This window comes from Nylanderia fulva, unplaced genomic scaffold (assembly GCF_048542155.1).
Source record: "Nylanderia fulva isolate GAGA-0341 unplaced genomic scaffold, ASM4854215v1 Scaffold352, whole genome shotgun sequence".
Classification (NCBI taxonomy): Eukaryota; Metazoa; Arthropoda; class Insecta; order Hymenoptera; family Formicidae; genus Nylanderia; species Nylanderia fulva.
Genome location: NW_028190425.1, coordinates 1 through 70,410, shown reverse-complemented (window position 1 = coordinate 70,410; position 70,410 = coordinate 1). Strand labels below are relative to the sequence as shown.

Here is a 70,410-nt window from a genome sequence, read left to right as displayed (position 1 = left end):
ATGCTATCATAAACTATCATTGGAGGAAGTATGTAGGAGAATTAACATAGCACTTCAGAATAGTCATCATAGGGGAATCAATTTAAGTCCTTATGAATTAGTTCATCAAAAAAGTTTGCTAGACCCTCTAGGTAGAAAACTAAGAAACCATATTAGTGAAGCTTTGGAAACGTCAAGAAAATTAGGTGAACTCAATAACAGAATCAAGAATAAGGGAAGGAAGCTAACATTTAAATATCAAAAAGGAGATATAGTTTGGAAAAGAAATTTTATAAGAAAGAAACTTGAGCCTTATTGGATTGGACCCTTCAAAGTAATACAAATATCCGCTAATGGAAATAGTTTGATAATAACTGATAACATTAAGTCTTACAAGGTAAACATTAAACATGTTTTCCTTGATACAAGGAGGGGAAGAGATGTGGTGGTTATAAACACACCACATACAAAGAATATGAGGATGAAAGAAATAAAGCTCCCTGCTAAGTTAAAGATTTGTCCCTGTGCTAACTGATCTGATAATCAGTAAAAAATTTGCATCATGATCTTAACAGTGATAAGATCAGTGTTTGTCTATTTATGGAAGTGATCTTCCATATTGGGATGATGCAAAACTATATAAGAAGAGCTGGAGAAGAAAAGGGAATGAAGGAGATGATGAGAAGAAATCAAGATATGGTTTCACCCAGGAGAAACATGAGCCAGTCAAGACTCCATGGGGATTCCAAGAACATAAATAAAGACATTATTTATCAGTATAAACCAACATCAGTGTATAATCACTATGTGAAAACCGCGGAGGTACCCAAAGGGTACCACAGTGTACGTTACAAGAACATCTACAAGTGTTAAATATATCGAGATTTTATTGTAACAATGCTGAGAGTATAGAGATATTAAAAGAACACTATTCCTTGACAAGTCTTGTCTTGGAATGTGACTCTTCACTTATTTTGAATAAATCACCAAATACCAATAAATTTCTTGGAGATCTTAAAGAGTTGGGGATAAAATTCAAGAACTCAGATCTTGATATGATCAAATCTCAACTAAACATATTATTATCCAGTTGTATAAACAATCTGAGAAAATTATGCATTTTTTCAAGGAAAATAAATCCCACTACTGAAGAGAAATCATCCTTCTTACCAGTATTCTCAAATTTTTCAAATCTTGAGCTAAATGAATTTGTTTTTGGAATGCAAGATAGCGATTTTACTGTTATGGATAGGATCTTTGTTAAAAATAGTAAACTTGCCAAATCTCTCGAATCTCTTACTTTAATGTTTGCTTGTGATTCTTCCCTTACTTTGGATGATCTAAATACTATTACTAACAATGAAAAACTTAAAAATCTATCTATAATTTATGGTAGAGTGGTGGATATTACCTTAAATAGAACGAGTGAATTGTTTAAATACTTGTTAAAGTTATCTAAGTTTCATTTTGACTATTCTCATTATAAGGATGATGAGGATGATGATGATGAGGATTTAGAAATTGTGCTTGCTAATTTTCGACAGCTGAGAAGATTTCCATTGACTTCTTTACGTATTAGTATTAACTTTGGCTTAAAACATTATCAAGGAGATATTTTAGTTTATCTCTTAAGGTATTTGGGTGACCAAACAGAACTATCAAAGCGTTTGACCTGTTTGGATATTGGTAATCTTATATTAACAGAAAATGATATTAAAGCGCTATCAGAGTGTAGAAATTTGAAAGAAATATATCTAAGAGATTGTATGGTGACCCAAGTGAATTGTGGACTAAATCTTAGCATTAACTTGGATTTAGATTTCTTATTTTTTACGAGTCCTATGTCTTACAGTGTTCATAATCCCGTTGGAATATTTAAAGGAAAAGTTAAAAAAGTTGTTATGTATCTTCCAAATTTGCCTTCTGGAGATTTTGAAATAATTATTTCATCTCTAAAACATGTGAGGTATTGTTTTGAATTAACAATGGAATCTGGTACTAATTCTAACGGAAAATCGATTGACAATGGGGGGCAAGTAGCCGAGTGGGCTGGCCTCAAGATCACAGATCCGAGGTCCCGGGTTCGAGCCCGGGCGAGGTGGTAGATCCCCCAAAACCCGGCGGTGGTGAGTAAGCTGGGTGCTCCTGGGGAGGGGGCGGCAAGCTGCTGCCGCAGCATGAGTTGGTGTGTTCTGTCTCTGACGGAGCCACGACGGTAATGAGGTGCAGTACCACCTCCTCACCACCCTCCACCAAAAATTCTCCCTAGAACCAAAGGGCACAGCCCATGGTCAGCGCTAGTTGCGCAGTGGATCAATAAGTAAAGTTGATTTCATTTAAAAAAAAGAAAATGCTAAATCATTCCCAGAATTGATTAAAAAAGCAAGAGAAGTGGAAGAAAAGCACCAAAAATCCCTTAAAAGTAAAAGATTACCAGGCACTAGTGAAAAGGTGAAAGTGTCTGGAGGTAATTAAACAGAAGACAGGATATGACAAAATGGTAGTATGTCATCAATGTCAAGGGAATCATTATAGATATGAATGTCCAGAAAGGAAAGAAAGGTTTAACAAAAGACACCAGAGAAGAAAACAAGAAACCAATAAAGCGGATAGGAGAAATAGCGTTAAAGAGCTAAATAATCTGGAAGTTGAATCTGAACCATCAGGTGAGACATTATTAATTAAAGACCATCTGAATTATTTTTGTAAAAAAGAAAAACTCTATCTTAAAGCCATAACTAACAATGAAAAGATATATGCATTGATAGATACAGGTGCAGATGGAGGCTTCATTAGTGAAAAACTCGCGGTTAGAAATAAATTTCCAATAACCCATACGGGAGAAAGTATTTTTTACAGCTAGCTACAGGAAGAATCACTATTCCAAAAAAATTACAGTAAACATGAAGTATGGAGATAATAATCATAAACGAGAATTTCTGGTAGTACGAGGGTTACACGAAGATATCGTTTTAGGGAACTCCATACTGGAATCGTTAAAAGTTGATTTATCATACCAAAGAAAAGTAATAATAACATAGAAACACCTTTTATCGAATGTAGAAAAGAAAGAATGGAAGTAAAGGAAGAAACAACAAAAATAATGGAGACACAATGTTTACGAGAAGTAAAGGATATTGAAGAATGGTATGTTAAGGAAATACAAAAGAAAAGAGGTGCACCAGCGAAAGAGGTAACACACACAATCATTCTTAATGAAGAAGTTAATCTATTCCCACAAGAAACTACCCAATAAATCCAAAAAAGAAAGAGTTTGTCTTAAGGGAAATAGAAAGGCTGTTAAACGAAGATAAAATTCAAAAAAGTAAGAGTCTTTGGAATTCCCCTTAGTAATGGTAAAGAAAGGCGAATAGCTATCGGATGTGTGTAGGTTTCAGAAAATTGAACAAGATTACTGTGAAAGAGATAACACCACCTCCATTATTAGAAGAATGTCTAGATTGCCTATCAAAAGCAAAGATATTTAGTAAAATTGATTTGAAGGATGGATATTGCCAGACACCCCTAAATAAAGAATCGAGAAAATACACTGCATTCACAACGATTTTGGGAAAATTCGAATACAAAGGAATGCCCTTTGGCCTTACAAACGCACCATCTACGTTTCAAGAATACATAAACACAATACTCTGCAAGAATATATTGAAGAATTGTCTTTCTTACATGGATGATGTGATAATTTCCTCTGAATCAGAAGAAAGGCATAAAGAGGATCTAAAAACGTATTAGAGATATTTTTAGACCACAATCTTACAACAAATTGGGAAAAGTCAAAGTTATGCGTAGAAGAAATCGATTATCTGGGATTTAGAATCAGATCAGGAGAAGTAACATTTGATCCAAAGCGATTGGAGAAGATAAAGGGTAAGTTGAGTCCTATAAATGTCAAAGAACTACATACAATGGTGAGTTTTTAGGATATTACAGAAGATTTATACCGAACTTTGCAAGAAAGACTAAGATATTGTATGATATGATTAATAAAAGGCTCAATTTCGAAAAACCAAGCAGAAAAGGATATAAACACACTAACCAAAGAACTGGTGGAATCTTCAGCCTTTTCATTACCACAGATGGACCAACCATTTATTATAGAATCTGATGCCTCGGACAAAGCAATAGGCTGTGTCTTGATACAGAATATAGACGGGAAAGAGAACTATAAACTATGGGAGTAGAGTGTTGGTAGGAGCAGAACTAAAGTATTCTACCACGGATAAGGAATTTTTACCCCTGGTTTTTGCCATAAAATACTTTAAGATGTATTTGTATAATAAATTCACAATCCGAACAGATCACAAACCACCAACTTTTTTGCACAATATTAGGAGCCCAACAGGAAGAACTGCAAGATGGATAATGTACCTAACAGGATTTGATTTTGAAGTTATATATAAACCAGGAAATACAAATAATGTAGCTGACATTTTATCAAGGAATTGTCTTGCCATAACGAGGAAGAAAGAAGATCCATTGGAAACAGAAAGAATCAAAGAATATCATCGTCTTATTTGACACGGAGGAGTAGAAGCTACATATATGTGTTGTCAGAGACATTTGCAAGAAAAAGGATTACTTAAGAGGTTGAAGAGACAATAAAGAATTGTATGATATGCAAACAATTCGAAAAGGGAGAAAAATTCAAGTTCTATCCTTCCGATCCAGTAAAAGCACTCGAGGTCTTGGGGATTGATATAATTGGTCCCTTCGTGAAGACAGAAAGAGGAAATCGGTATATTGTCATTGCCACGGATCATACTACTAAGTGGACAGAAACTAAGGCAGTAAGAAGGAAATCTGCAAAAGTAATCGCAAAATTCGTGTTTGAAAAGATAATCCTAAGTTTTGGTCCTCCTAGAGTCATAAAATCCGATCAAGGTACAGAATTTGTTAATAATACTGTCAACTGTCTCACCACTACCACTGGTGGACAGGCCTTTTCTCTTAAACTCTCCTTTCATCAAATATTTCTTTTATTTAAAATAATTGTAAGGGTGATTATATTTAACTATTAAATATAATCGCCCTTAATCCTACCTTAGGAATGGGGGTTGAGGATAATATGTGGTTTCGATACCACTTTATCCGGCAACAAATACTTAAAATATATCTTTGGCCATCCTCTCCAAATTCCCGTCCATTAAAGGGACCAAATATGTCACTACATATTCTTTCATTATATAGTACTTTCTTTAATCTATGTTTCTGGATTATTTCTTCTTTGGGTTCCACTTCTGCCCTTTTCAAAATTAATGTCCTAATATCACGGTCTTCTTCCTTCATTAAGAAGAGTCTACTCAAACTGTCTGCTATACCATTCTTGTTTCCTTCGATATATGATAAAGTCAGATCATATTCTCCCAAGAGTAGCTTCCAACGCTGTATTCTTCCGCTTTCTAATTCTCTGTCAAAAGTAATGTTTTTATTGTCAGTCCATACAGTTGTTTCATTTCCTAAAATCAACGATCTGAACTTCTTACATGAAAGTAGTATGGCATAGAGCTCCTTTTCGACCGTGTTGTAATTCTTCTCACTTCCAGAACTTTTCTTACTAAAAATTCCTACAACCTTTTCCTTTTGTTTTAATATGCTCCCGAATCCTTCCTCACTCGCGTCTGTACAAAGGTCAAAGGGTAAACTAAAATCTGGATGGCTTAACTGCACATGGTTTTCGATCTCATCCAGCAATGTTTGTTTTAACCTTTCATCCTCTCTTGTCCATACAAATTTACGCTCCTTTCTTAACTTATCTGTCAATGTTTTGATCTTCGTACTTAAGTTAGGTATAAATTTTCTGAACCAGTTTATGAACCCTAATAACCTTTGTAGCTGCTTTCTATTCTTTAACAGTTCTTCTGACCTATATGATGTTGCTTTTTCAGTATCAGCTCTTATTCCATCCTTGTTTATCACAAATCCAAGATAGTTTACTTCCTCCTTACCAAAATTACTCCTTTCAAAGTTTATTACTAATCCATTCTCTGTTAATGCCTCAAGCACAATTTTTAGGTTTAAATAATGCTGTTCCCATGTTTCACTACACACTAAAATGTCGTCTAAAAAGACTTTCACACAGGTAATATGTCCTAGGATACTAATCATCATTTTTTGGAAACTTTTCGGTGCGTTTTTCAATCCAAAAGGTACTCTAATATATTCAAATATCCAGAAAGGGGATGTGAATGCAGTTTTGCACCGATCTTCTGGTAAACTTTCCAATTGATGATAACCTCGATCCAAATCAATTTGAGAAAATACGTTCATATTATTCAAGCTTAAAAGTTGATCATGGATGTTTGGAAAGTGAAAATCTTCTGTCTTTGTGACCTTATTTAACTCCCTATAGTCTACAACTAGTCTTAGATCTCCATTTTTCTTTAGAATACCAAAACTTGGTGATGCCCAAGGTTAGTACTGGGTACTATTATGCCCTCTTTCTTTAATCTCTCAATTTCTAGTTTAAATGGCTCTTTTATCGCTTCTGGAACAGTATAGTACTTCCTGCTTACCTTAGGTTCTTGTAAAAGTGTTATCCTATGGTATACGTTCTTAACTCTTCCTAAACTTGGTTTACTTCTCCTTTCTTCTCTAACTAATTCATCTACCTTGTCCTTTTCACTAGTTGTCAATCGTAATTGGTCAATCAATATTGTTCCAAACGCTGTCACCTTCAAACTCAATTTCTCTACCATCAATATTCACATAACCTTCCTTTAGGTTTATTATTGTTCTTTGCTTGTTCAAAAAGCTCGTTCCTAGAATAAGGCTACAACCAAGATTCTTCATCACTAGCGCTTGAGATTTGAATATCTGATCTTTCATTGGTACAAACTGAAGATCGAACTTAACTTCTTCTGCGATACTAACCTCATGTTTATTTGCCAACATTGTTTTCCTGGGTTCCGCTAACTGTATCTTCTTTAACCCGCATCTGTTTGAAACTTCTTCAGATATGTAGTTCTGCGTTGATCCTGTATCCACCACTATTCTCACTTCATTATTCTGAGTCATTCCTTTAATCTCTAGTGTTTTTGGTGCTGTATCCTTTTCAATTAATACTCTAATCTCTTCCTTTTTCTTACCAACATTATTCTTTTTCACATACTTATCCTTCTTTCCACCGCCTATGTTCTCTGTAACTCCTTTATATACCCCTTTGTCTTTCCTCAATGAACTCCTACTTTTTTAGCTTGCTTTAGCACTACCACATTATCTTGCTTCATTTCCCGTTCTAATCCTTCCAATATTGTGATTATATCCTCTTTTCCTTTACCTGGATGCCTCTTAATTTCCATTCGCATCCACTTGGGTAAACCTTTATTAAAATAATCTTCCTTTTGTAGATCTGTTAATTGATTCTTCTTGGACACACATGCATTGAACCTCTCAAATGCTTCAATTAGACTTTCATCATACTCTCTTATCGTTATATTCCTTCTGAATTTCATATTCTCCAGTTCATATTTGACTTGGATAAACTTGTTGTCATCGTATGCCACATTAATTAACCCTTCAAGAGCTGTAGAGAGGGATTGCCGTCTCTCTATCTTCTTTCCTAACTCCGGGTCTATTACAGAATGTAGAATTATCAATGCCTTCTCTTCCTCATATGAACATCTCTCTATAATCGTCTTAAAATCCTTAGTCCATTTCAAAACATTTTGTTTCTTAGGATCTTCTAACCTTTCTAGGGACATCTCCAGGCCCTTCGCTCCTGTGATCGGAATCTCAAATCTTACTACCGGTCTTTTTCTAGCTTCTACTCCTAATGCTTCTCTAAGCTCGGCTAAATCCCAGACATTATGTCCTCGACCTCTTAGATACATGTCTCGTTCTGGGGATCTTGTGGTTTGATCTTTGTTTGCAGCTGAATTCAGCATGCTATGCTCCCTAACGGAAGCTGGGCCCTCAAACCTTCTTTTATAAAACTCATTTTATTTATTCCGATAGGGGTTACAAATTTTTATTGTTTTAATGTAGTGCCTATGTTGGGGCACTACAGTTTCCCCTGAATAACTCTTTCTAACAAGGAGTTCATCCAAATAACTCTGGAGATGTTTAATTTTGCTATAACATTTTCGTCTTTTAAACTTTTTAAACTGACTCCAAAGGTTTTCAATATTTTGCGTGTGCGTTCCAGTTTCAGGATTCACAAAATTAGATTTGTGATTAACATTATCATATACTGATTATTCTCACAGAAATATTTAATATAGGATGCAAATTGATCGGTATGCACAGTTGTTCCCGCTAATATATGAGCCTCTATCAAACTTCCAAGTGTGCTTGCAGTCTTGCTTGGTATCACGTTTACGAAAAATTGCTTTGTTTGTGTGTCAATCCACCAAACACCCAGATTTGATTTCCATTTCTTCCAACATTATATTTTCTCTTCCCAAAACAACATTTATCAAGCTGTACAACATGACCCGGGCCTCCAAGCTTAACTGGAAATTTCTTAAGTTTCTCACTCAATTTATTTTGAATTTCTAACACCAGGTTATTTATTGTTTTCTGATTCAATTGCAAGATTTCAGAAATTATCCCATTTTCAATATTTGAAGAAAAATAAAAAATCAATCGTATAAGCTTGACTAGATCAATATTTGTCTTTAAATTTGACTTGAATAAATGGATTCTCTTTGTTTTATTACAGTAATTACATCTTAAATCGATGTATTTAACCACCTGCCTTCTCTTTTTCACCATTCTCCCACAAATACAACGAACAAGGACAAGATACATCTTATTAGCACCAAAGAAACACAAATCTTCTATTGATTTAATTTCATTTCTTTTGAGCATTTTGAAGAGTTTCTCAACGTTTATCCACATTTTTTTATTTTCCCTCCAGTACAAACTTACCCTCTTACCAAAACTTCCCCCTCCTTATAAAAAAAAATTTAACCCCTCCCCAGGAGCACCCAGCTTACTCACCACTGCTGAGGAACTGGGATCCTTGGACCCATGGTCTCAAGGCTAGCCCACTCGACACTTGACCCCTTGATAATTTTTGAGGCTTAATTTTCATATCTAATTTATTTGTTCTCTCCTCTCAAAGTTAAAAAATGCAAGGACTTGTGGGAATATCCAGTGGAGTGTCTCCTTGGAAGAAGAGGTATTCCATCAACAACTATTTTTATGTTGTTTACTCGGAATAAAGTTATTAATCTCCTCTTAACACTAGGCGTACAATTGTCAATATAGATTATCTTTGAAGATAAGGAATCTAGATCGCTTATGTCGCTCTCTAGTAGTTCTCTTGATAGATAACATGCTGTTATTTTCAATATGTCAGTCTCACTATCGTTTAAAGCCTCAAGGATTTTTTCCTTGTCTAAAAACTCTATCTAACCTCCACACTCTTATACGTACCATTACTTCTTCAGAAATCCATTTTAAATACTTTGCATTAATCCCTCTGTGGTCAGGTAAAGTATTTAAGAGACCAGTTATTAGACTGTCTCAAAAATACTAATTGTCACTTGAGAGAATCTCTAGGTTCTCGGGGATCAAGATAACTCCTAGATTAAGAGATTCTATATAATCTGTAAAGTATTTATTTAATAGGGGTGTCTTCCCCAACATCCCCCTCCCGAGACGGTTAGTCTCATTAACCAATCCATAAGGGGGCAAGTAGCCGAGTGGGCTGGCCTCAAGATCACAGGTCCGAGGTCCCGGGTTCGAGCCCGGGCGAGGTGGTAGATCCCTCAAAACCCGACCCGGCGGTGGTGTGTAAGCTGGGTGCTCCTGGGGAGGGGGCGGCAAGCTGCTGCCGCAGCACGAGTTGGTGTATTCTGTCTCTGACGGAGCCACGACGGTAATGAGGTACAGTACCACCTCCTCACCACCCTCCACCAAAAATTCTCCCTAGAACCAAAGGGCACAGCCCATGGTCAGCGCTAGTTGCGCAGTGGATCAATAAATAAAGTTGATTTCATTTAAAAAAAACCTTAAAGCAAAGACTAGAGAGTATCTCACCAGCTTGGAAAAGAGAGGAATAATTAGGAGATCAAATTCCGAATGGAGGAACCCAATAAGGGCAATAGAGAAACCAGATGGTGGTGTAAGGCTTGTAAGTAATCTAATAGCTTTGAATGATTTAGTGGAGAAAGATCCCTATGAAATTCCTAATACAAGGGATATAGTGAGAGCAACACAGGGATCTAATTGGTTTAGTGTGATAGATTTGAAGGAAGGATTTTATCATGTTGAGATAGCAGGATAAGCATAAAACTGCTTTTGAATTTGATGGGAGAATTTATGAGTGGTGTTCCATGGTAATGGGTTTTAAAAATGCTCCGCAAATATTACAAAGGATTATGAACAGAATCTTAGACGAGTTCAGGGGAAAGGAGTGGGGGGCAAGTAGCCGAGTGGGCTGGCCTCAAGATCACAGGTCCGAGGTCCCGGGTTCGAGCCCGGGCGAGGTGGTAGATCCCTCAAAACCCGGCGGTGGTGAGTAAGCTGGGTGCTCCTGGGGAGGGGGCGGCAAGCTGCTGCCGCAGCATGAGTTGGTGTGTTCTGTCTCTGACGGAGCCACGACGGTAATGAGGTGCAGTACCACCTCCTCACCACCCTCCACCAAAAATTCTCCCTAGAACCAAAGGGCACAGCCCATGGTCAGCGCTAGTTGCGCAGTGGATCAATAAATAAAGTTGATTTCATTAAAAAAAAAAAAAAGGGGAAAGGAGTGGAAGTAGAAGTATATCTTGATGATATAATAATACATACCAAAAATTACAAGGAGCATGATTTATTACTGGAAGAGGTTCTAAAGAAATTTAAGGCGAATAGAATGAAAATTAATCCAAGAAGATCCAAAATAAGCAGAGAGAAGTAAAATTATTGGGTGTGGTTATTGACGGGAAGGTGCAGAAACCTTTGGAAATAAAGAAAAACGAGGCCCTAGAGTTTAAAAGGCCTGAAAATATAAAAGAAATGAGGAGATTCCTAGGATTGATGGGGTGGTTCAGAGATTTCATAAAAGGATATGCAGACCTAACCATGGCTCTAAGTGATAGCCTTAGAAAAGAAAAAAAATGGAAATGGAATGAAGATATGGAGAGAGTGTTTGAAGGAGTTAAAGAGGCATTAAGAAAGGCGAGGGACTTGATCTTACCAGATTATAAAAAGGAGTTTTTATTAAAGACAGATGCTTCCAACACAGGAGTTTCGGCGGTTCTACTACAGAGAGATAAGGGCCCCAATACAGTGGTCGTCCAAGAAACTAACCCCCACTGAAAAGAGACACTCTATATCAGAAAAAGAAATGTTAGCTGTTTTTCTGGGGATAAAGAAATTTGAATATGAATTAAGAGGAAGAAGGTTCCACCTTATGACAGACCATAAGGCCTTGGAGGAGATAAAAAAAGCCATTTTTCAATAACAATAGGATTAATAGGTGGATTGAGAAAATACAGGAATTTGACTTCTCAATCGAGTATGTTAAAGGCGAACTGATGGGCGATGCAGATGCTTTAAGCAGACAATTTGAGAACGAGGAAGAAAGCAAACAAAGGAGCGTTAAAGGGAGTGAAATCGTTGACAGAAGGTGGAAGAAACATTGTATTGAGAAAGGAGGTGAAACGTTTTGGAGATTTGACTCTGGCAAAGAACTAAAGATCCCAGAGATAGAGAAAAGGAAGGAGATAATTGTTAGTACTCATCAAGAATTGGAACATCGAGGTGTAGAAGCCATCACTATAGACTGAAAGACAAGGTTTATTGGCCAGGAATAAAAGAAACAATTAAAAATGTTGTTAAGAAGTGTCAGATCTGCAAAATAAATAACAGAAAGAAATTAGGAGGTAATGAGTTTGTTAGTACAAGCAGAAAGCTAGAGAAAGTTGCACTAGACATGATCGATATGAGGTGTGAAGGAAAATATGTTCTGGTGGCAGTAGATTACTTTTCTAGAATGGCAGATGCAGGTGTTCTGATGAATAAAGAATCAAACACCGTTTTATCATATCTAAGGAATTGTATAAAAAAGGGATTCAAGCCTGAAGAGCTTATAACAGATAACGGGAAAGAATTTTGCAGCGAAGAATTTGAAAATGGTGTTCTGAGAATGAGATAAAACATGTTAAAGTAGGAGTAGAATCCCATAAAAGTAATGGCAGAGTGGAAAGGTTGATTGGCACAATTAGAGAAGGATTGGCCAAAAGAAAGGATGGGTCCTTAGAAGAGAGGATAGATGTAAATACAATGATACTTATCATTCAGCGATAAATTGCACTCCATTGGAGGCATGGAATGAAGTTAAAGACGAAGGGGGCAAGTAGCCGAGTGGGCTGGCCTCAAGATCGCAGGTCCGAGGACCCGGGTTCGAGCCCGGGCGGGGTGGTAGATCCCCCAAAACCCGGCGGTGGTGTGTAAGCTGGGTGCTCCTGGGGAGGGGGCGGCAAGCTGCTGCCGCAGCACTGAGTTGGTGTGTTCTGTCTCTGACGGAGCCACGACGGTAATGAGGTGCAGTACCACCTCCTCACCACCCTCCACTAAAAATTCTCCCTAGAACCAAAGGGCACAGCCCATGGTCAGCGCTAGTTGCGCAGTGGATCAATAAATAAAGTTGATTTCATTAAAAAAAAAAAAAAAAATAAAATGGTATAGATTGGCACACTTTAACCCCATATATTTAGGAATAATCGTTATATAAAAGAGGGTGTTAACAACTAATGAAAGATCAAGTAATATATCAAGAGTGACATCGATTTTTAGTCAAATTAAATCTATTTTCAACCTCGAGTAAGATCTGTTCAATCTTCCAGGTATATCTTAAAATGGTTCTGTTATAAAAGATATCTTCAAAGACAAGAAGTTTGTTACACAGTGATAGATATGCCTTAAATATCTTCTTAATTATCGATTGTATTTCCAGTTCATTTATTCCATAAGCTTGTCCAAATTTTTCCGAAGTAAAAGACCATAAAAATCCACGCGAGTTCATAAGAATATACCTGAGAATGTCTGCATCAAGATCAAACATAATCAGAGAAATAAATTTATTTGTGATCCCTTGTCCATTGCGCAATCTTGAATCATGGTCTATATAAGTATCACCCCACAGTTTATATCCTTTTTTAAGTTTGCACCTTCTCTCGTAGCAATAGACAAAAGTATCATAGAAAATCTTATCGTTAAAGGATCTAAGAAACTCTTTAATGCACAAATAAAAGACGGGGAAATCCTCCCTAAATAAATGTGGTTGTATTCTTAGAGTTGTACTTAGACTCTATTACTCCCCTGGTTTTTTTATCTTTATATCTTAATTCACTCTCATGCACATTTATTCTGTGAAGTAGATAATGAAAAATAAAAACATTTGTAAAGTGATGGCTTACCGATCCAAACGTGTAGTTCTTTGCCAAAAAGACTGTAAAATTCATCATTTCCCTGAAATACACCAACATTGAATTTTTCAATATCTCTTCAGTTATTAAGATTAGTGAATTCTGGATACCACTAACCATCTCCTCTGTAACAAAAATCTTTATACGTCTCTCTTCTTCACTTCTCACAAAGTCAAGCACTCCTAACATTTGTTCATATTTTAACTCGTAGAACCTCTCATCTTTCTCGTTAATAGAATCCATCAGCGTTTTTGGGTTGGATATTGTCCCATTAAGAGAGAGCCATAGACTTATCCTGCTGTTGATTATTTCCAACTCATCCTTCCCTAGTGTTTTGTATTGTATATTTATACTATCACATCTCCTACCCTCCCTTTCTAAGTCATGAGTAACACATTGTAGATCTTCTACTTCCATATTTTCACAAGAACTTTCCAAAAGCACACCTTGGTTAAAGGATGAGGTAAGCTTTTGACTTTTAAAATGATTAAAGGAACAATCCATCCCTTCACTTGATATCGTTTTCCTTTTTCTACCATTCTTATCTCTTTTTGATATACTCTCTGGGGATTGATTAACTTCGTTAAGTAGCTTATATACATCATCCATGTTTATATCAGACAAATCATGAGGCGACATTGACTCCACGTTTATATCAAATTCTGATCTATAAATTTGTGAATTCTTACCTACCACACCACATTCCTCCATATTGGTTGAGGTATTCATGTAATCATCCTCTTTTTTTCTAATTTCTGCTTGTATATCCTCCCTTTCGATACATCTTACTTTTACCTTCAACATCATTCCAAAATACAATAAAGTTAAATTTTTTATCACAAACACTTACTTCATTGTGTAATCAAAATCTTTCTTTTTTATAGTATCAAATTAATTATTACGGGTAAATAACCCACATTATGCTTTTTTGTGGATGACATCTATCTTTCACCAATTGAAATTATTCCTTAAACAATAAATTATCATTTTTAACATTTTGATTATGGTCTTTATATTCATAACAGCTATTTTTTGAAAAGCCCGTGAAACTTCTCGTTGAGAATGAATTCCATCACAATCTTATTTGTTTGATCCCAGGTTTATCCTAGCCATAGTTGTTCACATGTGGTTAGACACTAGTGTTAATGTTATCTCGCAAGTAAGTGAAGTCACACCAACCTAGTTTCTAGCAAATCTTCAACTAATGGTGCTTACTCCAATTGTATCCAGCAGGATTCAATTCCAGGATTTGTGAGTTCTGGGATGGTTAATGGATATTGCATAATTAGGCTTATCTGAACGGTGTTGTGGAATTCACCAAAAAGTATTATATCATGATCATGATGGGACTCGAACTTGCGATCCTCTTTGCTGTGAGAACAATTAAACACTGGGTTATTGTAAAAGGTGGGATCACAACTACATGTGTGATATCTACACACCCCAGCTATTAAAAATCCTACTCCTAAGCACTGTAAAAGATAATGCATTAACGAATCATTGAGAACTTGCTAAAATTAATGCAAGATGCGAACTCTTGTTTATTTAATCATAGAGATGGCCTTTTCAACTTTCATCCTCCATTGAGTGAACCTATCCTTCATCTCACAAAGTTCATCTCTAGATAGCATTCTTGGTAAGACATGTGAGAAGTAGAAGATATTCCTCTCTCCATCTATATATCCCTTAACCAAGTTCAACCCCAACACCTTAAGAAGTACGTCTATAGCTACCTCCCTAGACAAACCCAAAGCCTTTTCAATTTCACTTAGATAAAACATCTTCTCACTCTTATAAAAGCATAATTTTATAAAACTCACCAAATAAATCTTTTCTTTTTCTTTTAGGAATTCTCCCCATCTTGGAAACTCTTCCTCAATGATTCTCATACTTTCTTCAATAAACTTTATGTTCCCATCCTTAAACCCTTGGAGTATTTTCCTTAGCTTTTCGCTCTCTAAGTATCTCATCTCAATATCACCAAAATTATAAACCTCCCTAGACAGCAAAGAATGTCTAACTAGAAGTTCATTTAATACCCCTCTGTTCCACTCCCTGTTCTTTACCTTTAACTCTAAGTTTACCAGATCTACATACCTCCTCAAATAGTTAAAACATTCCTCGTTGTTTTTCAACAAGCTGTAGAATTTATAACCCATCTTGAAATACAACCTTTGTACAGTTTTATCCTTTTTCCTACATTTCCATTCATAAATACTTCTTTCAACCTCTTCCAAATACACTGATACACCATTACCATCCCTCACTTCATTGGCCATTCCTCTAGACTCTATCTCCTCTAAGCTATAAACATTCTTAAGGACGTCTAGGAAAAATAAAAATTGAGAGTATTCATTGTCTTCTAAAAAGATGTTACTCTTTCTCAGCTCCATTTTTGATATAGAGATCAATTCTATTGCTTCTCCACGGGATATAACTTTACAAACCTTTCTTATAATCTTGACAAATGATTTTGGATGTATCTTATTACAGTTGGGTACTACACTCTCACTCATCAATCTCTTCATCTGTTCAATCTCATCCCTATCTTTCATTTTCTTTACCTTTTCTACTATCTCTCTAGATAGGTTATACCACTTCCTTTCTCTCACCAAGCCTTTTATTTCCTCCATTCTTTGTTTAGAAAGGGCAGACCTTCACCCCTAGAGTAGAGTGGGAGTAAAGAAATGGTGAAGGTGATACAGTCTTAAATCCCTTCATTAAGGCTGTCTTTGAATTAAGTGACAATCCTTTCTATAATTTGCAATGTCTCAGTACACAAGAACAGAAAATAGCAAATTTACATTTTTATCCACCGAATAACTCTCTAAGACTCTCTAAAAAAGATCTTCTCAAGCTCTGAAGAGCCACTTAGCAAATTCACGAATTTGAAGATCTCATTAGCACCAAGAATGGCATCACTTGGTGTATCTCTAATATCAAAGTTGACCAGATACACCGTTCTACCAGATATTTCTTTACTCCTGCTATAATACTCGAAGATGGATTTAAAACATCTCTCATCGCAGGTCACTACTAAATCAAAGTGTTCTTCACTCTCAAAAAAATTCTCGGGTCTCTCTTTTATTTTCATATTCCTTTCCATGATGTACAGTAACCCGTTATCTCTATAAAACACCTCATTTTTTGACTTTAGATCCTCATAGATGTGTTGGTAACTCACAGTGAACGGATAAATATTTGGTTCTGAGGTGGATAGACCAGGTAGTTTTATTACCTTGCTTGTCCCAAATGATTTTACATCCATTCCATTTTTAATAAATAAGCGGTGCACCTCCATACTTCTGTTCTGATTCATTGCACAACAAACTGCAATGTTCATCCCCTCATGAAATATCTCCTCTCCACTAAAAAACTTCTGTAATTTTTATCTAAGCTTACACATCCTCCGAGACACTTTAAATCAGCCATCCCCAAAACAAACAATGAACAACGATTATCTGACCACACTAAAGTACGGTCATATCATAGCTAAGATCCACGGTAAATCGCAAGTTTTACTTAAAGAATCGGATTATCTTGCACTGCAACAATGTGATGCATTGGATGAAGTGATACTAAAATTACAATCCTTTCCATATTCAAAGTATCTCTCAGAGGATATGAAGTTCACCAAAAAAGAATTTACCAAAAGACTCACCAAGTCTATGATAGATGAGTTTACCCAACTCTATCTCCAAAACAGCAAAGAGGATGAGGAATTGTGTGATCTTTTAGGGTACTTCATCAACCACTACAAAATACAGAACTTCATATATCTCCTAGCATCTAAACAAGAAGACCCAGATCTTGGTAGATCGTTTGAGAACATTGAAGTAGGCAGATTCAATGAATTGAATACCTTAAAATTTGCTAATGATATGGTGGATGTCTACAAGTTTTGTGTAGAAAGTACCTTTCTAAAGGACTATTACCATAAAATACACATAGAGAGAGATATCCACAAGAATGACTTCCAAATTTTACATTCGTACCTCCTAAAGCACCACATCGATACTTTCTATGAGAAGTGCAAGAGGAGTAGCACCTTGGGGTACATGAAGACCATTTTAGAGTTTGAGGGGGATAGAAGAATCATTGAAATTGTCCTAAACACTCTAAATAACTCAGAGATAGTCAACAAGAAAAGAGCCGAGATGTTCCCCAACACATCCTCCATGGATCTTGGAATTAGAAAGAAACTTTCCTCTTGTACCTCTGTAGACGAGCTGAGGGGGGTTTTGAGCACTCATCCCTTCTACAGGAAGATGGTAACGGTAGAGGATGAGGAGATTCTAAATGCCCTGGTAGAGTTGGAAATGAGAATTTATGTCTATGTCACATCGTTTACTGTTTACAATGATCTATCTTGTATCTATTCATACTTTAAAATGAAGGAACAAGAAGTCAAGAACATTCTTTGGATCATAGAATGCATCCTACAGGAGAGAAAGGAGGCTATGAGGAGTATAATCATACCAGAGAAGGTATCAATAACAAACTAGGGATACGACATAATAAATAATTTTATTCAACTATTAGAACCCTTCTATAGAGAAATGGTAGGAACACCTCAGTGATATTCTCCACGTCATTGTCAAACAGTGCTGTATTGACCCGATCCAAATATTTTCTACAGGTAACGTTCCCCCAGAGGGATTTGTATTTAATGTGGGAGTATCCCCTAGAATTAGAGTGATACTCTATGGATGTCTTATCAATACAAAGTAAAAAGTTAGTCCATCCAAAGAAGAGTGTAAGAATTAGTAAGAGGTAGTTATTTAGAAAGGATGTCTCCCTTATCACTGAATTTCTAAGAAACACGGAGAGGATGACCCACCAAAAGAATATAAAAAAATAAAATTGCTTGAAGTTGTCACTAGCTATACATTTACCGATCCAAGGACAGTGGTGATCTCTCTTATAATAACACGTGTTGCACAACTCACAGTGAAATGTTCTTCTACTCTTAAATCTGTTACACTCCCTGCAGATCCCTCTAATTTCAATTCCATCGTAACTTTTTAGGGATCCTGGAGATCTAACCAACAGCAAGAGGTAATTGTAGAAAGAGAGAGATAAGAAGTATAAGAAGAGGGGTTTAGAGTAGAAAGAAGTGGTATATACCACATCCAGGTATGAGAATACGAAGTACGACAATAAAGTTAATGTTAAGATCCATTCCATTACTTTTATGATTTTTTTGGTTATTTTCAGTATCATTTCTTAGTTGGTGTGCTAATATCTCCTTTCTTTCCTTTCTATCACTCCTTTTTATTCTCTTTAGAGATTTGACCAATTAAAGAATGTCCAGAGTTCACTCTTCACCATGGGGAGGGGATATGTACCAGCAAGTTTTTGAAAAAACCCCCTTTAAAAAAAAAATTTTTAAAAGTATTCCCCAAATAAAGGTCTGGGTGGTTAATAATAAAATTTTTTTACAGGTTTGTAGAGGAGGTAATGAAACTCCATCCTTTTTTTTTTAAAGGGAGGAATTTTTATTAAGGCCAAAAAGGGGTCTCAGTTTTTTCCGAGAATTGAACTCGGGAAAAGGAACCTAGTGGAGAAAGGGTTTTTGAAATTTTGTGACAAGGGGTGGGGAACGTTATTTTTGGAAAAAATAAATTATGGGTTGAATTAAAGGATATAAAAGAAAATTTGGAAGGGGAACAGGTTTGGAGATTTTGATGAGGATATTTTTTTGGAGTAAAGGAGGAGGGGAAATATTAAAATTTTAATATGAGAACTTTAAAGGAAAAGGGGGGGAAAGGGTTATTTTAATAGAATGAAAAAAAGAAGGAGATTAGGGTAAATGTATTTAGGTGAAAGGTTTAAGGTATCACCGGATTTCATTTTTTTGGGAAGGATAATGGGATTGGATTTATGGGTTTTTAATTTGGGGGAAATTTAATTTTTTTAGGTTTAAAAAGGTAGAAGTTTAAAAACTAAAATTCTATTGTCTTAAAAAGATTTTTGGGGATTGGTTTCAAAGGAAAGGAATTTTTGTTTAAAAAGGATAGTTTACTGGGTTTTACCGAATTTGGGGTTTAGAGAGAAATAAATTTTTATTAAGGGGGACGGGTTTTTTTAAATTACCCAAATTTTAGAATTTTAATTTAGGAATGTTGAAGCTTGCTTTTGGGCCTTAGAAATCTAGAGAACAAACCCTTTTAAAATACTATAGGTAGTTCCGTGACAATTAAAATTTTTAATATTTCCCAATTTAAAAAATACCTTCCTAGCTTGTTAACAACCAAAAAATTATAAAAACCTAGATTAACATTAAGTTTAGTTTTCCTTAAATTGATAAAGTTTTTTTTACCTTTTAAGGGGGGATTTTAAAAATAATTTTCCTTTGGCATAGAGGGAATAAAACCCTCTTTAGTCCTTTCTGAACTTCCTTTTAATTTAAATTCTTCTCAAATTTTTTTTTTTTGGTCCCGAAAAATCCCTTAAAAAATTAAATTTTTATTAAGTTCCCTTTCCTAATTTCCCTTATTGTATTTATACTAAAATTCCCTCCTTAACAAGGACTCAATATATCTTTTGGAAAATCTTTGGCTCTTCTTAATAAACCTGTTAATTTTTAAATTTCTATAATCCCCCCCTTTTATTGCATTTTCCCCTTCTTTTTTTAGTAAGGGTTTGAATACCCTTTTTTTTTTTTTTTTTTTTTAAAGAAATCTAAATTTACCTTGTAATTTCTCAATTACACAGCACCCTTAATTATATTTTCCCATTCCCCCTTTGTAACCATAATGACCCTTAACTTCCCCTTTTCTTTTCAAAGAGACTATATTTTAAATCACCCTTAGTTTTTTCCCTGGTTTTTAAATTTTTAAAATTCTTATTTTGTTTTAAAAACTTTTCCAAAAATTAAAACAAACCAAAAGGAAAAATCAAAATAAAAAAAACCCCAAAAATTTACCAAAAAAACAAAAAAAAAATTTTCCCCCACTCCCCCTTCTTCTTTTTAAATAAAACCAAAGAAGGAATGCAAAAGGTTTCTGATTTAAAATATAGAATATCCCACCCCTTTTTTATAAATTTGGTTTACCTAAAAACCATGTTACTCCTTTCCTACCTTTTTTTTCCCTAAAAACCCAACTTTAAAGACCCTTTTATTTCCTGAAATTCTTCTAATTCCGGGAAAAATTCCTCAAAACTTTTCTAAAAAATTTTGAAATTCCCCTACGGGGGTGAAAGGTGGGTTTCATCTCTAACCCTCAATGGTTTGGGAGGGGTTTAACCCCAAAAAAATTGTTACCCATTAAGGCCTGAAAGAATTGGGAAATTTATCCAATCTCTACGAAAAACTTTTAAAATTTAATATTTTTTGTTGAAAAAGAAGAATAAACTTTATTTTAAAAATCCTTTTCCCCAGTACTTCCCTGGGTATAAATAAACATCGGGTTTCCCATCTTAATAAAAAAAAGCCTTGACTTGGAACCAAAAAAATTTTATTCCACAAAAAAACCCCTAAGTCATCCTTTTATAAAAACAAAAGGGCTACCTTGTTAAATAAAACCCGGGGGTCTCCCCAAAGGAAATTCTAATGGAAACCTTTTTTTTTGTCAAAAATTTCCCAATTTAATTTTCATCCAACTCCTTTTTAAAAAATTCCATACTAAACCCCCTAAACTGGTTTTGGTTGTTTGTTAATTAACTCCATCCACAATTCCCAAAAAACCCCCAAACACAATTAATTATCCAACCCTCCACAGTAACCTAAAAACAGCAAAGGAAAATTGAATTTAATTGACAAAATCCCCTTTATCTAAAAAAATTTTTACCCCCTGTTTTTAAAAATGTAATTTAAATCACGTATTCCATATAAATAAATTGCTTTAAAACCCCGGTCATTTAATTTCTAAACATTTGAGGTTTTAAATATCCTAAACCATTTAAATTTTTTCCCCTTAAACCTTTTTTAATTGAAACCATTAAATTCTCCTCCCTTAAAAAATTTTTAAATTTTAATTCTTTTTTAGGAAAATTCTTAATTCTTTTTTCCCCTTGCTTTTTTTTTTTAAAATTTTCCTTTAAATTTTTTTTTATATAAAATGAATTAAAATTTTTAAAAAATTATTCCCAATAAAATTCATTTTAAAACTTTTTAGAATGAATTTTTTTCTTTTTTGGATAATTCATTTATTATTAAAGTTGATAAAACCAATTAAAAATTTTGGGGGAATGTAGTAGGGGAAAAAAATTAAAAAATTTTTAGCATTTCAATCACTTTCCATCCCATAAAAAGGGGGGAAGTTTAACCCAAAAATTTAAATTAAGGCCCTTTAAAAGTTTGGAATAAAAAAATTTAAAAAGGGAATTGAAGAATGGGAAATTAACTAAACATAAAGATTCGGGAAACCAAAACATTAAAAAAGAAAACCCTTTATAAAGTTACCCCAAATGACCCTTAAAATTTTTTTCAAATTTTTAAAAAAATTAAAGAAAAGAAAAAATTTTCCCCTTTCCGGGTTTTTTTAATTTTTCAAATTTTTAAAAAAGGGGGTGTTTTTCCCCAAAAAAAAAGGCCCGGGGGCCAAATTTTTTTTATTTTAAAAAAAAATTTTTTGGGTTTTTGGGGATAAAAATAAAAGTAAAAAACCCCTTAAAATTTTAATTTTGAAAAAAAAAGGGGTTTTTAAAGGGTTATTCCAAATGGGAAAATTTTTTTAAATCCCCCCCCAAAAAAAATTTTTAAAAAAATTTTCCCTTAATTTTTCCCCCTTTTTAAGAAAAATTTTAAAACCCCTTTTCTTTAAAAAAATTTTTTTCCCCCTTAAAAACTTTTTCCACCTAAAAAAAAAATTTTTTTTCCTTTTTTGGGAAAAAGTTTCCCAAAAATTTTTTTTTTACCCCTTTCAAATTTTTAAATTAAAATTTTTTTTTTTTTTTTCCCCAAAAAACCCTCTAAAAAAATTTTTTCCCCCATTTTTCCCTATTGGGTTTTTTTTTTTTTTTTTTTTTTTAATTTTTTTTTTTTTTTTTTTTTTTTTTTTTTTTTTTTTTTTTTTTTTTTTTTTTTTTTTTCCCCTACCCCTTTTGGTTTTTCAAAAAAAAAAAATTTTTCCCCCCCTTAATTCCCTTTAAATTTCCCATTTAAAAAAATTTTGGGAACAAAACCCAATTCCATTTAAAAAACTAAACAATTCCTTTTTAAAACCCTTTAAATCCCACATTTCCCTTTTTTAAACCCAATTATTTTAAACCTTTCCCCTCTTTCTACTTTTAAAAAAACCTTTTTTCCCACAAAATTTTTTTTTTAAAAAATTCCCCAAACTTTAAAACCCTTTTTTTTTTTGGGGGTTTTTCCCCTTTTCCCTTTTTTAAAAACCCCCCAAAAATTTTTTTAAACCCCCAAAAAGTCCAACTCAAAAAAAAACCAAAAACCCAAAAAATTTTTTTCCCTTCTTTTTTTTTATGATCCCCCCCTTTTAAAACCCTTTTTCAAAAACCCCTTCTTTGGGGAAATTTTTTAAACAAAACCCCCCAAAAAAAAAATTTTTTTTTTTAAAAAAAAATTTTTTTTTTTAAAATAAAACAAATTTAAAAAGTAAAAAAAAGGGGGGAATTTAAATTTTTTGTTAAAAAAAACCCCTTAACCCCCCTTTTCCAACAAAAAAATTTTTGAAAAAAACCAAAAAAAGATTTTTAAAAATTTTTTTAAAAATTTTGTTTTAAACCTTATTCACCTCCTTACCCCGAAAAAACCCTTAAAATAAAAAAAAATTTTAAAATCCCCCAATTTTTTTGGGTTAAAAAATCCCAATTCCCAAAAATCTAAAAAAAAACCCTTTTTTAAAAAAATACCAAAAAAAAAAAAAAAAAAAAATTTTTTAATTTTTTTTTTTTTAAAAAAAAATTCCCCTTTAAAAAATTTTTTGGGAAATTTCATATAAATTTTTTTTGTAAAACAAAATCCTTTATAAAAAGATTTTCCCCTTTCTTTTTGGGAAATTATTTTTTAATTTAAACCCCCTTATTTTTCATATTTAAAAGGACATTTTTAAATCCCACCCTATTGTCCAATTTTTTAAATTGGGGAAAAAAAAGGGGAAAAAATTTTTTTTTTAAAAAAGGTTAAAAGGGAATTTTTTTTTTTTCCCTTTTATTTTTTAAAAAAAAATTTTTTAAAATTAATTTGGTTTCCAAAGGGAACCCCAAAAAACTTAAAAAAATTTTAAAACAATTTTTTAAAACCCCTTTTTTAAAAAAAATTTTAAATTTTAAAAATTTAAAAAAAAAAAATTATTACCTCATTTCTACATCTTAGAGCTTATTCCAACTATCTCCTTAACTCTTCAAATAGGAGTAAATATTTCTCAGAAGTAGGGATTTCCTTATCTTGTGGACCACCCGAATATTCTCAATACATTTGTTAGAATGATTACTTAATGACTTTGGGTGGTTGATACAATACATACTTGATCATACATCACTGCCATTACCCTCTTTAGCTAGATAGCATCTTAAAGTTATGAGATAGTAGAATCTGATAATCAAAGGACGTTAACCATTTTACCTGTGGTAATAAACAACATATCCCTTATTAGTTTCGCTCATAAACATTCTTTAAAAGATTATTAATCATCCATTGAGCTCCTTTAACAATATGCTTATTTGACCGATTGGGGAAAAAAGGAACAATTTTGAAGGTCCTTTTTTGATATCCCCAGAAGGCATCACAAGGTAAAAAAATTACCACTATAGTACGATATGCCCCGTCTTTTTTTAGAAATGTCATACTCATAAATATTCTTTTGTATGCACTTTAAAATCCTTTGTGATTCAAATAGAGTCATATGAGAATATCCTTACTGTATTCGAGGCTCACACCAATTATCCCTCATCAACTGAAACATACTACCATCACTAGATGTAACTATGATCTTTTGATGAGGACAAGAGCATATCAAGAAGATATCACCACTCCTAATTTCGCTCTTCCTAAAACTTTTTTAATTAATGCCTTAATTTCTGAATGAAGGGTAAAAATTTTTATTTATAGGAAAAAAGAGGATTAATGAAGGGAAGCTAAGTTGTTAATGGACTTTATTGTATCTTAGTTCATATTACTTTAATTTTATATCATGTGATTAACACATTCCGGAATGTGTTAATCACATAGATAGTAAAATTAAAGGAGTATGACTAATATACAATAAAGTCCATTAACAACTTACTTCCCTTCATTAATGCTCTTTTCCCTATAAATAAATAAAATTTTTATCCCTTCATTAAGAAATGAAGGAATTAATTAAAAAGGTTGTAGGAAGAGCTGAAGTTAGGAGTGGTGATATTCTTCTTGATATGCTGTATTTCCTCATCAAAAGATCATAGTTTTATATCTAGTGATGGTAGTATGTTTAAGTTGAGAGGGATAATTGGTGTGAGCCTCGAAGACAGTGAAGGATATTCTAATATGACTCTATTTGAATCGACAAAGGAGTTTAAAGAGGAAGACTAAAAGAATATTTATGGAGTATGACAATTCTATAAAAGAAGGGGAAATATCGTATAGTAGCTGGTAATTTTTACATTGTGAGTGATATGGGGGATATCAAAAAAGGACCTTCTAAAATTGTTTCCTTATTATTCCCCAATCGTAAGAATAAGCATATTGTAAAGGAGCTCAATGGGATGATTAATAATCTTTTTAAAGAATGGTTTGATGAGCTAGAACTAATAAGGGATATGTTATTTATATACCACAGGGTAGAAATGGTTAAGTCTTTGGATTACTTGAGATTCTACTATCTTCATAAATTTAAGATGCTATCTACTAAAGAGGGTAAGGTAAGTGATGTTGAATCAAAGTATGTTATTTTATCAACCACCCAAAGGTCATTAAGTAATATTCTAAAGAGTGTCATTGAGAATATTTCGGGTGGTCCACGAGATAAGGAAATCCCCGCTTCTGAGAAATATTTATCCATATTTGAAGAGGTTAAGGAGATAGTTGGGAATAAGCTTCTAAAGGATACAAATGATATAATAACTTCATCTAAGAAGTATTGCGGGTATGGTTCATCTAACCATCAACTCAAACTAAGATTTAAAGTTAATTGTAAAAATGGAGATTCTATGAATCTAAGTCTTCTTTTTCTATCTCCCAATGGTAACGATTTCAAGTTAAGCGAGGTGGTCTTACTATTACCAGTAGTGAATTACCAAGCTAGAATTGATATTCTAATGAGTATTTTAAGTGATGTAAATGGGGTTGAGGGAGTAGCTAACAATCTCAGATTGAATGATGAGGTAGGTTAAAATAAAAATTTACTCTATTTGTTATTCTTTATGGCTCCTTAGTGTCTTTGTAGGAGGGATGTAAGGTATCACATTCCCTCTTCTGTTTAAAAATAATTTGGAGAGGATGCATAAATAAAAGAAGGGAAGGTTCTGGAGGATCTAACCCTAAAAATGAAACACAAAGTATCTATCATTGGGAGTGGAAATTGGGGAACAGCCATAGCAAAGGTAGTAGCTGGTAATGTGGAAAAAAGAGCAGATTTTGATCCAGAAGTGATGATGTGGACATTAGAAGAAGAGATAGACTCAAAACCCTTAACTGAGATAATCAACAGAGAACATGTCAATGTGAAGTATCTTCCAAATGTAATATTACCTAAAAATTTGATATCTACCCCAGATTTAGGTTTGTGTTGTAAAAATGCGGACATTCTGGTCTTTGTTGTTCCACACCAATTTATTAAAAATGTTATAGGAAATGTTAGGAGGTACATTACTGGGGAAAGGGTAATTGGGATCTCTCTAATTAAAGGATTTATCTATGAAGATAACAAATTAATGCTAATCAGTGAATACATCTCTAGGGAATTGGAGATTGATGTGAGTGTTTTAATGGGTGCTAATATAGCAAATGAAATAGGGATGGGATGTGTTAGTGAGGGAACCTTGGGATATGTAAAGGAAAGAAATGGTAAGGTTCTCAGAGAGGTATTTAATTGTTATCAGTATAGAGTTACGATAGTCCAGGACATTCCAGGAGTAGAATTATGTGGTACACTAAAAAATATTGTTGCTATAGCATATGGAATTGGATGTGGGTTAGACTATCCCAATAATACTACGATAGCACTTCTAAGAAATGGATTTAAAGAAATGATGAGATTTATTAAAGAATTTTACGGAGATGTCTGTTCTCCGAACAGTGAGGTATTTTTTGAATCTTCAGGGATTGCAGATCTGGTAGTCAGTTGTTTAGCAGGGAGGAACTACAGATGTGGGTTTAAAATGGCTAGAGAGAGGAAGAGTATTAAAGAGATAGAAGATGAGATGAATGGACAGAAAATTCAAGGGACACTCACAGCTAAGGAAATTTATCAATTTTTAAATTGTAGAGAAAGACTGGAAGACTTTCCCCTCTTCACTACGATTTACGAGATATGCTATGAGGAAGAGCCCTATGACTCAATCCTCGAGTGTATCCCCTATGAAGAGTATTAATAAATCGGGAATGGTCATTTAATCCTTTTATTTACAATCATTTCATCCAAAATACCAAAAAAGAGAATGACTCTTTTCCTCTTCTTGTTATAAAACAAAAAGCAGAAGAATCTGGCACATCCCTCAAACGGACCTGATCTACACTCTAGGGAGTATATAACACTATTACTCGTATCAATGCATTCATCGATAATAGAAAATATAAAATTGGCCACCTCCTGGTTATTAATAGTAAAGGGAACCAAAAAGTTTAGAATTTCATTTCTCGTCTCTAGGAGTGTTTTAACCTTAAAATCCTCACACTCTTGAAAGCTATAATCTGGGAATGACAGTTCCAAGGTGCTATTTAGGTAAGATATCACAGATTTACAGTTTGTGGTCTTTCTTTGTTTACGTGTGTGTTTACACGAATATCCTTCTATTTGAATGTGTAGATTTGAGTTATTCTCCTCTATTTGCTTCAATATTTCACCTATTTTTAATATTTGTGGTATCTCCAAATATTTCATTTTAAAGGGCAATTTAATTTTAATTTCCTTGGTGGCTACTAGCCCTCTCTTTCATAACTGAGAATTGGAAAGTGTGATTAGAAGAATGTAAAAATTTTAGTACTTTTTTTGACTTGCTAACACCCCTTCTCTCTTTCTATTTGCATTAATTTAAGTTCTTTGTTTATGCAAAAAGTTTAACCTTAAAATGAATTATGCCAAATAGAAAGAAGGAAATTATTTTCTGAAGAATTCTAAAATAAAAATGGAAAATTTTTAAAAGGTATGAATTTCTACAGCTTGGTGTAAATAAGCTATTTTTATTTATTCTAAATTTAGCATTTTTACATAATGGAAACTTAAAAGGGTTAAAGAGAGAATTTTCAATTTAAAAACAAGCAAGGGGAAGGAAAGAAGAATGAAAGAGAATTTTCTAGAATTGTACAAGGAGAGTATAGAAAGTAAAGAAAGCTTTTTTGATAGGAAGGGTAGGGAGATATTGGAATGGTCTAAACCTTACACCAGGGTTTTTAACGGTGAGATGAGTAACTCTAAATGGTTCGAGGATGGTTATTTAAATACCTGCTATAATGTTGTGGATAGACACGTTAAGACTGACCCAGAGGGTATAGCAATTATTTACGATGGGAATGACGGTGAGGTTGAGAGTTACACCTTTAGAGAGGTATTGGATGAGGTGTGTAAGATAGCAAATCTTTTTATAAAGGAGGAATTGAAAAAAGGGGATTGTGTTTCAATTTACATGCCAATGTGTCCCTTTGCTGTTTTTAGCGCCCTAGCTTGTGCTAGGCTTGGAATAATCCACAATGTGGTGTTTGGAGGGTTTAACTCGGAGAGTTTGGCTATGAGAATTAAGGATTCCAAATCTAAGCTACTTATCACCACTGACCATGTTATGAGAGGTGGAAGTAGGATTGATTTTCTGTATAACATAAGGATAGCTGTGGGAATATTGAAGAAGGAGGGAAATATTGGTAGCGTGGATGGATTAAAGAAGGTTCTTATTCATGATACAGTTAGTGGAAATCCTCTGGGTATTACTCTTACCACATCAGGTGTTAGCTCCTCATCTAGTGATGTTTTTCTATATAACAAGGCAGGAGTTGAGGGAGATGGTTCTTCTGTGGGAGTAGAAACATTGTACTGGTCCAAGATTCAGAAGGACTCATCCTTTGTTACTTGTATTAGTGTAGAATCTGAACATCCTATGTTTTATTTATATACCAGTGGAAGTACTGGTAAACCTAAGGGGATAGTCCACACAACTGGTGGATATCTTCTCTATGTTTCTATGACAACAAAATACTGTTTTAATGTTGATAAGGGGGATGTTTTTGCCTGTACTGCAGATTTGGGATGGATTACCGGTCATTCCTATTCTCTCTATGGCCCCTTGAGCCTGGGTGTGACTACGGTTATTTTTGGGGGTGTACCTACCTATCCCACACCATTGAGGTTCTATGAAATGATTCAAAAGCATAGGATAACACATCTTTACACGGCCCCCACGGTAGTGAGAACCTTACAGAAAGTATTTGGAGAGAAAGGAGAAGAATTTGTTGAGGGGAAAGATGTCCTTGATCAGGAAGTACTAAGAAGAGAGATACGAGGAAAATACAATTTGGGCTCTTTAAAAGTTTTGGGTTCTGTTGGAGAGCCAATAAATAAGGAGGCCTATGAATGGTTTTCTAAGTGGTTTGGAGATGACAAATTACCCATAATTGATACATACTGGCAAACAGAGGCTGGAGGTGTGATGATATCTCCTATACCTGAGGTAACTATCAGGAAGCCAGAATGTGCTTGCATTCCTTTCTTGGGAATGGATCCTCATATAGTCAAGAGAGAGGGTGATGATGGTGAAATCACTGAGTGCAAGATTGGTGAGATGGGGTCTTTAGTTTTCAAGGGTGGATGGCCGGGGATGGCTAGGAGTATTTTAAATAACCGAGGAAGATACTTGGATGGGTATTTCAACAAGTATCAGGGATATTTCTATACGGGTGATGAGGGATACAGAGATGAAGATGGATACTTTTGGATTAGAGGAAGAGCGGATGACGTATTAAACGTGTCAGGTCATAGACTTAGCACAGCGGAGATCGAGAGTGCGGCATGTAGTGACAGTAATGTAGTTGAGTGTGCTGTGGTATCTATTGATGATAAGGTGACAGGCCAGGCCATTTGTATGTTCATTGTTACTAAATCCCCAAAGGAAGAGGACGAGGTAGTCAAGAACCTTAAGAAGACACTTAGAAATAGAATTGGACCCATAGTTAATCCAAAAAAGGTGATTATAGTGGATGAGCTACCAAAGACCAGAACAGGGAAGATTATGAGAAGAGTTCTCAGAGACATTCTCTGTAAGGTGGAGGTAGGTGATTTGAGTACCTGTGCTAACGCAGAGGCAATTAATAAGATTATGGGAATGATACTCTAAGCTAAGAGGTGGTCACGGGAAGGGAACGTTAAATAAAAGAATTTAAGTTTTAATTTGAAGCGAGAGTCTTCTTCTGTTACCCCCTCATGGTAAAAAGAAAGTTTGTTAAGAAGAAGAGGATGCTAAATATAAAGGACGAGGTGCAAGAAAGGAAGAAAGAGGAGGATTTGATAAATGCACCTCTATCGCTAGACAAGGTACATTCATTAAATTATAGAATCACTCCCCCTTACAGTGTAATAATAGATACGAACTTTGTAAATCACAGTATACGTAGGAAGATAGACATAGAGAGGGAAATGATGAACTGTTTGTATTCTAGAGTTATAATTTGTGTACCTGAGTGTGTTGTGGGAGAGTTAGAAAAGCTGGGAAGGGTTTATAGAGTAGCTTTAAACTTAGTGAGGAACTCCAATTACAAAATTTTAATTTGTGATCACAAGGGAACGTACGCTGATGACTGTATCTTTAACAGAGCGCTGGTTCACAAGTGTTATATCATTGCTACGTGTGATACCCAACTAAAGCAAAGAATTCGAACCATTCCTAATGTCCCACTCCTCTATGTTAGAGGTAAGAAGTATGAAATAGAAAGACTGCCCTTTGCACCTTTAAAATAAAAAATTTAATTTATCTCTCATCTAAACAGCAACTCCTTGGATAACAACTTCAAGTAGAGGTCGTCCACACATTTTAAGTGTTTTTTGAGGTACAGAAGAATTTCCTTATCCTTTGAAAGATCCAATCCCCTCCTCAGAGACTCTTTCAGTAGAAAATTTAGAATTTTAGAGTTTTTAAACTTCTTTACCGTTACATTTAAAAGCTCTAAAAAAAGCTTTATGTTCCCTTCAAATATAGAAAACAACTCCATCAAGGGTATGGTACCAGTCCCCTCCATCTCTCCTTCCAACAACCCCTCTACATTTTTGTATATCCTGTGGATATCCTTCTTACCCTTTCCATCACTAAATAGCATTTTTATTGCCTCTAAGTGCTTCCTTTCTCTTTCATTTCTCTCTATTTCGTATCGTAGAGAGATACTCTCCCTTTCCCTTCTATTCCTCTCTTTAAGAAGGTTCTCACTCTCATCTTCGTAAATATTTAATATCCCATCACTCCCTCCTGTGTACAGCAATTTAAAGATAGTGCCATTGCTATACAAAATACTCCATATCCTATCCACGTGGTTATCTAACATCTCTACACACTTCCTTCTTTTTATATCCCATATCCTAACAATACCATCACTCCCTGATGAGATAACCCTCCTATCATTCTCATAGATAACGCATTTCAGCACACTACAACCACTTTCTAACACACAGATACACTCAAAATCCCTTAATCTCCATACCCTGATGGTATTATCACTACCAGAGCTAACCATTAGCTCGGTACCAATACTAACACTCCAGACACCCCTCTTATGGCCCTTTAGAGTAAAGATGTCCTCCATATTAAAAGTACCACCAGAGGTAATGGAGTATTTCATTACCTTTACCGTCTTATCTTTAGATCCTGTAACAATCAACTTCTTACTCTCATCTAACTCCACACAGTTTATCTCTTTACTGTGAATCATCTTGGTATAAACATTGTTTATGGATGTATTTCCATTGGGATCTCTATATCTAAAAATCTGTATCGATAAATCCTTTCCAACACTCAGAAACAACTCTTTACCTATACAGCACCCATTCACTACATCTAAATGGGTGTTTAACATCCTATGTTCTACCACTTCCAATACATTCTTTCTATTAGCACACAGCTCACAAAAAACAACCTTTCCATCTCTACCACAAGACAATAAAAAGTTACCATAAATGGAAAGATTCATTAAGGTATCACCATGATATGAAATACACCCACCACTATACACAAACACCCCTTCGCTATCCTTAGGATCACTTAAATACATCAAAGTATCTCCAACCACAAAAAGTAAGTCCTTATAAATCTTTAGATCTGTTAACTCCACAAAGTTAAAGATCAAGAACAGCACCTTAAAGTCCTTACTCGTTACTACCACACTACCGCTAGATATTAAAACATTCACATCACTGCAAAGATACACTTTAGCAATACTACCACTCTCTATGATTGGTATGTCATTTAAATAACTCAACTCCACATCATACCTTAAAAGGGATGTACTACCACTACTAGCTATAATAAAGCATCCATCTTCAAATTTAACATCCTCTACCTGAAATGGTAGCTCCAAAGATTTAATAACTTCAAAATCTTTAAATTTCACGATTTTATTATCCTTTCCTATGCTGTAGAAACATTCCATCTCCCTTATGTAAATGACATTGATTATAGAACCACTGTGATATTTCACTATCCTAGGCTTACTATCCTTAACAACCAAAATATTACCTTCTATATCCCCAGATACGATAATGCATCCCTTGTCTTTGTATAAGGATATAAACGATATGTTATTTACTAGCTTATAAGTACCAGTTACATCTAATTTCATATTCAATACCTTAACTAATCTATCTGTACTCCCTGTTATTATCATCTCTTCATCTTTAAAGTACTGAATATGTGATATTCCAGATCTGTGTATCTTTTTAGAGGTAATAACACTATCATTGATATCTAAGCTAGTGTTACCATCATTGGATACCTCTCTTATCTCCATTGTACCATCTATCATTCCAATGAAAATTAAAAAATTGTAATTTTTATTCAAAATCGATTCTGAGTTATCATCAGAGGTATTACCTCTCTTAACAACGTGCATGGATGTAATATCTATGTCTAGAGATAGTTCTTTGATAATCCTCTTCTCTGGTAGATATGTGATATAGAGAGTGTTAGTAATATAAGTAAATAGAAATCTCTCCAGACACTCCACAGTACCCGTACTGTAAATGGATTTGTACCGTCTCTTCAACGTAAACTTTGAATCCATCTCTGAAGTTTTATTTTAACGGTTAGAAAATTTTAAAATTTTTATAGGGTGTGAGGAGTACCATCGGTGCAATACACCACTCCACCATTTAGCTATCAACCTTAAAGCATAGCAAACCACAATTTGAACCTCACTTAAAAATTAGCTTTAATTACCTTCTCAATTCACCTCAACTACCTCCTCAATCTCACCCTCCACTTTTGGTCTTTTGAGGACCTTAACCTTCCTGGTGTAGCAATTTTGGAGTGGAAATATCGAGGAACACTGCCTCTCGATTTCCTTTCCCACCTTCTCGGTACACATCTTCTTCATCACCTTCTCAATGTCAGAGGTAGAAAACTCCTCCTTAATAATCTCAAACATTCTCTGTCTGATCTTCTTAACCTTGGCTGTGGTGGCATAACACGTCTTCTTAACATGGTCAGGCCTTCTCTTTGTTATTCCCATAACAAAAACCCTGAGAAGATAGTCATCCTTAGTTCTAACCTCAACATTCCCCTCTATCAGGGTATGCCATTTTCTAATAATCCCCCTCTGCTTATCTATCGTGAGCTCCATTCCATAGAAAGATGCAACAGCATCGGATCCCTTAAGGGAATCCACTATGAACTTAAACTTTCTACAAGAATGCTCCTCATTCCCAGGATTTAAATCTCCTTGACTCACAGTGAAACACCTTCCTACCAATCCCTTCTCCAAATTCTGTTTCGTTGATATTCTCGATATCAAGGTCTTACCAACATTTTTATTAACAAAGACAGAGGGGACCTTCAAACCATACCATTCCTTCTTATCAAAGGCATCTACCACTTTCCTCTTAACACCCTTCTTAGTACCTTTCTTACTTCCACCCTTTGAATTACCACCTTTCTTTGCCATTCTTCCTTTTCCTAGGGTTAGATTTTTCAAATTCTAAAATTTTTCATTTTAAGGGGTCTTCTACAAAGGAGGGGTTATTTAACACTTTACCCATCCTTCAATTTATTTCTTTTATTTTCTCATAAACCTTCTCTACCGTATCATCTGGTCCAGCAACACACACTCCTTTAACTCTCTCATCCTTAAATATCTCATAATCATTCCCTCCTTGGTGCGTCATATCACCAAAGAAGTAGATTTCCCTGATTCCCCTACCATGAACATGTCTAATACAGTAGGTCTTATCCCACCCTTTAGGAAATACATCTATTGATATTTCACCACCTATGCTAAAATGAATGCCATACTTGTCAAATCTCCTCTTCAACTCCTCTACCATTCTCTCTCTAATTCTATATTTCACATCATACTCCTTAAAACTCTTCCTTTCATCTCTGCTACAGCTCCTTCCTATGGGACTGATGTTAACCATGGAATTTCTATACTCAATGAATGTACCTCTCTTTACTGGAATGTCTATCTTACTTAAATACTCTAAAGAGAAATTCACCATTTCTTTGTACCTCTCCTCTCCTATAACATTGATAAACCTCTCTTGTTCTACTAAAACCTCTCCCTCATAGAAGCTAACACCATTCTCTGGAAATCCAAAATCAAAGAACCCTAAACAATCCTCTCCCATCTGCTCTTTCTGTTTTTCTATGTCCGATCCTCCCACAAACCCAATATACACCTTCTTTCTTATGGACTCTAGCATCTCCCTTACGTTCTGTGTTATTTTCTCTCGAGACGGTGTTAATGTTCCATCTACATCAAATAAGAACAATATCTTCTTCTTTCCTTCCATTCCCCCTTTTCTAGATCCTGGTTTTATCCTTCCTTTGAAACAGTGATGAAACGAAGGATTTAAAGAAAGGGGAGTGGAAGGAAAGAAAGGGAATGTGTGGAATAATTCTTTGTGGTGTACAACAAAAGGAGAAAACTCTGGATGCACCTCCTACAAATTACCAAGAGGCACCCACAGATATTATCTGTACATTTTGTACTTTTAGAGGATCAACCGTCTATAGAAGAAAGGACATGTGGTACACCCTCTTTTTTATACCGTTATTTCCCATCAAATACGGTGAACCCTACATTTCATGTCTCTCTTGCCATTCCACCCTGGGGAAGTATTCCCTTAGATACTGCCACTCCTGTAGGACAGCTGCACCCCCAGGATTTTCTTATTGCGTTAGATGTGGTAACTCTCTGACCCACTCTAACCAAGAGAGTTGAGATAGCAGTACAGGAGCAATCCTTCACTTCCATTTCTGAAACAAAGATGAAGTAAAACAAAATATAAGGAAAGAGAAAAAAGAATTTCAGAGAGAATGTGTAGATGTCTAGTAGTTGGTTGTAAATACAAAGAGTATACCTATGATAACACACCAAATAATTATCCAGAGGCACCTCAGTACATAACATGCATTAACTGTGGAAACAAGGCAGATGCCGTGTATAGGAGAGATGATTACTACGTTTGCTGCTGCTTCTTACCGTTGTGCAGGATATCTAAGGGCGATCCTTATTTAAGCTGTAAGGTGTGTCATTATAGGTTCAGTAATTATGGGACCCATGTTTGTTCTAGGTGTAGGACAGCATCACCAGCCAGCTTTACTTACTGTCCACAGTGTGGTAATGAAGAGAAGGATTAGAGTAAGCTCAAACTCATTTAAAATTTTAATTAAAAGGATAGAAAGTTGAATTTTAAATTCTTTCCCACTCCCCCTTCCCCTTTTAATGAGTTCCCAAACTACAACCCAAGTAGAGCAAAGTGTCAGATTGAGATTGGTACTAAATAGAAGAGTGGTATTTACACCCGAGACCATTGACAATGAACACAAGAAAGGTAGAAAGAGCAAGGTGTGCTGTATTAACAGAATTGATAGAAGTAGAAGGGATGTAAATAAGTACGAAAGGAATTACAAAAAGTGAAATAAAAAGGCACTCTTCTCCTTCTCTTCCTTCTTTTAAAATTTAAATTCTACCCCCTGCAAATGTCTCTCTCTGTGAATGACACCTTTAAAACTCAGAAGGATACAGAACTGGCAATAAAACAGTTCGTTCAGTCACAAAACTTTACTTATAACACAGTTGAGGTGCCAAACAAGTCATTTTCCATACTTTGTAAGGGGAGTAAAGATTTTGGATGTGATGCACAGATCACCTCATCACATAGAAAGAAGGATGATGTCTTTGTCATTAAAAAGATAAAATTAGTGCATAAATGTCCTCCACAGATTCATTCTAATGGGATGGACTACATAACAAATGAAATAAATTCTATTTTAGCAGAGGGGATCTCCGGGAGGATTGGTGAGATCATCTCACTGTTAAGTAAGAGAAATATCAAATTGGGATACTTCTCCGTATGGAAGTCCTTGAAAATTGAAAATAAAGGAATGCTGGAGAATGACTCCAAAGAATTGGAAAATATGGCACTTTTAGATCTCCAGGAGGAGTTCATCTCCCTGAATCCCCACCTCTATACCAACGCTAAGGATGATCTCTTCTTTGTTGGCTTTCCCACGTTAATCGAGCATTCAAGGAGAGTAATGGAAATTAAAATTTTTGAGAGGAGAGTGAGTGGTAAGTTACAAGGAGAGGTGATCTATGGCGTTCTTTATGATCCGCTAGATAACCCAGTTGTATTTTCATTTCTAGTTTCTAACACCTCTAACTTAGAAGAGTCTTTAAAATTCTTCATAGAGAACAACTCCACACTCATTCAAAGGGTGGGGATTGGTAAAGGTGCTAAACCAAATGAAGGAGAGATGGATCAAAATGGGAATAAGGAGAACGTCTTTAATGTAGGGAATGAAAGTGTTATACCAAGAAATGATGGTGTAAAGAGTGGAAATAGTTTATTAATGGTGACTTATGTTATAGATTTTGATAGTGGGGTGATAAAGGTATTAGAAGAGCTGAATGTAAAGTTTTTTATAAAGGTAAGAGAGATCTGTAAATATCTCTATGGCATTAACGGGGATAGACAAATTATAGAAAAGGTGTGGGGTATGTGTAATTCTTACAATTCTAAGGAGGATATAGAGATCATGGAATTAAAGGATGTGAATCCCAGAAGGTACATTTTGAATGAATTTGAAGATAACTTATTTAACATCCAGAATTACCCAGAATTGGATATAGAGTTCATCTCCACCTCTGTGTATTCTATGAATTGGTTTGATAGCATCAATTCCATTATTAAATTGCTGAGTGATAACTTTAGAAGCAGGGTTAATGCATTAAATGATCCCAGGTCTAGTACTGGTGCACTGAGGAATAGCACCGCCTGTGGGGAGCAGTCAAAAAGGAGTGGTAAGAATGAAGAATTGAGAATAGATGAGAGTGATAGACTTTTTAGAGAAAAGGAGGGTTGTACCGATTTAAAAGTCAATTTTGGAGAGAATGTGATTTTACGAATAGAAAGGAATGTGGAACTCTCTCAAGGATACACCATAAGAGATGACAACTCAGTAGAGCATGAAAATAAAGAGTATGTGATAGATTTGGAGAGTGGGATCTGTACGTGTGGTAGATATCAAATTTATTTAATACCTTGTACTCATGCTTGTAGATTGATTCTAGAGAGGAGAGAGGATCCTTACAGGTATGTTAGCAGCATTTATAGCAAGGATGTTCTTAGGGATATGTTGATTGAGGTGGTACCAGTGGTTAATGAACCTGTTAAGATATCCTCTGATAGATCCTTCCTCAGAAAAGGGCCTGGCAGACCCAAGAAGGGATCACAAAGTAAGAAAAAGAGTGTTAATGCTGTAATACCACAAATCCAGAACCTTTAAATAAACTTTAATTTCAAATCACCGCATTTCCTCCAGCTGGCATCCAAAATGTCAGAGAATTGGAGGATGTAACAAATTGCGAATATTTAGGGTTAAAAAGTAAAGAGTTGGACTCTCTTGGAAGGTTAGAATAGGAATGGATCTTCTTTCTATTTAATATATCATAAACAAAGAGAATGTTACCATTGCAGTACACAAAGTACTTGGAATCGGGTGTAATACTACCATCACTTCTATTTTCAGTGCTAAAGGTACCATAAATATTATATCCACTTGTCTCTATGATGGTATGAGTTGTAGAAGAGCTAAGAATTATAAATTTGTTGTTGGGAGTGTATCTCATTTTAAATATTTCTTGTTGGTTAAGAAGAGTCAGAGTTTTAACTGGACCGTACTGCATGTTTCTATCATCGTAGACCTTTAACAAGGAATGGTTAACAGAGACACAGAAGTTATTGGAGGTAGAGAATGCACTCAAAGAGTTTAGACAATTTAGGGAGTAGATTGGCTTTTTAATGCTTAGATCCCACAAGTAGGTACATTCCTTTGATGAGCTCATGAAGGTGTCGTTCAAAGGGTTGGATGTGATACTCCTCACTAAATTTTTGTGGCCAGGGAAATTCCTTATGTACTGGTTATCGTAGATAGAGAGGTATCTAATCAAAAGATTTTGGGTGTGGAGGAGTGTATTGGGGAAGAGGTAGTTTATTTTGTTGATGTTTGGTATTGTTATGTTATTCCTCAGTGATCCATCCATTGGAGAGTAGATCTTCAGTCTATCCTTCATTGATACGGCAAGAGAGGTGCCGTTGTACAGAAAGTCCATTCCAGTGATTAAAGAATTCTCTTTAAAAGATTTTGAACTTTTAAAACTCTTCATGACACCTTCTGTTAAGATCATTTTTTAGAAAAGGGGAAGGGGTGATGAGATAAAAAAGAGGAATAATGGAAGGGGTAATGGAAAGGTTTAATAAAAAAGAGGACTTTGCTATTGAAGAGGTGAAGGATAACAAAATTATTACCAAGTTTGAAGTACCTAAAGGTACTAGTATGGATAGCATTAAGCTAAACCATGACGATTCCTCCTATTCTTTATGTTATACTATAGAGGAGGAGAAGAAGGATAAGAATATCCACTACAGATCTAGCAAGTCTTGTGGGTACAGTAGGACCTTTCCCTTTAAGATTTCAAATGTCCAAGCAAGACTTAAGGAAGGTCTTCTTACTGTTGAGTTTGACAAGGGAGAGGATATAAAGCAAAGAGAGAGAGTGTCAGTTCCAATAAAAGATGAGAGGAGTGAGAAGTAAAAATAAAAGATGAGAGGAGTGAGAAGTAAAAATAAATAAAAGTACGATTTCGAATTTTCTTATTAAAAATTATCCAACCCTAAAATGAAAGATCTCCAGAGCACAAACACAGAGAGATCCTCAAACCCACAACTCAGAGGTAGGTTAAGAGACATAACCAATAAAAATAAAGAGAAGGGGAAATTTAAAGATCAAATTCAAGAGGTAGAAAAGGGTTATATCACCACTGATGAAGAGATCCTTTTCCTGGATATCATAGACCAAGAAAGTACCTCTTCAGAGTTATTCAAACATTTGCAAATAAAATACGCTAAGAAGAAGTGAATTTAATTAAAATTTTTATCTTTTGCTATACTCCCCCAGCCCTTAGATGACAGAAAGTTTTTGGAAATTTTTGAGTCTTGGATTGATACTCTACTTGGTGATAGACAAACTACGAAGGATTGGGGGTAGGAGTAATAGACAACTCAAGGGTACTAACAAATCTGGTGATAAAGGAGAGTATGTTATGAATGTGATAATAAGAACAGACCTAAAGATGGGTAAGGGAAAGGTACTAGCACAGGTATGTCATGGCATAACGGGAGTAATGAACTATTTAAACACAGACAGGGAGCTATACACCAAGTGGAAGAGATGTGGTGAGCCAAAAATAATCCTGAAGGGTACTTCTCAAGATATCTGTGAGGTGTGTTCCAGGGCTAAAAGGAACAATGTTCACATCTACAAAGTGTATGATGCAGGGAGAACACAGGTACCCTCCGGGTCTAACACAGTGGTAGCAATTGGGCCAGCACCTAAAGAGTTGCTGGGAATGATAACGGGACATTTGAAATTATACTAAATATTACTTTTAAAATTAGCATTTTTAGTCTTTTCTCTCTACCCCATAGTTACTCCATGGCACCGCTCTTTCATTGCTGTAATAATCCATGGAGTACTCCTCCAAATCGTTGAATACTTCGTAAGGGTTCAGTAAGGGTTTAGGATAGGAGCTACCCCAATCCAAGCTAAGTCTTGTACAGCTAATTTGTACGAAGGAGTCGATGAAAGGAAAGGAATTCAAAATTTCTTGGTTTATCTCTCTAATTTTTATGGGATACAAAAGATATCCCTTCTCTTTTAAATAGCTCCATACAGCCTCAAAGATACCCCCATTCCCCTGTCTTCCTAAAGTACCCAAAATTACACCAAAAGATCTCCCCATCATAGCCCTTCTCTTCTCCTCCGTTCTTACCTTCAACATTTTCTCATAGCCATACCTTTCTCTGCTCATTTTTTTACTAAACGGACAATATTTATAAAACCCTTCTATTTTAGGGTTATTTATCATTACACTCTCTAAATGGAATCTCCCATCTCCAATAAAAATACAAATTTTACTTTCTTTGATCTTAGGTGAGGTACATCCAAGAACCTCTCCATAACTTAAGGGTCTTATCCTTGGTATCTCACAACGTATCTCCGGTACTTTAATACATCCAGTCTTTTCACTATTCTCTTCCCTCATACTACTTCTATTGTTCATCTCTATCTTTCCTATTACATTTCTAATACACTTGTTAAATTGAATAGTTCCCAAAATGCAAACCTCTGATACTCCACACTCTCTACAAATTTTATAAACCATCTCTACACAGTGAGAGGTATCAAAGACCGTATCCACAAAAATGTAAAGAACCTTTAAATTCATAAAATTGATCGGGACTAGACAAGAATGGCCATAATGTATCAAAAGATCGCACCCTAAGAGAAGAGAGTTCTTATCATCAATACAACATCCTCCATAAACAACATCTCCCAGAATTATTGGTACTGCTTTGGTATACCTCGTTATTATATCACAGAGTGTTAAGGAGTATTTCAATAACCCATCTGGTAACTGTAAAGCTACTCTTTTAGAATTATTTCTTCTTATCGTCTTTATGGTTTTTTCTATCTCTAAATTATAGTTCCTGGGGAGATACCTCTTACATTCCGAGAGTTCCTCCTCTAATTCTCTCTCATTTTCATTTTTCAAGAGTAACACCATTGGGGTGTGACTAAAAGTGCGGTAAATAAACAGCACCATCACCACTCACCCTCTATGTAATAAACATTCCTGTCTTGTGAACCAATAACCACACCCTTACCAACTCTTACCATACAGTTCACACCCGCTGGTATCTTTCCTTTATCTATACATCTAACGCTTTCCCCAGAGTAGCTCCAAATCCTAACAGATCCATCTCTTGCGCCTGTACAAAAGTGCTCCTCGAAATTGCATCCAGCTTTAATCCAAGAATCGTGTGCATATGGAAGGGTCTTAACTACTTTCTTGGTATCCCCACTCCATCTCTTCATAGAACAATCTCTTCCCACGCTAATCAAATCTCCTCTGTGCTCTATGAGCTGGTGAACAGAATCGTAGTGTGGTGGTTTTAGCAAGCCACTCTCCTGAGGCGAGATATATCCTATGGTATGATCTCTACTTCCAGAGTAGAGGGTATCTCCTATTAATTCCAAAGTAAAAACAGTACCTCTATGTAATGTCTTGCTCAAAATGTCTTTCTCGTTTCTTGTATCGTATATACTGACAGACCCATTCTCATATCCGCAATACAGCAGATCTCCCCTTATTCTGATTACAGAGAGAATACCATTCAACTTTATACTTCTATTTTCCTTAAAATTTCCTCTAACATCTACCCGCTTCACAACATCTTTTAGGGTATAATACACACACCCATCCACCTCATTGCATTGAACATTTTTAATAATGGAATCTTCATTTATCAATAAATTTGAATTATTCTCTCTTGAAATATCGTAATATCTCACTGTACAATCATTAGAACTGCTATAAACCTTAGAATCTAACACCCCAACAGAATTCACCACATTTTTATGTCCTGGAAAAGTACCTCTTACCTTTAAAGTGGTTTTAGAATCTAAAGATGGAAAAATTGGAGAATCTAGGAAGGCACATCCCTTAGATGCAGGTAAAGGGGTGTGTATTGTAGTTGGTGGTATATTAAAGGATGTGTTATCCTCTATGATTGATGTATCAAACTGCGTAAATTTGTTCATACAGGGAGAAGAGATATCTCCTTCGATACATCTTCTTCTTTTAAAAGACTCCCCTTTTATTTCATCATCCAAGAGAAATCTTACGACTCTTTTGTGTTTTACATCAGTATCTCTCTCGCCTCCCATACCATCCCTTAAAGTTGCATTTTCTCTTCCTTTCCCTGAGATCACTTTTCTCTGGACCTCTCTTGTTCTTTTGAGTTCTTCTTCAACTGCCTTCTTCTCTTCTCTAACCTTCCCAAGTTCTACATAAAGCTTTCTTATCTTCTCTTCATAAACCCTCTTGTTAAAGTTATCAATCTTCTCTATCTTACACTCTCTTTTGTTTACAACTACCTCTGTTAAACTGGAAATTCTATCCTCATACTTTCTAACCTCATTTTCTGTTAGCTCTTGCTTTTTAATTCTCTCCCTCAAACACAAATTTTCCTGTCTCAATCTCTGAATCTCCTTCTTCAATTCAAGATTCTTCAGATTATTGCTATCAACCTCAACACCTCTTTTCATTTCATTGCAAATGTTCATAGCCCTATTTGCATATTTTAAGGTATTATGTGTTTCCGGTACATCTTTCCCACTCACAGAAATACAGGCTATCATCAGAGTATTAGAATTGCCACCAAGAGAGGATTGTAGGATTCTAGTTAACTTGCTATCTCTATAAGGTATATGAAATGATTGCTTATCTTTACCCATCTTGTTGTTCATTTTATATAACGAGGAGATTACATTTCCCAGTGATAGTAACCCACTATTTATAGAGATGGATTCTTTAACTCTCTCTCCCACAACCTCAGTTCTTTTAATTCTCTCAGACCCGGCTAAATCAACAAAATTGAACTTAGAAAGAACGGTTCGTCCTCCCACTACTCTCTTAAGGTTCAATGTAAATATGGCATGAGATCTCGACGATGAGATGTTCATTTTTGTAGATTTAGTAGTTCTTTCTAGACACCCTTTTTTAAGTAGTGCTATACACTCCTTGATATCTTCAACGGTAAACTCTTTAACACCGTAAATAACTATCTCCCCATTTACCTCTCTTAGAGATAGAGGCGTTCTAAGACCAGAGAGTATATCTATTACTTCCTCATTGTATATCTCTATAAAACTACAGTATAACTCAAACTCTTTATCTTTCTCAATATTACCATAAAGATATTCCAGGCTTTGAATTACCATTCCTTGGTTCTCTCTATTCTCATTTCTCAAATAAGAAATTAAATTTTCCAGAGAAATCCCCATGGTATATGTCTTACCACTTCCTGTTTGACCGTAGGCTAAGATGGTACAATTATACCCTTCTATAAATCTATCTAGCATTGGCACTACAGTTCCTTCAAAGATATCTCTCTGCAAAGAGTATTGATCCCATATTCTATCAAATTCGTAGATCTTGGATCCTAAAGAAAGCTTATTTTGGTTTACCTCAGAGATATCATCTCTACAAGGTTTAATTCTTATCTCCACCTTTACCTTACCGCTGTTCATAGCACTCTTAGTATCATTGGCAATATTTAAAATGTTTTCTTTCTCATTTTCAGCTCCTCCATTTCTCTGTTTATGCATTTCTATTTTTTATAATTTAAGGGTGAGTTAGGGAGATGGAAAGAGATAAGTAGTTTTTGAGCAAACCTCAAGAATTTTACCAAATTTTCATTCTCCAAGTGCCTTCCACATTCTTTTTCTTTTTTCCTAATTTTTAATACCCAAAAATAAATGAAGATACTCTTCAAGTCATTCCTCAAGGACACAAGGATAGTACTTATAAAATTAATAAATGAGTACGTTAGGAGATCACTCGTTCAAAAGTTAATAAAATTTGTATTAGAGCTAGCTATGGGAGTGATAATAATTGGTGGCATCTCTCTTGTCTTAATGAAGCTTCTCTACTTGGTGTATAATTCCAAGAGAACCTATAAGAAGAAGAAACCAAAAGAAGAGAATCTCAGGGTATTTGATTTGCATAAAGGAATCCATAGAGAATTAGATATTAATAGATTAATGCTTAGAAACACCCCAATATTCCAATTCTTTCCAAGGTATTTGAACAGAGTGATCAATGGGAAATCCCATCTTTATAAAAGTAATGAAGTGATAGACAAGAATTGTATTATAATAGAGGGGAGAGTATCTGTTAGGTATGAAAATGAGTGTATTGGTATTAAGGAGCGTGGTACCATGTTATATGGATCTATAGAATGTGTTAGAAAAACAAGAACGATTAAAATCGAAAGAGTCTCCCTTTGTGACACAAAGGTGTTATTCTTGGATATACCCAAGAATATGAACTATCCTATCTTCTCCATGCTGAGGAAGGTAAATTTTAACATTTATTGCAACTATTTTACCTTTTTATACGATATGTGCAAGGTGAATGTAATGGAAATGGAGCTGAATGATAAGGATCCAAGTGTACATTCCCTCTTAAATGAAGTTTTGGATCTTTTTAGGATAAAACCGGAAAGGAGAGGGGAAATAGAAAAGAGTATTGAAATAACACAATTTGGAGAGGAGATGATCTATAAGAGAGGTACTGATAAGCTGAAAAATATTTTTGTGATTTTAGAAGGGAGAATGAGAGTTGAATTTGTGGATGGAAGATCTTTAGAGTTGGGAAAGTTTAAAATCTTTGGGTACTTTTTCGGTTTTTTTAACTTTTCTGAGGGATTTTCCATAAGAACACTGAAACGGAGTAAAATATTGAACATACCTCTGAAATATCTAAATTTGAGTGAGGAGAATTTTGATTTTTCCAAAATAGACCTCTTACCTGAGATATTCTTGGCGATAGATTCCACTTGTGAGTGGATTAGACTGCACCCAGGAGATATCCTAACAGAGAGGGATGATAAATGTAGGGAGATATTTTTGATAGAGAACGGCAGATTGTGTTCCATAGAAAATCAATCTATGGAATATTCCAGTGGTGGATCTATAGGAGACAAGGAATATTTAAGAGACTCTACTTGGAAACACACCTTGGTTGCAAGAAAAATAACGGATGTTATAAGGATAAGCCCATTGTTAACACAATATGTAGTTAAAAAATTCGCAGGACAGAGCTTGGAGTATACCAAGAGGTTATTTGATAATAAGAAAATTCAACCTGGCAAAACAGTGACAATTATTCCATGCGGTAGCACCGAAGAGACTGGGATTTTTGCTGATAGGCTACAAAACACTCTTGGAATGAACTCCCTATTTCTAACAAGGAAGGATATCTCCCAGGTCTTGGGAAAGAATGCATTTGATAAGATAGGAGAGCTAAAGTTAACAAACTACATAAGCAATAAGGAAAGGGAGTATGAGGTGATTCTCATCCTAGTAGAGAATATTTATTCCAGATTATTTAAATATCTCATTTCTTTCTCCGATATTCTTTTGGTGGTAGTGGATGGAAAGAGTGAGGAAAATGGTGTGGTTGGTGGAATGGGGTTAGGAAAGGGAAGAGAGGAATATTTTCTTAGAGAGAATTTGTTCTGTAGAGTTGAGTTAGTCCAAATCTATGAGGAAAGGAAGAAAAGAAGAAGTGGAATAGAGAACATTTTAAGGGTGGACCGATTTGATATTGAAAGAAAGATAAGAGAATTTGGATCTGTAAAAACTAGAAGAGAGAAGGGCGATGGAAGTTGGAGATTTACATTCAATAGAATCCATAACGTAGCATCTCCGTCTAGGATTAATAATTTTTGTACAAAGGATTACGAAAGACTCTCAAGATCTCTCTTAGGAAAGAGGATTGGTTTAGTACTTGGAGGAGGTGGTGCTAGGGGATTGGCACATATTGGAATGATACAAGCCCTAGAAGAGGAGGGAATTCCCATAGACTGTGTGGGAGGTACGAGTATGGGAGCATTTATAGGTGCACTGTATGCCAGAGAGTGTGATAATATTAGGGTTTTTAGAGAGGCCAAGAAATTCTCAAGTAAGATGTGTAGTAGATGGAGACAAATCCTAGATCTAACCTATCCAAGCTGTTCTTTATTTACTGGAAGGGGATTTAACAGAGCACTTGGTAATATTTTCAAGGAAGAGTTCATAGAAAGTCTATGGATAGAATATTTCTGTATTTCTACAAACCTTATAACCTTTGAAGAGATGGTGCATAGAAGCGGGTTGCTCTGGAGATACGTCAGAGCCAGTATGAGTCTTAGTGGGTATCTGCCACCAATCTATGATAACAACCATCTACTACTAGATGGAGGGTATATGAACAATGTTCCAGCAGATGTAATGCTGGATATGGGAATGGACAGAATTATAGCAATAGATGTAGGGTCCAATATTATGGATGACTATGATGAGTATGGAGATTCCCTTTCAGGATTTTATCTTCTCTGGAACAAACTATTTGGTACTAAGAAGTTTATGAACCTTACGGAAATACAGTACAGGTTAGCTTATGTCTCGTCCCAGAAGAAGATGAGAGAGATGTTAAATAACGATAAGATAATTCTTTTAAGGCCGGAGATGGATAAGTACGAGACTATGCACTTTAACAAATTTGAGGAGATTGTAGCGTGTGGTTATAACTACGGTAAAAAGATAGTCAAGGAATGGAGGGAGACAGGAGAGTTTTTTAGATACTTTGGAAAGCACGGAATTAGAAAGAAGAGGAGGTATTCAATTTGATGATTCTGGAAATAGAATTATTTCTCCATAGGGAGCTTCTTGATATACCTTTACTTTACCCTCTCCTGCGAGTTTAAGGATCTCTAAGAATGCTTCACATCGATCCTTTCTGTCCAAGTGTTCTATTTTTCTATTAAAAATGAACTTCTTTTCATGTTTCAATTCATTAAAAACCTTTTCTAAGACATCTTCACTGTACCTTTCGCATGAGAGGGTGGTGTTACTATTTCTAATTCTCTCTACAGAGGTAATGTCACTATAAAAGTTATCATTAAATGAGGTACAGGTGTTGTCATCAAAGGGATTCTCTACCTTAATACTTCCATTTTGGGTTATCTCTCTTTGATTTACATTTTCTAACTCATCCCTTACGACTCTTTCCAATTTGATGAAAAGATAAGTGTTTTGAATGTTAAATGGATGTAAATCCAAAGATGGTATTTTAGGTTTATTTTCTCTGGTAAGCAGCTCTTTAAGCGACAAGTCTGTCCTCTTGTCTACTCTATCCAGGGCTTTACCTTTTTTTACACTTTTACTTACCTTACTATCTTCTAAAGGATGTAGGGTTATAAAAGGTGTGTTATCATTAGAAAAGAATTCTCCCATAGAACTGTTCCCCATGGGATGTATTATCTCTTCGTTAATTGAAATGAACCTATCTGTGGAGGTATCATTGATACTAGAAACATTCTCCCTTGGTATTTCTATATCCGAACTAGGTATGATAGAAGTGGGTTCATTCTGAGGATTCAAAGAGGTATTAACTCTAGTTATGTATCTATCTTGTAAATCCAAAAGATTGCCAACTTTCCTTTTTACAATTCTATTCCTCAAGATCTTTCTTTTAAAGCTTAGAGAGCCCAAAAGAAAGGAAATTTCGTTTTGGTAGAATCTTAACTTCATGCAGTATACCTTAACTATACCCTTTAAAAGAAAAGAGTAAAGTCTTAGAGCAAAGGGTACGGGTGGTTTTCTGAGATCCAATATGGTGTGTTCTATGTTTATTCTTTCAATTTCCCTTTTTTGTATCTTTCTATAAGAATTATTGGTAGCTGAGATGTAGTACAGGATAGCCAAGGAGGTTTTCTGTCTCAAGGAAAGAATTTCGGTGGCATAGAACATCTTTTATTCATGCGTTCCATTTTCCTTTTATACTCTCTCCATTCATGCAAAACACTAAGAATATTGCATGAATGGAGAGAGTATAAAAGGAATGAAGCTGAAAAGATTCAAAAATTTGGTTTATGGAACGATTGAAGACATGGGAATTTGATACACAATTTCTTAGTTTATCACACAATATATCTTTTCAATTAATCAAATTCAAATCTAAAATTTGATCTTTTAGATCTACCACATTACTCCGCGTCATCATCCGGATAAGATTATTAGTTCAAAAAATTTTCGTGTTAAAAGGCATAAATAAAAAGTACAGGAATTAAAACAAGGCGTTTTTGATAAGAGAATAAAAAGAACACTGTGAGAATTAAAGAATGGATGATTATAGAAAAATAAGAGATAGAAGTGTGGGTAATGAGAGAGAGAAGGTAAGGTTATATGAAGAAGGATTTCTTAATAAATTGGTGGGATATTTTGCGGGTCAATGGGACAAAGAAAGCGAGAAGGGAGGTGAATTTAAGATATTGTCAGATATTCTTTCTGTACTCTCTACATCTAGGGATGTGAGGATTAAAAAGGATATTGTGAGGTTAGGACTACATAAATTTACTTTCAATTTGTTAAAAGATGAAATAGAGAGGATCTCTAGGGATAGAGCCACTCATTCTCAAAATAGTGGTAACATGGATACTCCCGTTCTAATTCTTTCCCTGTTTAGATCCGTTAGGATTATCTTTGCTAACGTAGCAATCCCAAGATTCTATGAGGAGTACTTTCCTTACATTTCAACACTTTTAAACTACAAGAAAGAGAGCGATCTTCTTTCTTTCTTATCTTTGGAATGCAAAAAAGAGTGTAAAAATGAGCTATTCTTATTATTAGAAAGGAAGTGTTCAGACAAAAGAATTATCAAAGCACTTTCCACTCAGGAGTTTTTTGATATTCTGGAGATAAATAGCATCTCGATAGTTCTCTATGAAAAGTTAATAACAAAGCAGAACCTTAAATTTATAAATTTAAACCAACTAAAAAGCATTTTTGATCTTCACAATATAAGGCTAAAAATTAGAATCATTTCTTGCTATATCACTTGGTTTAATATTTACAGTAAGAACAGAGGTAAAGAAAGTAGCGATAGCTCTATATTAGATATCGATAATAGTGACAATAGTAGTAATGACAGTACGGATAGTAATGTTTCTAGGTACGTTATCGATGATGGTGATAGAGATAAGGGGTGTGATAAGATACTTCTCACATCTAGAAATATAAATAACATGAACATAATAAACCTAATAAGAAATAACACGGAGAACCCGAAAGTTAAGAAAAAGAGAAATGTACAATTAGAAAGGGAAATGAGGATATTAAGTGAGATTTTAAAGTATTTTCTGGTGGTCCTGAATGGAGAAAAGAGTGAAAGCTTGTTTTTGTTGGGAAAATTAGCTTTGAGGAATATAGAGGCACAAAGAATGTGTGAGGAGAATCTCATTGTTAATAAAGTTATGGAGATATTCCATGAGATATATTTTAATGGAGAGGGATGTGTTGATGTGAAACCAAAGGAGGAAATGTCTAAAGGAGAGGGTGTTTCTATAACAGTGGGAGAGAATGGTGGTATCATAAGAGAGGATAGAGAGTGTACAGATAATGTAAGTGAGACAAATGGCAGTAACATAGATATTACTCCTGAAAGATTTTATTCCTTTATGGGGCTTAACAATGCTACTCCTCCTATAACTAATCTTTTAGACGGGAAAAAAGAAGGATATATCCCTTTAAGGATACCAGTGAATAACAGAGGTGGGAATGATAACCTGATAAGGGTGCTATTTTGCATTTATGGAATCACTTCTCTATGGGAGGAGAATAGAAAAGTGATAATAAAAAATGGGGTCGTGAACGTTTTATTTGAGATTTTCAAGAGTAAAGTAAGTAACAAATCCTTTGATTCAACACTTCTCCTTCTTCTTTGTGTTCTGAAAGGGTTATCTAGGAGTGTCACGTTTTTGAGGTCTGATCTTCAGGAACATCCTGTGGTAGAGCTATGTCTCATCTCCTTAGAGTATATCAGAGAAAGTAGGATCAGAACCAACAACAACTGCATAATAGATGTAGTGAAACTTAATAAAGATATTCCCTGTGAATATCTCATAGTAAAGGAGATCTTCTCCGTCCTCTCCAACCTCCTCCTAGAATACGGGAACTATAAACCAAAGTTTCTTAAAAAGAATGGGATGAAGATAATAATTGAAATGGGAATGGAGAGAAGTATGAACACTTCGGTTTTATTTCTCCTAAAAAATTTTGTTTACGACTCTCCTTGGAGTATAAAAGAGAATTTCTTACATCATACAAAGGATACTTTCTTTAAAGAGATGTTTTATAACAGAATTAAAGTTAATACTGCGAAGGCATGCGAGAATAGCAGTGGTACTGCTTTATCCAACAATTCTTCCACTTCACTTCTAAACATTCCTTTAATTACCTCATTTAGTATTCCAAATAGAGAGATATCCACCGTGGTAATAAATTCCTGTAATATACCGGGGAATGATTTAAGTATCAATGAAAGAGTGTTAAATATCTCCATAAAGGAGAATTTGTTATTTTTAGAGCAATTATTTAATTTTATAAGAAATCTTCTGTGTGGATCTGTTAGCGAGATAGAAAAGATAATCAGTAAATATGAAGGAATACTGGAGATAATCTTTGTTACGTACTTATTAATAGATAAGAAAAAAAGAAATAAAAAGATAATAACACAAATGATATATATCTTGGTGAATCTCTGTGCTGGCAATATCGAGTACAAAAAGGTAGTGGTAAAGAAAGAGATAATAAGGGAGTTGAAGAAAATAATTGAACTAGGAGACAGAGAGATCAATATTTCCATTGTATGGCTCATTATTAATCTCACTTGGAAGGAAGATGAGGAATGTTCCAATAGGGTTAATATTTTAATACAAAATGGCTTTAAAGAATGGCTTACTAAGTTAGACATAAGTGATCCAGTGATAAATGACAAGGTAAGTACAGCATTGAATTACATGGTGTGATGGGAAGGATAGACCCTTTATTTACTAAATAGAAATACTTTAACACCCAAAACCAAGGAACAGTAGAGGAACTGAATAGTGCAAAGTAAGTAGCAGAGGTAGTCCTCTCTTAAAGGTCCCAAAAGGTACAGAATTAAATTTAAAATGGTGAGATTTATAACTTTGGTGTTGGGGATGTAAGAGGGTACTAACTGGGTACCATTGAAAGAAGGCATTCTATGTCTGGGGCATGGAAGCAGACCAAAGAGTTGAGGAGTGGAGAGCAAAAAGTTTAAAATTTGAATTCCCAAAAAGAAGAAAAGGGTTCTGGTGCTATGTCCCAAGATAGAAATACAGGAGAGAACCATTCCAGAGAAGTAGCAAAAGGAGTCACCCACAAATACCTTAGAGGGGTATTTATTAACAAGAAACAGGGGAAGGGAGCTAGAAAAGAGGAGAAGAGAGAGTAGCACACCCATGGAATATCTAAAGATCAGGGAATCCAAGAACACAAACAAACTCAAGATCAGAATCTGGAGAACTTCAATTCCATTGATACCACTCAAAATGTTAATGCAGTTTGTAGAGAATATGGAGAAGAGCACCATGTAGAGGTAGTAGAAGATTTTTATATTTTTGAGTCCCAGAAGAGGGATGATGATTGAGGTACCTCCTTGGTAGAGTAAAAGGGTGGGGATGATTGAGATGAAGGGGGAGATCATTTTATATTTCCATCTCAAATTTAAGGTGTCATCGATGTACCCCAGGAGGATGGTTAAGGTAGAGGTAGAAGAAACACCAAAATAATCCAAGTAATGGGTGTTCAGAGTTGTACCATCTTTGCTCCTATCTATTTCTATCTTAGAGAGGATCATTAAAATAAAGAGGGAGATAACAAAGGACAGTCCTGAGGAGATCCCCATACCCTCTGGTAGAATGACATTCCCAGGTTTGTGTTCATCTCTCCCTTTAATTTTTGATTTTTTAATAAAAAATCTCACGAAATGTTGTGTTACCAGGCAATTAAACAAGCATAGAGGAAGGATTGTTACGAGCATTCTTAGGGGGTCTTTCTTTATTTTTGAAGGGAGGTCTGGTGGAGTGTTTTGAATTTTGTGATTGATGGTTTAGTAAATAAAAAGTGTTCTTTTATTCCACTTTAGGGGTTTCATGAAAGCAAAAATCGTGCCATTTTCTATTACCTCAACTTTAAATTAAAATTACCCTTAGAATGAGTGAAATACTCCAAAGGATAAACATAGTGCTAAATAATCCTTCATGGGAGAATATAAAGAGGACTTTTGAGGAGAGTGGGTACATAAGACTTAACCTTCTTTACATTTCACCAATAACTTTGATAAGGTTAAAAAATAAGCTGGATGGAATGGGGTTGATATCGTGGGAATTGAATAACACAGGGATGATCTTTTCATTCCATTCCATTGAGATCCATTTTAAAGGTAACTACAAGATTTATAAAAGTGAGAGGATTTTTTGTTTTGAACTGGACTTTGATGCTATGATCCATGGAAAGGGGGATTATGATGTTTTATATGAGATAGAGACCTATCTAAAGGGATGTGATGCCATGTTCTTCATGACTTACTTTGTTAACCAAGATTTTGAGATACTTTCAAATCCACTGAGTAGATGTTTAGATTTTATCTATAAAAGGATAGAAGAGAGGAAGTGAGGAGAGGGGGAAGGTTCAAAAAAATAAAATTTGTTGTTATTCCTTCCTTTATAAATAAATCCACCCCCACCCCAAAAACAAAACAAAGGAAAAGGGAATGGATTCGATAATTAGCATAGCAAATAAGACAACAAAGAAGATCCAAGAGCTCTACAAAAGGGTGGTGGATTACATAATAATAGAAATATTTAAGAAGGAGGTGTCCATTCTATTTCTGGGAATTGATAATGCTGGTAAGACCACTTTGATAAACAAATTGAAGAGTGGTACTACAGCACTATCGGAACCAACACATCACCCAGTGAAGAATACCCTAAGTATAGGGAAAATGACAGCCAATGTGATAGATCTTGGAGGACACACCCAGGCAAGGTTGATATGGAAAGAGTATTTCTACAACTGTGATGGTGTGGTATTTATAGTTGATGTGAACGATAGCAAGAGATTTGAGACAGTAAAATCTGCCTATAAAATGGTGAGGAGTTTGAAATCAAGAAAAGGAAGGGCTAAAGTACCAATCTCTGTGCTGATGAATAAGATAGATCTAGCGAACCACAACTCCCTCTCTGCAGAGAGGGACATTGAGTTTTGTGAGATTCTAAGGAGAGAAACGGGGATCGATAACGAGGACGAGTCTACTGGACAACCCGTTAAGGTTACCTACGTTAGTATAACCAATGAGAATGGTAGTAATCTCTCTGGTCCTTTGGGACAATCCTTTGTTTGGTTAGAGAGGATGATCTTTAGAAGACCAACCAAGGGTGAACTTTAAGGAAAGGTAAAATAAAGCAAAGTTTTTAATGAAAAGGTAACCTTTCAACTCTTCCTTTTCCTTTCTCTAACAAAGTGTCAAAAATGGAAATAAAAAGAGGGGGAGAAATGGAATAAAAATGGAAATACACTTTCTATCTTTGATGGCTCTATCCTCGGTAAATACACTGAGTGACTCTCTAGTACAAAGGGGTTTGGCTCATAAGAGATATGCACTTCACAGAGAGGATCTTTTAATGGCTGACCATTTAGAGAGTGAGGGGTTTAAGGTTATACCACCAGAGGGGTGGTGAGGGTAATTTTATGGAAAGCTTAAATAAAGCGGCAGATTTTTTTATTTCTCTAAAGCTAAAACGGTGTTTTAGAAAAGGTCCTTTTATAGGGAAAATTTTAACTTTTTTGGGAGAAGATGAGAATTTTATTTTTGATTTTGTTGAAGAGGATCTGTTGTTTGGGTGTATCTGAAAGACTGTGGATGAAGGATCCATTGGCTCATAGAATATTTGGAAATTATTTGAGGGGAGCTGGTAAACCTGAAATGGATCTCATTGCTCCAAACAAATTGGGTCTAACCAACTATTTGAAGGAACCAATCATTCCAACACAAGAAGAGCTGAAATTAACCAGAAATAACTCACCGGTTGTTCTTCCTTATTTGGTTAGACCCAAACAAATGTTGGTTTTGATGCATCATAGTTAAAAATTTAATAAATTTTAATTTTAAAAAAGAGTACTCCCGGTGGGATTCGAACCCACGACCCTTGCGTTTCTTAGCTATTAAGGCTAGTTTGGGTTAGCTGGTGCACAGCTTATAAGCACAATGCTCTAACCAACTGAGCTACGGGAGTTCGGGAGGGTGCTCAGAAAGTAATACTTTAATATTACAGCATTAAATAGAGAGCCAATATCGTATTTAATTAAAAGTGTGGTTAACTGTACTGCAATGAGGTTAGTATTTATAGGAGATAAAATCGCTAGAATCCTTGACCTCCGGGGTGTATAAGGGGATGGGTGAGACGTAGTGGAAGTCATAGGGTTCAACTATCTCTCTAGGAAATTTATTCAACAGTGAATCATACCCCGTTATGTAGTATGTGGAATAAGGCTGTATCATTAAAAGGATCAATTTATGGGTGTATTTAACCATTTACTCTAAAAGATACTCCAGGTTTTATGTTCTGATCTTTCTACTGACACTTTTCTGTTTCACTTGGAATCTCTACAATGTCTTAGAGGAGGGTTTCATCAGAGATGAGAAATGAAGTGTTGATTTTGTGCTATAACCAACTTTAATTAAGAAATTCAAGCTATCATCAGAAATATGGACCTATTGGTGGTGCACCCAGATACCCACTATACCTACCATACCCCAATCCCAAAGCTGCCCTTTTAGAGCTCGCTTCATAGCTTCTTTTATAGGCCTCCTTTTGAATTTCACGCGAAGCTGCTGTTGCACTTGCTATTTTGCTAGCATACCCATCATAACCCAAAGGATCTAATTTAGGAAATGGTGATAAGGTGGGTGAGGGTAAGACGGGAAGGGTGGAATGATAATCAAACGGTGAGAAAAACTTAGCATAGCTAATACCAACCACCAACAAATTTATAAAAGAGAGAACCATTCTTTGATTTCTGTCCCATAACACTCTTTTTATATTTCCAACTTTGAAACTTTAACACTCCAATTACACCTAAAGATAAACAATCCTCAAACACATTCTTCCTTTATTTGTTAACAGCGTGGTAACGAAGTTGGGGAACTTTTCCTTCGTTGGATGTGTGGATTTAGAAAGTTTTAAATTTTATAAACAAAAATCTAAACAGAACAGTCCTTTCCACATGATGCTCCATTGATATATGATCGGGATATTCCCAAAAAGTGTCCTTTGCATCTCTTCTAAACCATCAAATTTTCAATTGTCTTTTTGTATCCCTTGAATGGAGGATGAAATGTACGAATACTTGGATCATCCGGCTGATGTTCAAATTCACTGTAGAGCTGGGAATTTAAATAGGTTATTTGAGTTAGCAAGTGAGGGAATGATAAGCTATGCTGTACAATCAAAGAATGGAATACCTAAAGGGGTTGAAAAGAAGCATTACCTAGAAATAACCGAAAAGAACCTAGAATTGATGCTAGTTAAGTACTTACAGCACTTCATTGAGGTATTATATGGTGATGAGATGGTACCTGTCAGATACCAGGTGGATATACAGGAGGATAAGGTTAGAGTTACGTATTGGGTTATACCAGCTGATTTTTGTGATTCTAAATGCGAGGTGAAGGGTGTTACCTTTTCTAGACTAAAAATCGAATCTACGGAGATGTTCTGTGAGTGCTATTTCATTGTTGATGTGTAGAAATGAATTAGTAAATTAATTAAAATTTAGATCTGCTGATTAAGTTCCCACAGGATGTAATATCCAAAAACACTCTTTGAGGTACTCTCCTAAAACAAAGAAACAGAAAATTTGAAATGTTACAATGTGAGTTTTACATTTTGTAAGCTATAAAAGTAAAGCTTTGAATTGGTACTAATGTTGTTTGGAGTATTACTGAGCATTGGAGTAGCAGAATGTGGTATATTCAATGATTATTTGAACTATCTACCGGAATATGGTGCTTATGACCCACTTCTATTTGGTGGTTTACCACCGGTGTTTGATATACCCTTGAAATTTACAAAGGATCCCTCTTTATACAGAGGTTTCAACTATAACAGTCCTTTGATCATAGGTGGAGTGTTAAGGAATAATTATCCACCCGATAATATGATAGCAAGAGCTAATTTCTTACCAGACTTGAGGAAAGAACTAACAAGGAGGGGATATCCAAAATCATCTTCACTACGAAGTCCAACAAATCGATTTTTTAGTCCTCATCCCTTGTACGGTTTTTATGACTTGGAGTAATCCGTGAGAGCTAATTTAACGAAAGAAAATAAAATTTAAATAAAGTTTCTTTGAAATTAACTTGGGACATTTGATTTATTATTACCTTAAAAGGTAATTTATGATTTGTTTGAATGTTCCTCTCAGCTTTTAAAATGGATCGGGTGTTTTAAAATCAGCAGAAATGAAGTATTGTTTTAATTGGTCTGAGGTAATTGGTTAAGAAGATGGAGAAGGGTCCTAAAACGCTCAACCCATCCATAATTGTGTTAATAAATGGTGAAACTGTGGTTTATTGTTAGAAGGTGAATCATCACTAAACACAGCATGTAAATATGAAACTTGTTTTACTTATAAGATGTTTTAACTAATAGAATCGAAGCAAAAAACCAAATAAGGAAATATTTACTTAAAGATACAATGCTGTGTTATATATTAAGTTATCTAGGAAGTATAAAAGGATTCTATGATGTAGGTCATGTTTTTGGACATGGTGGGGTAAGCCATGGTGACAATGGTCATTTAGGATATGATGTGCATGGAGGACATGGTGGGATATTCTCTCATCATAATGGAATGGGAACACATTCGGGAGATACAGGAAAAAACGGTATTCTTTTTACGAGAGATGTAATCCACCATGGTGATGGTGGAATATACATATCTAGAGGTGGAAACCAACGAGTAGGATATGCTCCAGCCATTGAAGGTGCTTTGTCCATAGATGATATACACAACAAAATGTTAGACGCAAAGATGGATGCGCATCTGGCAGCCATAAGGAAAATGGAGGCTGAAATGAATGCTGAGAGGCTAAAGGCATCGATAGCTAGGGAAGAGGCAATAAAAAACCAAGAAATGATTGAGAAATTGAAAAATATGGATGACGAAGCGGCCAAGGCTGAACATATCGATCCAGAAATACTTGGGAAGAAAGCCATACCCATTGCAACCTTCACTTCTGAGAACTTCCCACTCTATCACCATGTCAGAGATTTAGTCGAAAAGGTCAAAGCCGTAAGGGAAACTGAAGCCAGAAACATAAGAGCACAGAAAGAACTCACAAAATTGGATGATATCACGGATAAACTCAGACCAGTAGATCTAGCATTGGAACAACCAAGGTTCTACAGAGACTTTGTCCAGGCTGGAGATGCTAATAAGCTGATGTTTGATATTCCAGTTACAGATCCCAGTGGTTCCTTTTACATTTCATCTAAAGCAGATGGGAAAGATGAAGATCATCATACCTTCCCCATTAAAGAGCACTCTTATCCGGATGGTCACTCGCACTGGATCAACCATGGAGATTTTAGTAGCCAAAACCACTCATCGTCCCTCAACACCAATCCGTTTTCAACATACGGCACCTCATTAATGGATTTATTACCACCACTTTCAACTATTCGGAGATCTAATCCATTGCCAAACAGAAGAGGATTGAATTACGGAGGAATACCAACTTTTGTTTTTGATTCTTTTAACTATCTCAGATGAGATAAAGTACCTTAGTTAAGGGGATAATAAAAGCTTTTTTATTTAACCATTTTACTATAAACCCAATCTATTCCCAATCTTCTCAAATAGACCCAAATAAACCATTAATCCCTCTTTCCCGATCCTTTCTATGCCACAGGTTATGGCAACGGCTTTTTCATCCACAAATCGCCCTTCCCATCCCTTACCCTCGGACTGAATCCAAATAGAGAGACATAAAACGGAAACGTTACACTCGGGAATCGGAAACAATTTATGTGAGAAAAAATAAAATATATAAAAATGAAATATTTACAAAGGGGAGTATGCTAATTCTCTTTGTACAATTAATAGGAGCACTTTCATACAGTCTATTTAGAAGAAATTTTGCACCAGGAGTCGATACACCAATATACCACGAAATTGGACTGCATTCCAACCAAATGATACCTCCTAACTCATCATTGCTACATATGAAACCAGCCTTTGTTGATCCATATTACGATGATATGGGTATAAACTCATATAGTACATACAGTCCATTCTAATTCTACCACTTGGTTTGTTTTAATTCTTGTTTATAAATAAAGCTTCAATTTCTAATATTTCCCTTGTTCTTGTGAAGTGAAAATGATCTTTAAAAGATCAATTACTCTGGAATATCATCTCTCAAAATATGCTAATAGAACTGTAACTAACTTGCTGCTATAAATCAAGGCTCTAGACATTCTTCCATTTAATTCTGTAATTACGCATTACAATTTCTTTGACCCACTGTTTTCATTTCTTATAGCTCATTAGCACAGCTAAAACCACCTACTCTGATTTTATAGGATCCTTTGGGATTAATTTACCTTTTACCAGCACACTGTAAAACAAAACTCTTCAATATTAAAGCTTTTCTTTGATAAAGACGAAGCTGAGGCATTTTTATCGAGTAGAAATGTGTTTTATGGCAAACTCCCTTATCTAGAGTATTCGGAAAGTATGGTAAAAAATGTAGAAAGGAGATCATTAGATATGGTGGAAGACAGTGTAACACTGAGATAGGCCAGAAGATACACCTTTGGAAGTCATTTAAACTGTGCCCAGATCCTACACATGGCCTATCTTTGGCTTAATCGCTGTACTCAAACACAAATTATGGCACAGAGCGGATACTTTGGAATAGACTTTTGGAAGCAATAAGATATATACTATGATATATCTGAATAACATTCATTAAAAATGTTTAAATTTTATTTTACAGGGTGTTGGTAAATAGTAATTACAACCCCATGTAACGATGCAGTCTACTTACAGTAATTAGTTACTCTCTAAGAAAAGATTTATTGCCATACAACTAGTATTGTACACACAGAGATATAGGTAAGGTTAAGGGTAGAAACACAGTGTTTAGCAGCTATAGCTTTATTTAATGAGTGGTGCTACACTTCATTGCTGTAACACACTACCAACGAATACTCTCTTGGCTTTACCCTTGAATAAACAGGTTAACTTGTCAACAACATCAGGTATACATATTGTAATGTGCAACTCGTCTAACCCTATCTCACACTTAGATAGATCCATAGTTGACAGACCGTCATCTACAGAACAATTTATAAACTCTAATTTTCTTAATTTCTTACAGTATGACAAACCAATGATATCATCCCCTGTTAACTTAGAATCTATAACACTCAGATCGCTCAACCTCTTTGTTAACATTGTTGGCTCATCTTTAGATCTTAAAAAAAAAGATAGTAATTTTCTATGTGTAGAATTGTTTACTTTTAGCTTATCCAAAGAAGTTAATGGAAAATACTCTACACAATCTAAGATGCATTTACTAGCAATTCTAAAACCTAAACTTAATGTTGTCAACTTTGATAAATACTTCAACACGTTCTTGTTACCTTTCAAATCAAGCCCTTCAATACAGTCCAAGTTCGTAATCACCAACCTTTCGAGTTTTTTTAACTTAGTGATAGCTTTCAGATCTTTCAAAGTGAGACAACCATTGGAAAGCAATTTAAATTTTATAACAAGAGACTTGAGAGTCTTTGTAATTTTACCACCCTTCTTAAATGTCTTTGCTATTGAAAAATCAAACCCATCAATGATAAGCTCTTCTAGTTGTTTAAAGTCTGACACAAGTGAAATACGATCAAGATGTTTAGGATTACTCGAAGGAAGTATAGAAAATTCAATACTCAATTTTTTTAGATTCTTTTTTAACCTTTTGTTTTTCAGTATCAGATCTAACGGACATTTTATCCCCTTTCTCTGTAGCTGTTTTTTATTCACTTTTTCTTCATAAGAATAAATCTCATCACTTATCTTTATTTCCAATTCTTCGAGTTTTTTCAGGAAATCATTGTTGTTGAAGAAAGCGCTTAAAACACTAAAGTCTTCACAATACAATCCAAGCTTCGTTAAATTCTGATATGACTCAGATAGTATTCTCAGACTTTCCTTATTCCTAACTTCAAATCCTGTTATTTTCAATACTTTGAGGGTATTCTGCAGTTCACAACCATCATATATAAATTGATAATCTATTATCTTATGACTCCATATTTCACTAATGTAAAGTTCATCCAGCGAAAACTTAGACAACTCTTTAAAGTTATCTTCTTTTATGCAACCAACTGTAACATCCAACACTTTCAAGCTTTTTTTCAACACATCACTTTCTAGTATTACATCTATATCAGACAATGTAGTAAATTTAAGTTTAACTAGCTTAAGTCTGGATATGTATTCCAACTCTTTCTTTGATAGCTCAATTACCATCACTTCAAGTGAGTTGACATAGCCAAAGCAATAGAAAACTCTAAGTTTTCTCCAAAAACTCTTGATTGACTCTGTATCTTTCTTTCCAAGATAATCCAAAACACGTGGTTCAATGAGAAACCCCTTTTCCACACTTACTATAGTCTCTTCGTTATCTCCTTTTATATCTAATACATCTTTGACATTCTCGTCGTCTTCCCAAGTCTCACGAATTGTCAAATTAAATTCATCCAAAAATGAGTTAAACAACATTTCCATCATATTCATCAATTTCTCATACTCTTCCTTCCTATCTTTATTTTTTATAAGTATCTTTATTTTATCTAAAACCCTCTGGTACAACCTCTCAGTCTCATCTTCGGGAGGAAAAAGATTATAAAGAGCAGAAAGGATATCAGTTATGGATACTTTATCCATAAAATCAGATGATGGTTCATCTTTCTTGTTCAATTCCAGAATAGCATCAAAGACACGCTTTGATATATCGAGTTCTATCTCTCTCTTTCCAGAATAAAGCTTCTTATAATCTTTTATAATCTCAATATCGCTGCGATTGTAAGAACCCATTTCTCCATCTACGAACTTAATTTTAATTGATTCTTCTTCACTTCTTCCACACACAACTTGCAATAGCATCGCAAGTACATATAACATCATGGATATTCTTTTTTCTCTTCTTTTATACTTTTTTTTATTTATGGAATACTTTTCAATTCAACAATAATACCATAAAAGATGATATTGTATAAATGATAAATTGCTTTCTTCTCTTCTTTTATATTTTTTTTTATTTATGGAATACTTTTAGTGCGTAACTATACCATAAAAGATTGATGTTGTATAAATTATGTTATTTTTGGTATTTAAAATTTTTACGTTTGCAAAAGTTACTCTCTTCTCATCACTAAATAGGACACGAATATCTCACATGATTCTGATTTGACAAAATCTCTTTTTAGAGTCAATTAATGAACGTTTGGAACACTACTGGTTTGCACAAATATTATACAACACCTCATCCCCACCATATACCATGTGTTATATTAAATAGACTCATAACTTACAAACCCTCCTGGCAGAACAGAACCATATTAGAACAAACCCAAGACCAGTAGAACGTTCACTAGTACTTTAGTATTAGCTAAGACAAACCTCGAGAGTGATCTCAACACCCTCTCATCTTTTCAGTAGAGCAGAAACAGGTCAAAGATTCTGATCTAAAAACACTTTAATTAAACTCCATCTTTCCAAGTCCATCCTCACCAGCTTACTTTTCCAACACTTATCCACGCTCTCACTCCATTCACAAAGACTGTCCATTCTTCTGGATCTAGTATTCCCATCAACCATTGGGAACAGATTTCAAGTTCAACCCACTATTTATATGCTTTACTTCCAACTTTCAATCCAGGAAGTCTTATGATCCTTGACCCTTTCTAATGTATTATACTGTTGCTAGGTGTTGGCTATAGGCCAAGTATTTACTAAAATATTTAAATAAACCCTGATTTTATTTGTGATCAATAGTTTAGTATAAATTTTTAACGACTTAGAAACATCCCCAATTTAAAATAAAGGAACAGAGAAAGAAATGGAAAGAACAAAAAAGGTAAACTACAAGAAGACAGGAAGAAAGTTTCATGATGCATGGGCATTGCTTCTTTACATTGTTGCTACTTTAGGGTGTATTACCTTTTACTTTTCTCAGAAGAACAGCGTGGAGAATATTGAGATGAATTTGAGATCACTCTTTGATAGCACAACTCTCTTGATTGGAGTACCTTTACTTCTCCTGGGATTTATTTGTGGATTGGTAGCCTCTTTTTTATACTTTCCTGCTGTGGTTATGCACATAGGGTGTATCCTCTCTCCTGTATTTATGCTTGGATTCACGTTGATGCTTGGAGATGTTTCATCAATATTTTTTGGTGTTCTTGGTGCTTTAGCTTCTTTATTTGTATACTTCTTTTATGTTCGAAAGAATATAAAGTATTCAGCTAAGGTTCTACAATCTACTACCCAGATCCTTCTTAAGTATTCTGTGACAATTCTCTCAGTGATTTTGGTGTCCATGGGATTAGTTGTTTTATTGAATGGATTCTCCATAGCCACGCAATCTTTTAAACTGGCAGAAACCAACTGCTGGATGTATGTTCTTCTGTTTTTACAGAATGTTTGGACTTTTTTCAATATTTTGTACTTTTTAAGAGTATTTGTGTCAACCATTGTGTCTTTAGAGCTTCTTGGAACTGGAGATGATACAAATCTCAGTATTTCCTATGAATCTGTTAAGAACTCTGTGATGTGTCTGGGAAGTATCTGCTTTGGTGGGTTTTTAATAACTCTGATCAAGACTTTAGGGAGTATGGCAGAAAGAGGGGAGAGAAATAGAGATGAGAGGAGAAATCTGGGTGTTGAGCTAATAAGAATCATTCTCAGGAAAAGTCTAGCCATCTTGGAAGAGATGGTTCACTTCAATAATGATTGGTCTTTCTGCTATATGGCAATATACGGAACCTCCTATGTTGGGTCAATTGAGGGATCATACAATGTATTAATTAAGGGAAACAACAAGATACTCCTTAATTCTCTTTGTATTGTTCCAGCATTGAACTTGTTTACGTTATTATATCTCGGAGTTTTAATGTTCGTGTTTTGTTCTGCTATTCCGCCTGGTAAACTGTTTATACCATCAAATGTATACCCTGTCATTTTTCTAGGGTTATCCTCTCTTATAATCTTCTCGTTTATTCTTCAATCCTTTGATTCAGCATCTAAAGCATTTCTTTTTTCGCACTGTGAGGATCAAACAGCTATTAAGAGTAAGTTTCCGCAGACTTACGATGCGTTAGAAGAGCAGAAGCATAAAGCTATCTGAGATAGTAAATAAAGTAATAAGTTGAATTGATTCTAGCTTGTTTTATCTAGTGTTTTTGCCAAGTTACCCAGAGTAACGCTTTTCTCTCCTTTCTCACTGCATTCTACTGCTCGATAAGGAAATTGGCTTGGTCTGGAGACTGATCACAGAATTGGTGCTGGGAGATGTTTATAGAAATATTAGAGCAATTAGCAACTGTAAGTTTATTTTAAGGAGTTAGGACCAGAGAAAGTTGGACATTCTCGCACCGTTCAGTAATTCTAGGGAGAAGGGCAAAAGAGACAATCAGACTGCAGATCTTCTTCGGATTGTATAGAGTTACTTAGAATGAGTTGTATTGCACCAGAGTTTCATGTAGTACCTCTATGCTAGATCCTTCACTTAACAGTGACATAATGGTTTCCATGTCTTGAGGTGTCAAGTTTCCACAATTCACAACAACCCATTTCACACAATACTAAATATAGATGAGTCTATTGAAGTCATCCATAAACTCAAGACAGTACCTTACTTTACCATTTTATATCAAAGTTAGCAGGTCATTGTTTGTCCATTCAGTAAATGTAATGTTGGGTATCGGGATAGTCCCTCTACTTCTATACATTTTGATATTCAAAGCTCATTTAAACTATCAAAGAGTGTATAGCAATGATACTATGAAACACTCCACAAGATATATCTCTGATCTAGAGAATCTACCTCTAGAAGAGAGTGACAGATACTTACTAGATGGATCTATTGTTACAATAATACATCGAGACAGTAAAATGTATTTAAAGAGTGAAGACAGGAACTATTCAACGGGTAGCTATCAGCAGATGGTTTATGGTGGGAGGAGTAAAAGTGAAAAGAGTGTATGGAGGGTGGTGAAGGTGTATGTAGATGAGAAATAGATACTTCTACATAGAAGATAACAGGATTGATGATTCTGTGAGATGCGAGCTTCTAGGATATAATTTTGAAGAGAGTGTTATAGAGAGGAGAGATGCATCTCCCACTTCCGAGATACTTCTAAACGAAGAGTCTGAGGATAAGAAAGAGATAGGTCTCCATTCTAATGATGGGAACTCTTCAAAGGTGCAAGACAAGATCCAAATGGGTTATCTCTCAGAGGAGAGTGAGTCACTCAAAGAGGAAGTAGAAGATCTCAAGACAAGAAGAGAGAATTTGAGGAAAATGGAAGAGAAGGTCCTTAGATACAAGAATTTAACATTTTTAGAGAAGTTCTTGGAGTACAACGGGGCAATGATAAACTCGCACCAAAAGTTAAATGGAGAAAGAGTGTTTTCAAGTAGACCCTTTGAGTGGTTAAAAGGAGAGAAAAGGATTTTGTATTGGAGCTCTCTTTTTGAAGAAGGGAGTGAGGAGAGGGGGAATGAACACAAAAAGATTATTTTGAGTGGAAACAGTGCTAACTTTTTACTTTCATCTCCACTTCTCTGTTTATTTCCACTTTTTGAACTTTTAAACTTCATCAGCTCTAGAAGGTACAGAACCACGCTAAAAACACCAACGTTGATTTACGTCTTTTACCTTCTCTGGGCATTTCACTTCCTTCCTTATCTCCTTGTGGAGAGGGAACTCTACCTAACCCACTACCTTACCTCTCTCCACTTTGGCATTCTATTTTACGGTCATTTCCTTTCTCTTCTAGGGTGTGACATTCTTTACCCAGTACTTCCCCTAGTCATCTCCTCCTTTTAATACCTTGGGGTATCTTACAAGACTTCTAACCATTAAACTAGAAACCCAAAGAGTTAAACCTTTATTAAAATATCTCATCCCAGTATTTCCACCTTTTTACAACACAAAAGGTACAGCATTACCTCTGTGGTACACCCGAGAATGCATCTTCCTTCGAGCTGTGAAAGGATTTGAGAAAACTTTGAAAGCTTTGGATCTGGGAGGCTTAAAGAATCATTGAGCTGGTAAATTAACTGTAAGAAGGAATACCCTGAGAAGGAAAAGTCACTCACAAACTTAGAGATCTCTCCTTCTGCTAGCACAAAAAACCTCTGAAGAACGTCCTCTGGGATCATTCCAAGATATTCCCTAAAGTCGTTGCTTTGCTTTATAAATGGACTCATCCCTTGTAAAACATTAAGTGACTTTCTTAAGTCATACTTACATGCTAGGAACAGCTCTTTATAAAACTCTTCAGCTTGCTCTAATCCCTCCTTCTCTCCTATAACCTGTAGATATCTAAAACTCTCCCTCTTACACTCAAATTTTATCTTTAAGAGTCTACTCCTCAGGGGAGAGATGATCTTAGAGAGGTAGTTCGTAATAAAAATAAATCTCGTACCCTCGGAATAGTCTTCTATGATCCTTCTAAGGCATTGTTGAGCATCGCTTGTTAAATTATCACATTCATCTAAGACTATAACCTTGTTTTTGGATATTCCAGATGCATACACCTTTATCTTCTCTCTTACCACGCTTATTCCCGCTCGTCTGAAGCGTTTAGCTCTAAAAGCTCTCTTTTAGCACACAAAATGTGTGCAAAGGTTGTCTTTCCGGTTCCAGGTGGTCCATACAGCAATAAATTGGGGAAATCTCCCTTTACACCACCTCTTAAAAACTCCTTTAGGTGTTCCTGTGCCTCAAAGGATTCTACACACCTTGGCCTGTACTTCTCTGTCCATAAAGCGTTCATTTGAGGGAGATGCGAAATGAAACAAAGATTTTGGTAAAAGGGAGGAAGAGTGTGGTAAAAAGATAAAATAAATGGAATTTTTATTTTTCTCAACGATCGGGTAAGTCCTCAAATTCTAATCTTTTTGATACCTCCCAGGGGAATTCTTCCCTGCCAAAATGCCCAAATGTCGCTGTTCTCTTGTAAAGCGGAAGATCAAGGGAGAGCTCTCTAACTATCATCCCGGGCTTTAGATTAAAATTTGATTTTATGACCTCTAGAATCTGCGGATCTGGGATCACTCCCGTCCCATAGGTATCCACGTGGATAGAGACTGGTTCTGCAATTCCTATGGCATAAGAGATCTGGATCAGCACTCTTCTACAAAGACCAGAACATACCAGGGATTTTGCTATCCACCTAGCTGCATACGCACCACTCCTGTCCATCTTAGACCAATCCTTCCCACTAAAACACCCTCCTCCATGGCATCCAAATCCGCCGTACGTGTCCACAATTATCTTCCTACCTGTTAAACCTGCATCCCCAACCGGTCCTCCTATAACAAACCTGCCACTCGGTTGTACATGGAATTGTGTGTTCTTCAGATACTTTTCGGGGATCACTTCTCTTATCACTCGCTTTACCAGTACTCGTCTCATCGTCTCTAATGACACATTCTCACTGTTCTGTACTGACAGGACCACAGTATCTACTCTTAGAGGAATTAAAGCACCACTATCCTTCATGTATTCAACTGTTACTTGCGATTTACAGTCCGGTCTTATCCAACTTACCTCTCCGGTCTTCCTCAACTCAGATACCCTTCTAGCCATTTTGTGGGCCAGTAAGAGGGTTAGTGGAATCTTCTCTTCTGTCTCATCTGTAGCATATCCAAACATCATTCCTTGATCACCTGCTCCGGTATCCTCTATATTTTTAGATTCTATGGCATCAGCTATGTCTCTACTCTGCTTATCTATATTCACCATTACTTTAATATTAGAACAATCAAAAGACTTGTCGCCATAGTCATAACCACATCCCTTGACCACCTCCCTAACAACCCTTTCGTAATTAACACTTCTATTGGAGGATACTTCCCCCACTAAAATCACCAAATTATTTTTAACCATTGTCTCCACTGCAACTTTAGAGTTTCTATCGTTTTTTAAATATTCATCTAGGATACTATCACTTATTGCATCACATATTTTATCTGGATGTCCCTCTCCAACCGATTCAGAAGTGAATAGAAAAGAGTTTCCACATTCCATCACTGAGTTAAAGGGTGGTTGAATTTGAAAAACTTTGAAGTAGTGAGATATAAGAGAAGTACCTCAAGTCATCAAATGATTGGTTCTCACTAGCTAAACAACAGATAATTACAGAGATAGAGTTTTTGGAGATCTACCCGAATTGTAATTTAACTTTGACGTTTTGAGAGGGTGATTATCACTTTGGAATCTTAGACTAAAGATTGTGTACAGTGAAAACAAGTGAATAACACCATTTTAATTACAATTATTTTATTGAAAGTTAAATGCTTCAAGGAAGAAACAATGAAATGAACAGAATAAGAGGTAGGATTGCTATCATCTTTGCAACTATCAATCTTGCAGTGATAGGCATTATTAGCGTAAGAACATTCATTGAGTTGAAAAAGACTGGGAATTGTGGACATAGCAAAAAAATCAACGTTATCTGTTCATACTGCTTTGAGCTATCAGTTTTTACGTTCATTTCTGCTCTGTTCTGTACCAGGTTTATATATAACAGTGATGTAGGTGGTTTCCTCTCCTTTATATTTTTTAGGGTCTTTCTGTCCATCTCAGCTATTCTGGAGTTCTCCAGGTGTAATATCGAGATAGTAGAGAACATGGCCATTCTAGCACTTCAAATTGTATCAATCCTTGTTATCATGAAATATCTCCCGTTTTTGAAGAGATGTATGGAGTGGAATCACTTCAAGTTTATTGGTCCCAACCCAGAGTTTATAAAACTTTACAAGATAAGTCAAAGAGAGTAATTTTGTTAATTTTAGGTTAGATGCTGTTATAAATCATTGAGGAAGCTATTATATGTTTATTTGCTGGTTGATCTAAGAATTTTATGGAAGGAAAGACAGTTTTTCTGTTACTTCCTCCTCCTAGAAGTACTTCCTGCACTTCTAGAAAGCGTTGCAAGCTTTTTTGAATCCCAAGAGAATGATTCTGTGAGGAGGGTTGGTATAACTCTCTGGTGTATCTTTTTAGCAAGTAGAACGTGGAGAATTTCAGCTATGTCCAGGAATAGAGAGATAGCTATCACACTCCTAGCAATTACTCAACTAATCCAAATGTTCGTCTTCTTCTTTTTTAATTGTGAAGATTTTAAGTCCTACCACAAGGGATTTAACCAATTCATACTCCTTAAAGATCAATTCCATGCCATGGACATTAACAAATAGTTGTAAATAGATATTATTGTTTGATGTATCTATATGTTAGTGATAAGTAAAGGGTATTGTTGTTTTCAGTTCAAAAATATTGGTCTATAAACTAGGACCAATTGTTTCTGCTTTTTGAAGTCGTGAGAGTCATTCCCAAAGGAGGATCCTACCACGATCTCACTTATTTAATCTTGGGTTCATCCTGGCTGTGATTATTCACATGCGGTTAAGCACCAGAGGTGGTGTTGGCGTCATACTAGCTAACCCTTAGTAAGTCTTCAACTGACAGGTCTATCCCAATCATATGCAGTGGGCCTCAGTTCCGGGCAGATAACGTTCATATAACCCGAGCATCGCATAATTGGGCTTTACCTACACTGCAAGTTGTTGAGATTGTCATTGTCCATTGACAGATAGATATTCACACTAGTCAAGATCCACTTGATCATATCTGATTCTCCACTGCCTATGAGATATTGAACCCCATTGTGTCATTCTCCTGAAGGCTTACAATAGAAACCAGTCAACAGTCTTAGTGTTCCCTATTCCAGTACCAACATCCATACTTCCAGAGGGCATACTATACGATCACTAAACACGATCTCGAACAGGCCCACAAAGTACTGTACCAAGACGGGACTCAAACTTTGGATCTCCCTTCAATTGTGTAAATAGTTTGATGGTTAGCCCATCGTGATCACAAAACATAGGTAGATCACAGGAAGCTTTCCTTCTACCTCCTTAGGATAACTAAACCATAAAAGAAGTAGAAGATGATCACAAAGAGAAAATAGAGCATAGAGAAGTACAGTAAAAAAGTTGAACAGGTGAGAAAACAACTACTGACAGGAAAGACCATTCTATAGCGTTAATGAAGGATACACAAAATCATACTTAGTGGAGGTGTGGAAAGACACTTTGAGTCAAGGATGGTGTTCCTGGTGCCAGAGAGTGGGATTGACACATCCATTCACTGATCTTGGATCCAGGTGTGTATGGTGAGATGGCACTGGATGTAGAACAAGGGAAACGGTAGATTACAACAAGGGTGTGGTGGAGTGGAACCAGGGTCCAGTTGTGTACCGTGTCTCTCCTGGTGTATACACTCTTTTGTACATCCCTTCGATCCTAGGATATGTTCACACCATCTCCAGATACACAACAATCACAATGGCCTGTTCATACTTCAATAAATTACTCTATCATTTGCACAATGTTAAGCTTCTCTTCCACCCTAAGGGTCTTGATGTCACTCTCAGACACCTATTGGTACAAGAGAGAGTAGAAAATAGAAGTTTAGATGTAAAAGTGACTAATTCACCATTTTATACAACATCACCTTTTATGGTATTATCGTTGAATTTATTCAATCTTTTATGATATGATTGTTGAGTTAAAAAGTAGTCCATAAAGAAAAAAAAAATATAAAAGGAGAGAAGAAAGATACCCATAGATGTTATATGTGTTTGCAATTCTACTACAAGTTGTGTGTGGAAGTGGAGACGAGAAAGTTAAGATTAAACTAAAAGATGGTGGGTATGAATACAATCTTAATGATATTCTGATATTCGACCCTATAAGGGATATGTTATGTGTGTTTCCTGAACTATTTGAGGGTGATACAGGACCAAATACCAATAGAAGATATAACAAAGAAGAACTTGATATGATTCTATCACTAAATAACAGGAACCAAGCATTGGTAACTGTGTAAAAGGTGAGTCTATGGTTAATATTTTATTGATAGTAAACAAATACATTGACTATACTGATGACACTAAGAATCTGTACCAAAGCTTGTTTTTTTCAGTGATGTGGTTAATAGAAGAAAACCATAATTGTCCAGGGGGAAAAAGAAAGAAAGTCATTGAAGAGATCATGGACCGGTGAGAGAAAATACTCACAGGAGGGGTTACACGATTCTACTTTGTAAGGAAAGTCATAAAAATATATGATGAATTGAGTAATAATGTTATTATTAGAGAACATGCGATGAGGGGGCCCTTTTTAAATCTTCCAAATGATTGAGCAGATTTAGAAAGAGTATTTTAAAATCAAAGGGGGAACAAAGAAATGAGGGGGGGGGGGGTGGACATAAAAAAAAATTTTTTGAAAAACCCTGGGCCCTAATTCGTCTTGAATTTAAAAAAAAATTTTTGGGGTGCTTTTAAAACTTCTCAATTTTTTCCCGCAAACCCTTGAAGTGAGGAGAATAAATCAAAGGGGAGTTCAATTTTTTTCCCAAATTGATTTT

General features: G+C 35.3%; 4 protein-coding genes, 1 non-coding gene and 1 pseudogene across 5 annotated transcripts; 1 reads left to right on the top strand and 5 right to left on the bottom strand.

The window, feature by feature from the left end:
* Positions 1–32,865: 32,865 nt before the first annotated feature.
* LOC114937339 (uncharacterized) lies at positions 32,866–33,585 on the bottom strand. Its single transcript, XM_029310765.1, has one exon. It carries the CDS (start codon positions 33,583–33,585, stop codon positions 32,866–32,868), a length of 720 nt encoding a protein of 239 aa, XP_029166598.1.
* A 97-nt stretch (positions 33,586–33,682) lies between these two features.
* On the bottom strand, positions 33,683–34,432 carry LOC114937340 (uncharacterized). The gene has a single exon (XM_029310766.1). The coding sequence runs from the start codon at positions 34,430–34,432 to the stop codon at positions 33,683–33,685; it is 750 nt and encodes a 249-aa protein (XP_029166599.1).
* A 5,177-nt stretch (positions 34,433–39,609) lies between these two features.
* Positions 39,610–43,379, bottom strand: LOC114937342 (uncharacterized). Its single transcript, XM_085485259.1, has 3 exons — positions 41,645–43,379; positions 40,884–41,233; positions 39,610–39,978 (listed from the first exon to the last, which is right to left on the bottom strand). Exons 1-3 carry the CDS (start codon positions 43,377–43,379, stop codon positions 39,610–39,612), a joined length of 2,454 nt encoding a protein of 817 aa, XP_085341385.1.
* A 9,013-nt stretch (positions 43,380–52,392) lies between these two features.
* Positions 52,393–53,067, top strand: LOC114937343 (uncharacterized). The gene has a single exon (XM_029310769.1). It carries the CDS (start codon positions 52,393–52,395, stop codon positions 53,065–53,067), a length of 675 nt encoding a protein of 224 aa, XP_029166602.1.
* A 730-nt stretch (positions 53,068–53,797) lies between these two features.
* On the bottom strand, positions 53,798–53,914 carry TRNAI-UAU (transfer RNA isoleucine (anticodon UAU)). The gene is made up of 2 exons: positions 53,877–53,914; positions 53,798–53,833 (listed from the first exon to the last, which is right to left on the bottom strand). It is a non-coding gene; the product is annotated as a tRNA-Ile (tRNA).
* Positions 53,915–65,835: 11,921 nt separating this feature from the next.
* Positions 65,836–67,002, bottom strand: LOC114930702 (S-adenosylmethionine synthase pseudogene; annotated as a pseudogene).
* Positions 67,003–70,410: the final 3,408 nt, after the last annotated feature.

Bases quoted from the DNA above. Each gene is read 5' to 3' on its own strand.
- LOC114937339 (XM_029310765.1), bottom strand. From the start codon at position 33,585: ATGGCAAAGAAAGGTGGTAATTCAAAGGGTGGAAGTAAGAAAGGTACT.
- LOC114937340 (XM_029310766.1), bottom strand. From the start codon at position 34,432: ATGGAAGGAAAGAAGAAGATATTGTTCTTATTTGATGTAGATGGAACA.
- LOC114937342 (XM_085485259.1), bottom strand. From the start codon at position 43,379: ATGCATAAACAGAGAAATGGAGGAGCTGAAAATGAGAAAGAAAACATT. The intron at 41,234-41,644 runs GTACTTTTCCAG...TGGAATTAATAG, and splicing joins AACCACTTTAAAGGTAAGAG to GAGATACCCTCTACTCTGGA. The intron at 39,979-40,883 runs GTAAGAGTTGGT...AAAATGTTGAAG, and splicing joins CAGCGGGTGTGAACTGTATG to GTAAGAACGGAGGAGAAGAG.
- LOC114937343 (XM_029310769.1), top strand. From the start codon at position 52,393: ATGGATTCGATAATTAGCATAGCAAATAAGACAACAAAGAAGATCCAA.